A 70,663-nucleotide genomic window follows, 5' to 3' on the forward strand; every position below is an offset into this window, starting at 1 on the left:
ATTGATATATATATATATATATATATCCCTTACATTCTGCCGCTTCTTCAGCTTTCCCATTTTCAACAACATTTTCAAGCGACGACTCTACTTCTAAAATAGTGTATCCCTTTTTTTACTAGACCATCTGGTCTGACAGCTTTGAGGCATTTTTAAAACATTTGTGTAGCCTAATTCTTTCTGAGCTTCAAGAAAATATTCGCATCGAAGTACTGAATTACTTTGAAAGTTACATACTGCTTGAAGAAGTCCAATCAATTCTCTTATTTCAGAAATTTTGGTACAGCTATCAACTAGCACTAAATTAAGTCGGTGCGCGTAACAGTGAACAAAAGGGCAATTTCCCCCGACAGCGGATTGTATTCGAACGTGAACCCCTGATATATCACCAGACATTGCGCTTGCACTATCGTAACTTTGCGCAACACAATTCGATATGACTAGACCACTATAACTTATAAATGTAATTATAGCTATTGAAATTGAAATCGAATCAAAGGTATATGCCAGTCTGCAAAGTCAAGAAACCTTTCTTTCTATATTACCATAACATGTATATCTTACACACACGCATAGCGGTTCCACTCCTCCATTGTCTTTGGATTCGTCAGCGATAATGCTATAATATCCACCAGATTCATTTATCTCGTTCGCGATCATTTTTTGGAACTTAGTTTCCAGCAATATCAATCAATTAGTTTTGTACAGTACTATGGATGTATTTTCCATTATTGGGCATACTTTCAGAAATTTCTTTAAAATTGGGACATTTTCTCTTTATAAGTTCCAAAATTGCAACAAAATTTTCTCTGTTCAACATTTCGTTATTTTGTCTATGACTTCGATATAAAATATCTTGTTCAGCACATAATAATACTACTTCTACATGTGCTGATAAAACGGCTCTATTTCTTAAAATATATTTTTGCTGTTGGCTAATCTGGCAAACAATTGATCCTTTCGATTTATTTTCTAAATAACGTATATTTTGCGTACGCTATTTGATGAGAAGATTTCTCAGAATTGTATTGTTCTTGAAATTTTTTATAACAATTTTTCCAGTCACAAAAACCCATAATAAAAGAAAAAGTTTAAATGTCGAAAAATGCCTGCAGAAAAAACAATACACTTTGTCCTTTTGCACTGAATATTCAATCATAGGGTATTTTTTGTACCACGACTTGTTGAAACTGCGATTTTGATTACTAATAATGGTTTTGGGAAATACCATGTTTGGTTGTACTGGGAGACTATCTTTGTGCAAACTTAAATCGCATGGCATGGTCGACATGGTGCTTAAGCTTAAGTCCGTTAATTTTACTGCCCGAGATGACGTTAATAATGAGTTGACTTTTTTACTCGATATATTGTCCTTTGGCTCCTGATTTGATTGCTCCTCACTTGGGTTTTGTTTTTTTGTGCTGATAAATTAGATATTAAAAGTTATTTTTGCAGAGACTTTAGCTCCCAATCTGAATTAATTTTTTCGTTGCCTTTTGGTTCTCGAACATTTAAAATTGCTTCCGTTTCTGGTACATCCCGGTTTTCTTCATTTGAACTGCTTGAATCAAAATTACTCTGTTGTGTTGTTCCTCCAAAGTTCAACCCTGTATCCGTAAATATGTCGCTCGGTAAATGTATTCGGTTTCTCCTGTACTAATTTACGAGCCGATTTTATTCGCTGACTAGTAACGATAGCTTCTATTCCACCTTCTTGTCCATCATTGACTATTTTATTTTGTTTTCTCTTGTAACGGTTGCCGGTCATATTGCAAATAATGAAGAAAGTCGGGGTCAGTCCGAGTCGCGCGTTTTCGGATTAATCATATCTTCATGGAATTGTTTTTTTTTTGTATTTTTCAAACAATGTACTCGAGATGCGCGACCTCTGACTGAGTTTCCTAGAATTGGGAAGCGCTCCATTCCCCCTTTCTCACTTCTAGGAAATGCTTCATAAATGGCTTTACTGTAACGACGTCCTTTAGGGTCACCCCCTTTCATATACATATGGTCAGATATGGACAATGACCAACCCTTTCTCCCCTCCAGGCGAGAAATGGTTTTGGCCCACTGCGTGGGGTTTCGGAGAATTTCAGAACGGTTGGGCAACGCGTGGAAATGTACGCGAGCCGTTTATACCTTGTGAAAATAAAGGCAGTTCTTTTTTTGATGTAAAATCATAAAGACGTCTTCGTCGTCCCGTAAATTTATTCTAGATTATCATCTAAGTATTAGTTATTAAGTTTTATCATCGTAACTAATTATTTATAACGTGTTTTATCCGGGCCACGTTATATTACCTTCCACAATGCTACTGGCCCAGTTCTAGAACGACTTGCTTTCGGGGTGAGAGGAGACAATAAATCTACGATAAGATGACCTTGCGAAATTGACTGCAAGCGGACTCTGACAAATAAATAACAAGAAAAGTAGAAAACCCGTCCCCATGTTCGTGTTCATATCAAGGATATGGGTAATATCGGTTTGTTATAGTCGAAATGAATTTAAAAGTAAAATACTAGTGCTGGACAAATGGATGGGGCCCTATTAATTTAGATAAATTGGGGCCCTCATGAAATTTACACTCAGCCTACCCCCTGGCGGCGCCACGTTTCAGCTCTTATACATGACAATTATATGGCTCTCTTGGTGTCTGCAGCAATGATAGCATTAGCAAGGAAATACTGATCTATTCTCTCTGAATACGATACCCATGATTCAACGTTCACGTCGTATTTTTCTATGGTTCCGTATGTAGGCATAGTGAGGCTGGTTAAGAGATTTTTTCTAGGAACCTTGAGGCTGGTCTAGCTCCTTCAGGCAAGGTTTATAAAAAAATTCTTGAATTTCCACGATGGCGTCCCCACCACGAGGCTTAGCGTCGTCGTACTTCACAGTAGATCTTCGTCTTTCTTCTCGGAAAAAATGGCGGACGTTTTCTTTTGGAACCCGTCCAAATAAAAAAATGGCTGACCTGACCTTCTCTCTCCTCTTAGGAACGTGTCAATTTACAAAGCATAGCGTTGAAGTTTGATCCCCGTCGCCATTTGATGTGTTTGTTCTTGTTAATTAAACACTCGATCTGACTTGCAGCTATAAGATTTATTTCATGATGATGATATTTACATATGAAGTATTAAGTAAGAGTACCGAATATGTAGGCAGCCGGTAGACAAGGCAACTGCCTTAGTCGCTCATAAAACTAGAGCTCCCTCAGCTTCCCCACTCAGTGGCACCCCCTGGCTATTCTAGTTCATGATACGCGTGAACAATGGTCTTGAGATTACCGCAGAATGGTACACGTTTGAAACGTTTATTGCTGTTCCACCGCTAGATGTATTTTTTTGACGATCGTTACGAAAAAGTGTGAAGTTACGGAGCGGCAGTTCAGCATCAAGTATTTTTTCATCAAAGAATGTTTCAGTGATGAATAGAAGTATGGACTGTTTAGTGGCGGCTAATAGAGATAGTTCATCTCGTTTTTCTTGAGAGCGGAGGAATGAGTAATTTGGTTTAGCTAGCTGGTGAGGGTTAATAGGTTATATGGAGTGACAGGAGGGGAATTGTTATGAAGAGTTTTCGGTGTAGGATATTGAAATGGTTTCGGATAGTTATACAAGGAATCATTTGGAAATTTTGGGGAGATAGTTCGTTTAGGAGGAAATTGTGATTGAGGAAAGTAGATAGTTTCGAATAATGAAGGAAGACCAGTCGAATGTCAATATTGTGAGGGATTCTGACCCAAAGGTATAAAGTTGGGCGACAAGGTATTCCAGGACGGATTGTACTGTGCAGGAGGATTTGAAAGGTAGTTTTGTGGTGGATAGTTGTGTCTTACATAGAGTTGAGACATTGGGTGGGAGGACCACTGTGGATTTTGTTGGTTAGCTGAGTGTGTTAGTAAAGGTTGGTTTCGGTCGTGGAGAGTCGTTGAAGAGGAACTATCGTTGATATGTTGGTTGATAGGGCACTTCGGAATAGTGCTTCGGTGAGACGAAAATGTCTTTGGGATAGCTATAGGTGTCGGAAGAAAAGGGAGTGTGTCCCATCGTACCATTTGAAATTGCCTGTGGGGCAGTGGTCTGCTGGGTAGCGATTGGAGGTCTAAAGTACGGGTCATTAGAGAACACTTTGTAGTTCCTAATGCAAAGGTTACTTTCGCCATTGTTGAGGCGTCGCTTTAGCTCATTAACTGCGTCATAATACAAAGATAATTGTTTTCTAGTTCTATCAGGTCTGGCGTGTATCGCAAAATTTGGATCTTGACGACAATAGGAGATATATTGAAGAAATTGTGACTTTTATGAACCATTTCGAAATAATATTTTGAAAGGCCTGGGATTATTGGTTTGAGAAGCTTGATTTGGGGTTAACCTGAAGAATTTTGCGTGAGCAGAGAGACCACTCTTGGTGAGCAATTCAGCGACTTGAGTGTAGCCCAAAGTATCATCAGTCGCAATAGTTTCGGGAATGTTGAGGAGTAACACGTTGTGTTTCCGAAGGTCTTCTTGGCGTTTTTCTTCAACAGCGTCAACCTTTGCATCAATTTTTGCCATATAATCAGACTCGCGCGTTTGGAGAAATGGGTAAAACCAGTGGCGGCTTAAGAAGGCTGGGTTCCCGTCTTTTTCAAGTTTAATCGTTCTGATTTGCACCCCCCCCCCTCGAACTTCTTCGATGGCACCCCCTGCTGCCCTGGTACCCGGGGCCTCAAATAAACGCCTTACCTTGTTTGACCAAGAGGTGGGTTTGAACTATATCATTTTAAATTCCTACGGGTGGGCCTTAAGCTAGTTGTGTGTTTCGAGGGACTCCACCCCAGTATAGCCCCCTGCCCCTTTTCCCCATGCCAGAATTACCGGGTACCATTCCCCCCCCCCCCGCAAAAATAACATAAAAACTCATCTTTCTCTCTCATCCCAACCCAACCCCCAGTAAAGCACCACTTCCCCTTCCCCTTTTTCCCATGCGAGAATTACCGTGGTACCCTTTTCCTCACAAAAATTACTCAAAAACTCGTCTTTCTCTCTGGTCCCAAACCCCCTGTATAAAGAACCAATCCCCCCTTTTCCCATGCGAGAATAACCGGAGTACTCTTCTCCCCCCGCGAAAATAACTAAAAAACTCGTCTTTCTCTCTGGTCCCAAACCCCCTGTATAAAGAACCAATCCCCCTTTTTCCCATGCGAGAATAACCGGAGTACTCTTCTCCCCCCGCGAAAATAACTAAAAAACTCGTCTTTCTCTCTGGTCCCAAACCCCCTGTATAAAGAACCAATCCCCCTTTTTCCCATGCGAGAATAACCGGAGTACTCTTCTCCCCCTGCGAAAATAACTAAAAAACTCGTCTTTCTCTCTGGTCCCAAACCCCCTGTATAAAGAACCAATCCCCCTTTTTCCCATGCGAGAATAACCGGAGTACTCTTCTCCCCCCGCGAAAATAACTAAAAAACTCATCTTTCTCTCTGGTCCCAAACCCCCTGTATAAAGAACCAATCCCCCTTTTTCCCATGCGAGAATAACCGGAGTACTCTTCTCCCCCCGCGAAAATAACTAAAAAACTCGTCTTTCTCTCTGGTCCCAAACCCCCTGTATAAAGAACCAATCCCCCTTTTTCCCATGCGAGAATAACCGGAGTACTCTTCTCCCCCCGCGAAAATAACTAAAAAACTCGTCTTTCTCTCTGGTCCCAAACCCCCTGTATAAAGAACCAATCCCCCTTTTTCCCATGCGAGAATAACCGGAGTACTCTTCTCCCCCCGCGAAAATAACTAAAAAACTCGTCTTTCTCTCTGGTCCCAAACCCCCTGTATAAAGAACCAATCCCCCTTTTTCCCATGCGAGAATAACCGGAGTACTCTTCTCCCCCCGCGAAAATAACTAAAAAACTCGTCTTTCTCTCTGGTCCCAAACCCCCTGTATAAAGAACCAATCCCCCTTTTTCCCATGCGAGAATAACCGGAGTACTCTTCTCCCCCCGCGAAAATAACTAAAAAACTCGTCTTTCTCTCTGGTCCCAAACCCCCTGTATAAAGAACCAATCCCCCTTTTTCCCATGCGAGAATAACCGGAGTACTCTTCTCCCCCCGCGAAAATAACTAAAAAACTCGTCTTTCTCTCTGGTCCCAAACCCCCTGTATAAAGAACCAATCCCCCTTTTTCCCATGCGAGAATAACCGGAGTACTCTTCTCCCCCTGCGAAAATAACTAAAAAACTCGTCTTTCTCTCTGGTCCCAAACCCCCTGTATAAAGAACCAATCCCCCTTTTTCCCATGCGAGAATAACCGGAGTACTCTTCTCCCCCCGCGAAAATAACTAAAAAACTCATCTTTCTCTCTGGCCCCAAACCCCCTGTATAAAGAACCAATCCCCCTTTTTCCCATGCGAGAATAACCGGAGTACTCTTCTCCCCCCGCGAAAATAACTAAAAAACTCGTCTTTCTCTCTGGTCCCAAACCCCCTGTATAAAGAACCAATCCCCCTTTTTCCCATGCGAGAATAACCGGAGTACTCTTCTCCCCCCGCGAAAATAACTAAAAAACTCGTCTTTCTCTCTGGTCCCAAACCCCCTGTATAAAGAACCAATCCCCCTTTTTCCCATGCGAGAATAACCGGAGTACTCTTCTCCCCCCGCGAAAATAACTAAAAAACTCGTCTTTCTCTCTGGTCCCAAACCCCCTGTATAAAGAACCAATCCCCCTTTTTCCCATGCGAGAATAACCGGAGTACTCTTCTCCCCCCGCGAAAATAACTAAAAAACTCGTCTTTCTCTCTGGTCCCAAACCCCCTGTATAAAGAACCAATCCCCCTTTTTCCCATGCGAGAATAACCGGAGTACTCTTCTCCCCCCGCGAAAATAACTAAAAAACTCGTCTTTCTCTCTGGTCCCAAACCCCCTGTATAAAGAACCAATCCCCCTTTTTCCCATGCGAGAATAACCGGAGTACTCTTCTCCCCCCGCGAAAATAACTAAAAAACTCGTCTTTCTCTCTGGTCCCAAACCCCCTGTATAAAGAACCAATCCCCCTTTTTCCCATGCGAGAATAACCGGAGTACTCTTCTCCCCCCGCGAAAATAACTAAAAAACTCGTCTTTCTCTCTGGTCCCAAACCCCCTGTATAAAGAAACAATCCCCCTTTTTCCCATGCGAGAATAACCGGAGTACTCTTCTCCCCCCGCGAAAATAACTAAAAAACTCGTCTTTCTCTCTGGTCCCAAACCCCCTGTATAAAGAACCAATCCCCCTTTTTCCCATGCGAGAATAACCGGAGTACTCTTCTCCCCCCGCGAAAATAACTAAAAAACTCGTCTTTCTCTCTGGTCCCAAACCCCCTGTATAAAGAACCAATCCCCCTTTTTCCCATGCGAGAATAACCGGAGTACTCTTCTCCCCCCGCGAAAATAACTAAAAAACTCGTCTTTCTCTCTGGTCCCAAACCCCCTGTATAAAGAACCAATCCCCCTTTTTCCCATGCGAGAATAACCGGAGTACTCTTCTCCCCCCGCGAAAATAACTAAAAAACTCGTCTTTCTCTCTGGTCCCAAACCCCCTGTATAAAGAACCAATCCCCCTTTTTCCCATGCGAGAATAACCGGAGTACTCTTCTCCCCCCGCGAAAATAACTAAAAAACTCGTCTTTCTCTCTGGTCCCAAACCCCCTGTATAAAGAACCAATCCCCCTTTTTCCCATGCGAGAATAACCGGAGTACTCTTCTCCCCCTGCGAAAATAACTAAAAAACTCGTCTTTCTCTCTGGTCCCAAACCCCCTGTATAAAGAACCAATCCCCCTTTTTCCCATGCGAGAATAACCGGAGTACTCTTCTCCCCCCGCGAAAATAACTAAAAAACTCGTCTTTCTCTCTGGTCCCAAACCCCCTGTATAAAGAACCAATCCCCCTTTTTCCCATGCGAGAATAACCGGAGTACTCTTCTCCCCCCGCGAAAATAACTAAAAAACTCGTCTTTCTCTCTGGTCCCAAACCCCCTGTATAAAGAACCAATCCCCCTTTTTCCCATGCGAGAATAACCGGAGTACTCTTCTCCCCCCGCGAAAATAACTAAAAAACTCGTCTTTCTCTCTGGTCCCAAACCCCCTGTATAAAGAAACAATCCCCCTTTTTCCCATGCGAGAATAACCGGAGTACTCTTCTCCCCCCGCGAAAATAACTAAAAAACTCGTCTTTCTCTCTGGTCCCAAACCCCCTGTATAAAGAACCAATCCCCCTTTTTCCCATGCGAGAATAACCGGAGTACTCTTCTCCCCCCGCGAAAATAACTAAAAAACTCGTCTTTCTCTCTGGTCCCAAACCCCCTGTATAAAGAACCAATCCCCCTTTTTCCCATGCGAGAATAACCGGAGTACTCTTCTCCCCCCGCGAAAATAACTAAAAAACTCGTCTTTCTCTCTGGTCCCAAACCCCCTGTATAAAGAACCAATCCCCCTTTTTCCCATGCGAGAATAACCGGAGTACTCTTCTCCCCCCGCGAAAATAACTAAAAAACTCGTCTTTCTCTCTGGTCCCAAACCCCCTGTATAAAGAACCAATCCCCCTTTTTCCCATGCGAGAATAACCGGAGTACTCTTCTCCCCCCGCGAAAATAACTAAAAAACTCGTCTTTCTCTCTGGTCCCAAACCCCCTGTATAAAGAACCAATCCCCCTTTTTCCCATGCGAGAATAACCGGAGTACTCTTCTCCCCCTGCGAAAATAACTAAAAAACTCGTCTTTCTCTCTGGTCCCAAACCCCCTGTATAAAGAACCAATCCCCCTTTTTCCCATGCGAGAATAACCGGAGTACTCTTCTCCCCCCGCGAAAATAACTAAAAAACTCATCTTTCTCTCTGGTCCCAAACCCCCTGTATAAAGAACCAATCCCCCTTTTTCCCATGCGAGAATAACCGGAGTACTCTTCTCCCCCCGCGAAAATAACTAAAAAACTCGTCTTTCTCTCTGGTCCCAAACCCCCTGTATAAAGAACCAATCCCCCTTTTTCCCATGCGAGAATAACCGGAGTACTCTTCTCCCCCCGCGAAAATAACTAAAAAACTCGTCTTTCTCTCTGGTCCCAAACCCCCTGTATAAAGAACCAATCCCCCTTTTTCCCATGCGAGAATAACCGGAGTACTCTTCTCCCCCCGCGAAAATAACTAAAAAACTCGTCTTTCTCTCTGGTCCCAAACCCCCTGTATAAAGAACCAATCCCCCTTTTTCCCATGCGAGAATAACCGGAGTACTCTTCTCCCCCCGCGAAAATAACTAAAAAACTCGTCTTTCTCTCTGGTCCCAAACCCCCTGTATAAAGAACCAATCCCCCTTTTTCCCATGCGAGAATAACCGGAGTACTCTTCTCCCCCCGCGAAAATAACTAAAAAACTCGTCTTTCTCTCTGGTCCCAAACCCCCTGTATAAAGAACCAATCCCCCTTTTTCCCATGCGAGAATAACCGGAGTACTCTTCTCCCCCTGCGAAAATAACTAAAAAACTCGTCTTTCTCTCTGGTCCCAAACCCCCTGTATAAAGAACCAATCCCCCTTTTTCCCATGCGAGAATAACCGGAGTACTCTTCTCCCCCCGCGAAAATAACTAAAAAACTCATCTTTCTCTCTGGTCCCAAACCCCCTGTATAAAGAACCAATCCCCCTTTTTCCCATGCGAGAATAACCGGAGTACTCTTCTCCCCCCGCGAAAATAACTAAAAAACTCGTCTTTCTCTCTGGTCCCAAACCCCCTGTATAAAGAACCAATCCCCCTTTTTCCCATGCGAGAATAACCGGAGTACTCTTCTCCCCCCGCGAAAATAACTAAAAAACTCGTCTTTCTCTCTGGTCCCAAACCCCCTGTATAAAGAACCAATCCCCCTTTTTCCCATGCGAGAATAACCGGAGTACTCTTCTCCCCCCGCGAAAATAACTAAAAAACTCGTCTTTCTCTCTGGTCCCAAACCCCCTGTATAAAGAACCAATCCCCCTTTTTCCCATGCGAGAATAACCGGAGTACTCTTCTCCCCCCGCGAAAATAACTAAAAAACTCGTCTTTCTCTCTGGTCCCAAACCCCCTGTATAAAGAACCAATCCCCCTTTTTCCCATGCGAGAATAACCGGAGTACTCTTCTCCCCCCGCGAAAATAACTAAAAAACTCGTCTTTCTCTCTGGTCCCAAACCCCCTGTATAAAGAACCAATCCCCCTTTTTCCCATGCGAGAATAACCGGAGTACTCTTCTCCCCCCGCGAAAATAACTAAAAAACTCGTCTTTCTCTCTGGTCCCAAACCCCCTGTATAAAGAACCAATCCCCCTTTTTCCCATGCGAGAATAACCGGAGTACTCTTTTCCCCCCGCGAAAATAACTAAAAAACTCGTCTTTCTCTCTGGTCCCAAACCCCCTGTATAAAGAACCAATCCCCCTTTTTCCCATGCGAGAATAACCGGAGTACTCTTCTCCCCCTGCGAAAATAACTAAAAAACTCGTCTTTATCTCTGGTCCCAAACCCCCTGTATAAAGAACCAATCCCCCTTTTTCCCATGCGAGAATAACCGGAGTACTCTTCTCCCCCCGCGAAAATAACTAAAAAACTCGCCTTTCTCTTGTTGTAACGTTCTAGAGAGTCAACTATTTTGGACGTGACATATATTGTTTAGATTATGTAAATAGCGCCTACTACCTACTTGGCCGTACATATGGCGCGTAATTTAAATCGAAAGATTTTAGAGAGTTAACCAATATTACAACTTTTTTTTTCGAACCTAACTGAAGGTAATTCAAATGTCAAATAGCCGTGCTTTCTTGATCACACGGCCCGAGCGCGTAATAACCTCTTCGATGTTTTTGCTCTGGATCGCTGTTGAATTTTCAGTTCTCTGGGCTTGATTTGGTAAGGTTATTTTATTCAGAGTTTCTTGAAAGGAGGTGGCCAGTTCTGTAGGATATGATTTTAAATGAATTCTTGTTTTTCGTAAGATGTTACCTTTAGGCAGAGCAACGTTGTATGAATGTTGTTCAGCTGCCGGATATACAATTTTTCCAGGTTTCCATTGACGATGCCCATCATAATAGTAGACTGGTTCCCCCGGTTTAAACTCAGTAGGGTTCGTATACCGATGTCCCTGCTGTGACTTTATCATAAGTTGCTGCCGGTGTCGTAAAGCTTGTTGGATCCATAGAAATCGGATAACAAACTAGAACGATTTTTGAAATTTTGTCGCGTGGTCTGTTAGAACTTTTAAAGAACCCTGCCTTTGGCCCATGCTTTTCGTTTGGCTGGCAACGTAAGTTACGCCATCGGCGCCGCACTGGTGAACTAACACTATTTCGCCTAAGATTAAATGGCTGACTTTAGCTCGCCGCTAACGCGGTTTTTTTTACATCTTTAAAGCGACTTATGTTTAATTAAAGTTGAAGAATGGCTCAAAATTGCGTAATACACAAAAGGAAACATCTTTTCACAGGTTGGTGTTAGAAATAGTTTTCTTTTTACCATAATTTAAAAACGCTAAGAACGCGCTAGAAAACGCGTTTCTTTCAAATCATAGAAAGCTAGTATTTTTTAAATACAAAATGAAGAATGGTTCAAAATTGCGAAATTAAATATTTTAGGAGTAATTACTCAAACAAAAACATATCTTTTCACAGGTCACTGTTAGAAATAGTTGTTTTACGTGCACAGTAATGGTTTATCGCGAATATCTACGTTAGTATTGTATGTACGGCTATAAATCTAAATACGAACATTAGGGCCCGGCTATTTCCTACAAAACATGTTCTATGAACATTTGACTTACGAGCAATCATTGTGTCGTATTCGCGGTTTTAACGTTGTACCCGTAACGCGTCTTACAATTTTGCGCCTTCGTTGACTTAAAACACGGCCGCCGCTCTTCACATAACCGCGTTTAAAATTTACCACCCAGCTAACTCTTGTTATTTCTACGAGAAATCGCTTGAAAATAGAGCTATTGTGAAGGTTGTGTGAGAGAAAATGATCGGAAAGTCGGAATAATGGGTCACTTCAATTTAAGTTCATATTGACTGCCGTAAGGATTAAATCCACAAAACCAGTATCAATGCTTTAAAAAGAAAACACGACACCGATGAGACTGTTCGAAATGTAAAACGCGAGCGAATCAAACGAATAATAAATTATATTACATACTTTAAATTAGTATATACATTGTGTATTATTTCAACGCTAAATGTAGACCTCAGAGCCAGCAAGAATATACTTGGTTAATACCTTATATAATCCTTTAGCAAAGACAGTTTCTCTAAACAAAAGTACATCTAATTTTAACAGAAGCAATGTAAAATTCCCAAACAAACAGTGAAGAAAAATTTAACTTTTGGATATGAGCTAGCATAGCCTAGCTAGATAACATCAAGGACGGATTTGGTAACATATAATTTCATAACATTAGCTTACAAGAGTGACAGAATCAGATAGCAAAGGCTAAGCTTAAGCCTTGCTAACTAGCCCTAAATACAGTAAACTATTTATTTTAATAATTAAGATAAGTTACAACAATTATTCAAAAGATAATCTATCATCTCGTAAAATAACAAAGAAATACTGTATTTACCTTTCGAAAACTATGAATCCGAAAACCACATTCTGGATAGTTGCAGCATGGGCCAAATAATGATAGTTGTTAATCGTCTAAACTCTATTACCGGCCTCGTACGAAGGAATTTTTGTTTCTACAGCAAAATTTTAATGAGAACAATTTATTCGTCTTTAGTTCTTCCAGTTATCGACTATGGTTCTATTATTTGGTCACCGCCTTTCTCCACTTCAATGACTAAAATCACAAAAGCGCAAAATCGTTTTACCAAGCTGACCAGTAATTTTCAAAAACTTAATCCCCCACAACGCGACGAAGCCTTAAATATCTCAAATCCGTCTTTACGCCACAAGGTTGATGATTTGGTTTTTTTGCATGATATATATCAGGGGCGAATAGATCCGTCTCTTAAAGAACTTTTTACACCTTCTTCTGTCATTTTGACTCGTGGACAAGGGCGTATCCAGGATTTTATTTCAGGGGGGGTTTTTAGGGAAAATTTCAAGGGGGGGTGCTGATGGAAGTTTCACTGATTTTTATTAGACACCCCCCCCCCGGTCATCAGCATTTCGGGGGGGGGTTTGAACTCCCAAACCAAACCCCCCCCCCCTTAAATACGCCCTTGCTCGTGGACTTCGGGCCAAGCTTACTAAAAGAAAACCATTTTTGTACACGCGTTGTGAATGACTGGAACAAACTACCAGCTGAACTTCTTGAATTGAACACTTCTAATTCGTTTCGAGGCAATGTTACGAACTGGTTGAAGACCAACTCTACTTAATTTTGTTTTTTATTGTTATTGTTATTGTCAACTTATTATTTTTTAATTTAATGAATCTGTGTAGTAGAATTTACTCTTTTTACCTCCCCTATTAGGGGTTTTACAATCATCGTGTCTGTGTGTGTGTCTATGTGTCTGTGTGCGAACGCGTTACCGGGGGCAAAGTCCAATAGTCGTGAAATCGTTGTTAAAGGTTGGCAAAACCACCGTCTGACGGTGAGCGTTAACGGGCAAAGTTGCGGTTGCGTAGGGTGCGGTTTATTTGTTTTTTTCGTTAACGCTCGCCGTCGTTTCGGTTTCGGCTCACTTGTAATGGAAATTTGTTGCAATGTTTTTGTGTAGTGTAGGAATGTTGAGTTTGTTTGTTATGGCGGTTGTGAGTGTTGAGTTTGTGTAATGGCGGTTGTGAGTGTTAAATTTGCATATGCGTCTTTGCTCTCCAACTTCTTCTTATTGACTTTTTGGGACGGACCGAGTGCTGACGGTTACGATAAACGTCTCAACGTCCAAATGGCAGGGTTTCCACCAATTGTTTACGGTTTTCGTCTTAGTATCAATTTGCGATCGCATCAGGCGGGATTTGAACCCGAGACCTCCTGTTTGACAGGCGGACGTTCTACCACGCTTAATCGAAAATTAAGTATTAAATTTTGGTTGTTACTAAATAGAACGAAATTTCGTGTTCCATTTAAATTATTGCATCGAAGTAATTCTAATGTAGCGTATTCTCTGTTGATTAAAAACGAAAGCGCCGCCCAGGTTACGAACCCGAGCCCTCCTGCGTGACAGGCGATTGTTCTACCACAGAACCACCGATACATGTTACTCTTCTTTGAAAATTATAAACTCAGCTTCTCGGAAGAGTATATTAATGGTTTTTAAAGTCTACATTTTGTACGTATGAAATTTTAAAGGTGAAATCTTGTTTCGGATACGCTTTTTTGTTGTGTTTTTTAACTGATCCCGATTACGTTCTTTTTTGTCTAATCTTTGGTATTGTTGGTTTTTTCTGTCTTATATTTGTATCTACTATTTTTTAAGTTTATTTCCTTTTTCCCTCAAAATCGTCCAGTCTTAGAGGAACCTTTCAGAGCATAAGTCATGCCCAAAAGCTTATCCGGTTTCATTATAATAACGTTAAAAATCGTACTTGTGAATGGTAAGGTGTTGCGCTTCTCGATATTATATTTTCTATTGCTTGATTTCTAAATATTTGAACTAATTTATTGCTTGACTACGTTATAATATTTTTCTATGAATTATTTTGATTCTGAAGTCTGATTGCTTGACTGCGTTATAATATTTTTCTATGAGTTTTGTTTCTGAAGTCTGATTGATTGGGTTGTTATTGTGTATTTTTTTATTCGTTATTTTTATTTTTTGATACTCTAATATTTTAAACTGGATATAGTATAACGTTAATTCTGCGTATTTCGAATGTGCGTGATGTGGAGGGTATTTTTACGTTTTATTAGGATCAGTTTTTTTAATTTTAAATATCTTTCGTTTTATTTGTATTTTATTTCGTTTTTTCAGTCGTATATTTTTATCGAGTTGTATACATCGTGCGCTTACACTTATGTTGGTCTGGTTTTTAACTGGGTCGTCATTACTTCGTTATTTATTTTAAACGTTTTCTCGACTGATTAAGATTTTTAATTTGAAATAAAATGAGCGTTAAAGATGCGGCAAATATTTCGTAAGCGAGAAAAATACAAATACCCTCTGTAGATATTTCTTTCATTAAAATTGGCTTCGTATTATATTTAACTGATAAACTTGTACCGTAAATAGGGTTAAATTCAATTGTGCATTGTTTAGTACGTCTAACTCGCTGTTGTAACTACTGAATTTATATTATTCTTAATAAATTATACTCGGTTGTTTCGTCTCAATTATTTTAATTATAATTAAAATTTTATACCGGGCGGGATTGAACCGGGATTACGTTTTTAGTAAATAACTCGGAATTGCGGAGATATATCTTTAAAAGTCATCTCGAAAAATTAATACCGCTAGGGACAATTCTTCCGAGGAGAGGTATATTTTGGCTCGCCAACTTGTTAGTCTTGCTAAATACCATCCTGACCGCGGAATTTAAATACAATACCATGTGATATTTTTAGTCTTGCAAAATACCATGCTGACCGCGAAATTTAAATACCATATCATATGCTGCATTATTTAAAAAACTTCTAGTGAAAAATTGTTATAGATTGATTGGAAGACCTAATTGATAGGTGGCGCGAAATATCATCTTGACCGCGAAAAGTTCAATACCATGAAATATTTTTAGTCTAGCCATATACCATCCTGACCGCGAAAATTTAAGACCGAAAGTAACAAATAAGTGTGACACTTATTGGAGTAATAGGCGATGCTTACCACGTATGACCTGAAGTAACAAATAAGTGTGACACTTATCGGAGGCCGTGAATTTCTCTCTAGCATTTTCCAAGGCCGTTCTTATATCACCTGAAGTAACAAATAAGTGTGGCACAAGTAATACGCGATACTTACACCGTATGACCTGAAGTACAAATAAGTGTGACACTTATCGGAGTAATAGGCGATGCTTACAACGTATGACCTGAAATAACAAATAAGTGTGACACTTATCGGAGTAATACGCGATTTTTACCACGTATGACCTGAAGTAACAAATAAGTGTGGTACTTATCGGAGGCCATTCTAATATGACTTAAAGTAAATAAGTGTGACACTTATTGGAGTAATAGGCGAGCCTTACAACGTATGACCTGAAGTAACAAATAAGTGTGACACTTATCGGAGGCCTTTCTAATATGACCAAAAGTAACAAATAAGTGTGACACTTATTGAAGTAATAGGCGATGCTTACAACGTATGACCTGAAGTACGAATAAGTGTGATTCTTATTGGAGTAATAGCTAGGCGATGCTTACAACGTATGACCTGAAGTAACAAATAAGTGTGACACTTATCGGAGTAATAGGCGATGCTTACAACGTATGACCTGAAGTAACTAATAAGTGTGACACTTATTGGAGTAATACGCGATGCTTACAACGTATGACCTGAAGTAACAAACATTTTTACAGATTCCTTAATCACCTTGTTTTTTATAATTAGTGTAACCAAAATAATGATCTTTTTAGGTATATTTGTTAAATTATGACAAAGCCACATTTCTAATGATAAAAGAAAATCAAATGGTTAAATAACCTACTCTCAATCGAAATTTAGATGCAAATTAAGTACAAAAATTATATTTACATTATTTTATTGATTAAAACCAACTTTTAATTTAATAAAATCATCGTGTATAACTTGCCAAAAGCATACGAAATTTTTCTTCGCGGCTTGGGCGTGGGGATTACACAGCGTGGGCTTCTGGCGTTCAGAAGGTCGCGGGCTTTAATTTTAAAAACACTCTATAGTAAAAACGTTTGTACTTTAGAGTGTTGTTAAATTAAATTTTAAAGAAACCAATTTAACACAGTTAAACTTGATATCATAGGTCGGGGGGCTCTGGGCTTCAAAGATCACCTATGCCCTAGGTTAGGCTGGGGCTCGCGAGCGCAGTCGCTCTCTGTTGTATATTAGAATGCCGATCTCTGCTTGATATATAATGGTTTAAAGGCACTATATCACCGAAAAAAAATCGGTATTGACCTCACTTGTTTTCTAAAAAGTGATTCCATATTTACGTTCTGCATAGTGGCGACATGGACTAATTAATGTATACACAGGGACGGTCCGCACAACGCCACTCTCTCATAAAATCGGCGACTAAGTCTTGTTAATGCTGTTCCCTCTTTTCCTCCCCCCTTAAGCAAAGTTAGCCGAGTCAAAACGTCATCAAACGGAAAAACGATGCTGCCCTCTATCTGCAAGTCTTGGAGTCTATCGATGTTGGCGCTTAATCCATGGTTGGCGTCTGCTTATGATTTGAAAAACAAACAGTTTTTTTCGTTCATTTGAATAAGGTGTATGATTTAAGAGCTTTAATTTATTTAAGTAGTTTTACAAATTAATTATGAGTAAAAAGCTGTGTGTTTACCCTTCGTGTAAAAGTGATTCGAAGTATTGTCATAAAGAACACACGAAAGATTTCTTTATACCTTTCCTGTTCATCTTTTTCTAAGCCTTGTCCAAAAAAATCTTTGATTTACCATTATCGGAATCACTTAAATCCACTTTTTCAATTTTCTTTTTGTCTGGACAAATTGAGAATAACGTCTCGAATGTATGGGCCGAAAAATTAATATCAATCAATTTAATTGTTAATATAAATGAATTAATTTACCAAACGCACGTGGAGCTTACAACATCGCGGGCAAGGCGACTGCTTTTTTTTGTACCCTTAAACCTTTCCTCCCGTTTCCATCCCCCTTGACTCAGTTTGTCGTTAGTTCGCACAATCGCCGCTCGAGGGCACATTTAGCAATCGCTAGCCGCTAAATTTCCTATGCGGACCGTCCCTGTGTATACATTAATTAGTCCATGGTGGCGACCTCGTATTTTTGCGGGAGTTTTCAAAATTACTTTCAAGGTTAGGCAGGGTGGGGGAGATCAGCCGGTTTTGAAAAGGGGACAGCGTGTCTTGAAGTTACAGGAACCGAGATATCGAGAAGTGTTCCATCCAAAGGGGGATGAACTGCTGGAGGGTAGAAAAGAAAATTGGGCTAGTTTTCGGCGGTCGCGCGGACCCGAGTGAAGAGGGACCCCTAGAGAGATAATCCTTTTCTTAGTTCCCTGCACCGAACAAAGAGCAACTCTTCCCTCGTCTCAATTCATTTCGAGGAATTTTTAAAACTAGCTTATCACCTATAGAGTAAGAATGCTTCCGCAAATGCGAGATTGATACCTACATTTCGTCTACTGTATATAAAACATAGGTAAAATCCTACGTATTGATTTTATTTTATAAAAATTTAAAAAATAGAATTGCGTTTTCAATTGAGTAAATAAGGCTTACTTTGGTAAAATAATAGTTAATTTTATTGAAAAATAACACTTTACACTTGTTTACAAAGCGAAAGGGGAAGCCCCTGGAAGAAAGGCGTTCAATAAAAATAACTTTTATAAACACTCGCTACATGGCCCCAAAACTGGTCCTAGTAAGTGATTGACAACACAATAAAATAGTACTCCAATAAAGAAATAAAAAATTAATTTAAAAAAAAATAAGAAAATATACCTCAAAACAACAATTATCAATAATAAAATATTTCATTGAAAAACAAATTCAAAAATATTCCCTAGGAAAGCTCGATACCCTAAGAAAGCTCAATACCCTAAGAAAGCTCAATACCCTAAGAAAGCTCATCAGAAATATAAATTGAATTTCATAAAAATTCAAATTAAAAATCAAAATGTTATAGAAATACGAATAAAAAATTAAGACAAATCCATATGTATATTATAACATCAGAGTCATGTAGGTGCGCTACTCTTTTACATGGAAAGGTACACCAGAGTGGAAAATTAACTGATATGGTTTACTCAAACCACTTCATTAGGATTACTAAGGATTTAAGTTTTAAGAGATTGAAAATTCTAAACTCCTGTATTTTATTTTTATAGGAAATTTAAAAATAATTTCAATTTGATATTAAATTATACAGCTAAAACAAAGTTCCTTTCTAAGCTCTCTTAGTTTTTTTTATACATTAATATTTGACTCAGATTAGAATTGTGAGATTTCTAACATTGATTTTGTGAAATGGAAATGTAAAATATATTCTATTTTTCTATGGTATATTGTTGGTTAATATTAAACAGCTCCTGTTGTAAGTTAGAAACCAACAAATCTAGAAATTTAAAAAACATTTTTGAAGAAAATTAGTTAATTACTTCGTAATATTTAAAAATGTTTAATTACATCGGTACAAATTTTAAACATGATTTAATTTTTGGAATGATTCTGTCTAATATAAGGCTCAGCTTGGGCTCAACTGCAATTGTAGACTCGGGAATAAATTTAAGACTCGAATTGGACTTTCAGTCTCATCATGACAGCGATAAATTAATCCACAATAAAAAGCTTCCTTTTTTAAAATAATAATAAAACTTTGTGATTTCATCGTTGCCTCTTATTTTTTCTACTCCCCAAATCTTCCTTGTTTCCTCTCTCTCAGTACTCTAATATCTCTCGTAAAGTTCGGTTATCAAATTCAGGTTCATGTAGTCTGTCTGGATTCCTTTAGAACAAAACTTTAATCGAAAAGCCTCGGGTAGTAGGTTAACTTCCGTAGGCACATTTCCATTCATTTCTGGATAAAATTTTCATGCAAATTCTCTATTAGTGATATGGTTGTCTTTTTAATACTATCTTGTGGTTGTGAACGGTGGAACGAGTTTTCAACTTCTTTAGAATAGTTTTCCATATTATCTTCTATGGTTATATCTCTACAAGTGACATGTAATTATTATGAAAATGTAGTGAAAGTCTTTGCTGGTGAACCAATTCATTCATAAAAACTTTATACTCTTCCTAGAAAGAAGGCATAATCGAATAATCTCTAGAAATTTAAGTTACTAAAAAGGCTTAAGTTTAGGAACCAATTTCATTTAATATATCGTAACTAACCAATTATATATTTTTTCTTATCTAGCTGCCTTTTATTTTTATTATTATTTTATACTAGATGGTAAATTTAGCGTTGGAATCCAGTCAGTATCCTAAGCTCCGAAAATGTCTGCTACAAACCCGCAAACTCGGCGTTGGGCTCCAATTTTTTCCGTGTTTTATTCTTGCCCAAAGGCGAGTTAGCTTCTTTGGAAAGCGATTAAATATAATTCCTTGAGCTCCATAAATACTTTTACAACCAAAGATGCTGCACCAAACCATATTTCATTTAATAATTTGTGTTTCGAAGTTACCCCTGAATTTTTCCCATACAAAATAGCTGGCGCGATTTCAAATATGGCGTCTAAAAGAAACAAGAATGTGTTTGGCGCATGCTCACGTCCCTTCCCCTTTTCCGCTCCATTATCTGGCCAAAAAGGAGTATTGTGGCTCCATCTCGACGCTGGAGAACTACACGCTCACACTCCTTTGACTCAGGTCTGGTCTCAAGTTCGGTGGTTCAAGACCGGCACGCGTCCACGGAAGCTCATTATGTTGAACAATGGAGACAAGGTGGAAACGGATCAAGCCCAAGTCACAGAGGGCCTCGCGCAGTCTGTTAGAGCGGATACCCATCCTCAGCCAACGCCCGGCCCGAAACAAAAATACCATCCTGAACCACTTTTGGAGCAGCCACCGGCGAGATACAATAGGTGAAAACTATTCGCCAGTCCTGGACTGCTCAAAGAACTGTTCAGGACTGAGCTCTGACGTCAGCAAAATATCCCGGACAGTTCGGGACTAGATCACGAATAGTCTAACCTGGGGTACGTTCAGAAACAGTCAACGGAAAAAAAACCGATGGATTTATATTTTCCACCGATGAGCTTTTTCGTCATAATGACGTCGTAAGTTGCTGAACGCTTTTATTCAGTCATCGTTGTTTTTTAAAATAGCGTAGCATTAATAGTAGTTTTACGTCAGTAATGACGTCAGTCATCGGAAAAACCGACTATTATTTCGGTGACTTCGGTGTCTCACCGATGACTATCGTGACGTCAATACCCGAAATTAAAATGCCGTTCAGTAAAACACCGGTGTCACCGGTGACTCAGCGGACTTACCGGTGAGCGTTTCTGAACGCAGCCCTAAAATAAAAATTAAATTTCCGAATGAGTATAATGAATTATGATAGTTTAATTGTTAATCGTTATCATGATATTGAATTTAAGAGTATGTTTAGAGTTAGGAATATCATTTACGAAGAGCTAGTCAGGGAATTTGGTAGCTCATAGTATCTGAACATTCTTCAGGGATGTTTCATTACTTAATATTGTAATTGTTTAAATAAAATTGTAACATAATTATAAGGAGTGGAAGACGGGTATTGTCACCAGATAAACGTCTATTAGTATTCCTCTGGTTTGTTAGAATAGAATAGAATTTATTGAACTGGAATATATACAAGCGTGGACGCTTATTGGGCCAGCATCAGCGACAAAGAAATACATTTAAAGCAATGGTTACAATGAGGTACAATGAAAGAAGTACACCGTGAAGTTCTATCCCAACCCATATGTTTGTCTAATTTGTTTTTAAAAGCACCGACGTAGGAACGCGTTTTAACCAAAGTAGGGAGGGAATTCCAGTGGTTATAACTATCCGCTGGGTGAAGAAATTTCGCCGAATTGTGGAAGCACATCGAGTCTTGAAAATTTTTGGAGCATTTCGGCCACTCAAGTTATACGGAAAAAAATGTCCGGGTTGATAGAGTAAAGGCCATGTACAAGTTTGAATGTCTCCACTAGATCCACCCGTAGACGGCGCGATTGCAGTGACAGCATGCCTAGGCGCCTCAAGCGATCTTCATATGAAAACCCGCGAAAACGTGAAACCATTTTTGTGGCTTTCCGTTGAACTCGTTCTATAGCATCAGAGTCTTTTATTGAGGTAGGATTCCAAATACTTGAACAATATTCGAGGTGCGGCCTGACGTATGTCTTGAAGAGTATTTTAACCGATTTTTCGTCCAGGCGAGAGAAAGAGCGTTTAAGCAAAAATAGTACACGCGTTGCCCTGGCGACCGCAGCTCGTACGTGGACGGTTGGACCTAAGAGACGTGATACTTGTATCCTCAAATCTCGAACTTGAGCACTGGAGCTCAGAGGTTGCCCCATCGAGAAATAGGCGAACTGTGGGTTCGTTTTGCCGAGGTGCAAGATAGTGGATTTGCCCGCGTTAAAACTCGTGCCGTTTTCCTTGGCCCAGGCTTCCACACCGCAGAGATCGTTTTGCAGGTACGGATACGATTACCAAGTTTGCTATCGTCTGCAAACAGTTGTATTAGCGAGTTCTTCACAGTAAGAGGTAGATCGTTGATGAATATCACAAATAGCACCGGACCCAAGACGGATCCCTGAGGGACCCCGCTCGAGACCGGCTGCCAGGATGACCTTGAACCTCGGTAGCAGACACGCTGAGAGCGGTCAGATAAAAAGGATCCAACCCAGTTGAGGAGAAGAACTGGTACTTCCAAGGCACGCAGTTTAGACATCAGTAGAGAGTGGGAAACCGTGTAGAACGCCTTCTGAAGATCCAAAAAGATGAGGTCGTAATCGTGACCGTCATTTAGAATATCGAGGTGAGAGACGAGAGCATCCCGCACTGGAACTTCCAAGTTTTTGCACGGAATACATTGTAGTGTATCATTCCATGAAACTTCAGACAGATTCAACATAACATAAAACAGTGTTAGAAACATATTAAAAAACTCAATAAATTTTTTTATTATGTGTCTGCAAGTATAATTCGATAGTCAGAAGATAAAGAAGGCTTAAAGGGACGGTTTGAACAGATATCAGATTTACCTAATTTCTAGGGGATTTTAGTGAACTCTTTAATCTAATTCAGGGCATATTTTAAAACAAATCTTGAGCAAAGGAAAAACAATAAAACTGGTATAACCGTAAATTGTCAATTTTTATAGAAAATAAAGGATATTTACCATTGATCCATCAACCAATATTGTGTTAATTTGTTTTATGGTTGGCCTGTACTTGTAGACTCTTAAATATAGCGATAAAGTAAAATGAAAATCCATTTGGAGGCAAACCAATTTTATTTGTTTTTACTATTCACTTTTTTACATTTTAATCCCCTCATAGTTGCTTACTTCTTTGCCTTATTTACAAGACACAGGATTACCAAGTTGTTGAAAACATGTAGGGGATGTTCTAATTGTTCCCAAACCTTCGTTGGGATTTCTGAAGGCAATAACTAAATATTCAAAACCTTGTGGAGGATATACCTGGCTAGTTTTGAAAATAATACTGAATTTTTGGCATTTATTAATATCACAATGCTTGTTGCAGTAGATATACATAGACTAGTTTAGCCAGCTGTAGAAAACTTGTAGGAGTGTAGACTGTACGCGATAAAACTATCTTCACTCCTACAAGTTCGGTACACAGTTTGTACCACAGGCTTAACCCATCTAATTTCTATAATAATACTTGTTAATTTCACAATGCTTATTATACGCAGTCAGTCAAGAATTAATTATTGTTATCTGAGATTTAAAAACAAAATGAAATATAATCGATTTAGCTTAAGGATAATGAATAAAAAACTATTAAATAATATTTACCGCGGCCTAAGAAAATACAATGGGCACACAATGTATGTAAATAACATCGGATAACTTCCATAGCGACAAGTGTTAGTTGAGACTAGATTCTACGCGGAGCAATATGCAGACGAATTTTCAGTTATTTGGAATTGGGTTCTCGCCAGTACCTGCTTTTGAGTAAGAACTGCTTGGATAGTCCCGAACGATCCGAAAACTGGTTCTCGAGACCGAATAGTCTGCGCCCGAACTGTCCGAGAATTCTATATCCGGCGAATAGTCTGCGTCGGGGCAGTCCGAACGGTTCTGGACTGACGAATAGTTTTCACCTAATGTCCCTTTCTCGGAAGCGGACCTCCGAGTCGGAGGTCCTCTCCGGTCTTCGCAACACCTCCCCGGGGAAGGACAACGTCTCCAACCTCATCATAAAGAACTCAACTCCGGCTTTCCGAACGGCACTCCTAGCGCTCTATAACAGCCTTTGGGCGGAGGGCATCATGCCTTCTCGTTGAAAACATGCTGTCTTGCACCCCATTCTGAAGCCTGAGAAGCCCCCCCCCGATGCCACGTCTTACCGCGCTATCTCTCTGTTTCCTAATCTCGGCAAAATTTACGAGAAGCTGGTTCTAGGCAGACTGGTCTGGTTCCTAGACCAGAACGCGATTCTGCCTGCAGAGCAATCGGGTTTTAGACGTGGGCGTCGAGCGACCGACAATGCGATCCGCCTTGCTATGGCAGCCCAAGGTGCTCTCGCTACGAACAATCACTGCCTTGCAGTCTTCTTAGATCTGAAAGACGCTTTTGGCAGTGTTCACCACCAGGCGCTGCTCTACAAACTCCAACGCCGGGGTCTTACCGGCAATATTCTTCGTTGGGTGGAAGACTTCCTCAAGGATACGATCTATCAGGTTAGGGTCAATGGTGCGCTCTCCGCCACTTACCTCGTCACGAGAGGCGTTCCTCAGGGCAGCTTGATCAGCCCCATCCTCTTCACTGTAATGTTGGACGGGATCCCTAAACTATGCCAGAGACAGGTTTCCCAAGGGGAACACGCCGACGATATTGCCGCCTGGGTCTGTGGCCAAGCCCTTCGCGCCTTACTCCCACGTCCACTCCTCCTTGTGAACCACCCAAGGTGACGGTCATCTCCCGTTGGCTAACTACTCGCAAAGGTGACCTCTGCTCGGACGCGCTGCGACAGTTGTTGCTTGCGACGCTCGACATCTACGCCAAAGACGTGACAGTTATTTACTGACGGGTCTCTCGCCCCGGACTCGGCAGTCGGGGGTGCCGCCTTCGCCATTCCTTCTCTCGGGGTCGGTGCTCGGTCTTTGGTGGATGCCGGCCATTTCACCAACAGGATAGAGCTGTTGGCAATTCAATTGGCACTTTCATATGCTTCCGCTCATCTTGCAAGTTCAATAGTCCTCTGCTCCGACTCCAAAAGCGAGCTTATGATGTTCAAATGATCCGGTAATCACCACTATTCATGACTTATGCGACGGGTACTCCTACTCAGTGACTCTTTTGTGGTGTCCGGCTCACGTCGGCGTAGTGGGCAATGAAACGGCGGACGGTCTCGCGGACGTCACTAGTCTTCCGCGCCCCTCCAAGGTGGACTTTTTCCTCCCGGCTACGCTCTCCGAATTGAAATCTGTGTGTAGTAAAGTGGTTACCAGTGCTTGGTGGGATTCCTGGCAGACCCGAGCCACCTCCTACGCGCTCAGGGAGGCGAAGCCTAATCCGGGCTCTCGCGAGATTATGCGGCTTCAGCTCCCCAGGCGGGATGACACTCTTTTGGCGCCGTGCAATGAAATAATATTATCGCCTTCTTGGCGAACTTGTTTTTTTTTCTAATGGATAAATCGTGTTATTATTTATCCCTTATAGAACGAACAATAAACTAGAATTGTTTATTGTTAGGGCAGTAGATCCGCAGTCGTATTATCAGTACTTTTTGGTAAGCATTTCAGTCTTAGACATTCTTCATAATGCTTTTTAAATTTAATTTTATATTAGGACAAAAATATAAGGCCAGATAATCGTGAATTATTAAAAGTTCGGTCAACCACAATCAATATCAGTAGGTTTATTCTTACAAAATTAATGTCTTTGGTAAAAAAAATTAAGACCAGTTAATTATGTTAAGATAGTATTCAAACTGCTGATGGCTCCGCCCTTGTTAAATTTGGAAATACAACTGTCATTTGCGGTGTGAAAGCTGTGAGTTAAAAGTACTAAAATAGGAAATATAAATTGAGCTATATGTGAATTAAACCTATTTAGGAATAATCAAACCCAGCACCTGATAAAGCTCATTTAGGAATAATTGGTAGATATAATTATTAACATAAATTGAATAGGAATTGGAAAACTAATGGCTAGTTTTGAATTAAGTCCCGAATGTAGATTTATCGCAGTTATGTTCATCTAGATTTCGTCCTGGGCCCCCTAGTGAACAAGCTCAGGTTTTAACACAAATTATATCGGATACCATTTCCAAGTAATTCTCCATTTTCAAATATCCAATTGACTTTGAAATTTTTATTAATATCAAATCAAAATCTTGTAGTTCAAAGTGCATTAAAGCTGAAGACTTATGCGTAAAGTCAGGTAAGGTAGTTATTTTTAACTCAAGTTTCCTGAAACAATATACGGTTCTTTATTCAATTATTACATTTGATATTTAGCTGGTGTGGTCTTTTCATTGACATAATTTGAATAAGCTATGATGGCAATATAATGGATGCCGCTTTGTTAGCCTTATTAGGAGCATTACATACCAGTAAGAAATTTAATATCAGTTAATTTTCTCTTATACACCAACCCAAATATATCTACAGCTAAGTTGCCGAAAGTAAATGTAAATGCTGAAGCAAATGATTTTATTTCGGTGGAAGATAATTTGACGGAATCTTTAAAGATATATAGTGAACCTTTCTCTTGTACCTTTGCTATGGTTGAGAATGGGTAATACAGATTCCTCTCTTAGTTTTAACGCAAAATAATACTCTAATTTTAACTTAGTAAAATTATTATTGATCCTACTGATGAGGAAGAGCAAATAGCACAAGGTACTTTTACAATCATAGTAAACCAGGTTGAACTGTGTGGTATTCATAAATATGGTAGGGATCATATTTGGCCTTGTTTGGAATTTGTCATGATGGAAATATGTGGTAATTTTAGGCGGGGCTAGCATAGCTGAAGAGCAAATGACTCAATGCATAGAAAAATCTGAGCAGAGAAACAGAGTACTTAAAGAATTGTTGCATCAAAGTTTGCAATCTCTTCAATGATGGGTATATAAAAAAGTTTTCATTCTTGTTAAACATAAGTTTTTACTTTTGGTTACATGTGGTAACTTTCAACAAAAAAGACTAGAGAATATTCTCCCATAGTGTAAAATGGGTAAGTGTAGTTGCAGACTGGGAACAATGTTGAGTTTGAAGCTTCGAAACTGGGGGTTAATGTATTTGTGGTAGTTGAATAGTTTGTTCCATAGGTAGTCTCCCCATTTGAGTAGGTTGGGATAATGTAATTTTCAATTGGAATCATTGGAGGGGATAACGCCACGATTTGCGATGCTGGATTTGTAACTTCGCCTATGTTGCTTGCAGTAACTTTTGTAGTTTTTACAGGTGGCTTTTTCTGTGACCTATGCTTGGTTTTGATGTTAACTTTCTAAAATTTATCGGCTCTTTAGAATTATTTTAAACAAAATTTCATAATTTTATTAGTACCATTGTTTTTGTAGACTTGGCTAGAAAAGTTGATTTAGTCTCATAGGGTTTTGACATCTTAGAAACAGTCATACTTGTATTCTTCATTTAACTCGCATAAATTTTAGCTTTTTTCACTTCTTTTCCTAAAATAAAATTGATTGAAATTCCAAAATATGACAAATCATCAATTTGTAATGCTATACCTATCGGTAGAGCCGCAGTTGCTTGGGAAACGCTCCAAGACTGAAGAACAGTTTGACTATAATTAACGTCCTCAGGACCTTCTGAATCTAAATTCTTAGGTTCTTGATCATTAGTTACTGGAGAGGTTAGAACTTGGGAGTGTGTTAATTTTAGCAGAGAAGAACTTTGGAAAAATGGAATGACCATCTGAAAATCTTGATAGCTTCCCTTTTTCGATCTTCTTTTGGGTGCTTTCATTTTCTCTATTTAAATTTTATCAAATTACATTTCATCATCTCTGTGATGAAAATATCTGAAAATATTTTACCATAAACTTGGGGGAAGTTTTTTAAATATTCCCATACATTTGAACCTTTGTTGTTTGTGAATCCTTGCATTGCAATTGCTAAATGGAAATGTTAGAAGTGCAATTTTTCAGTTTTAAAGTCAAACCAAATATTTATACCTTTGTAAATAGGTATGGGCAATGGGGTCAGACTTGTAAATGGCACACGTTTTCTGGAAAATGAAAATTTTTGGTATTGGAAAATTGCTTATAAAAACTTCTAATGTGCATTTTCTCTACTTTTCTCCCAGTTCCTCAATAAACACCAAAACTGAGCCCTCATTTCGAGACATTTCTTGTATATGCACGTCAAATGTTTCCTTGGAATTGTCCAATTGGAGCTGAAAGTAAGTGGTGCATAAGTTGAGATGTCTTATTTCCTAAGACTGATTGTAATTTAATTACCAGACACTTAACTCCTGGACCAATGTCTGGAACCACCATTTGATCATTACGCATTTGTTCTATACGTTTAAATTAAATTTAGTGCTAAAAATTCTATGATTAAAATTAAGGTGATTAACCTTTTTTCACTTCGTTCCACAAATCTAATTCAACATTTCGATAAATTTTCCAATCCAAAGCTTTTGCCACTTTATAAGGAAAAGGTGGATCACCCTGAGCCAAAGATTTTCGAATTTCATTTGACTTTAAAATAACTCGGGAACTTTGACTGAGGTTATTTTAACTTAACTCTGGTTTGGAAGTTAAATAAAAAGTCGTTCTTATTTGAAAATATATAAAATAGTTTAATAGGTAATGGTTGATTTTATGGGAGCGCTTATTTTGTCGAACTTGGTTCTCTACGAAGTCTTACTACTTAAGTTTTTCTCCAAAAATATCCTTCTTCAATTTCGAGCGTCTTCTCAGGCGCACCTGTATTTTTACCCTCCAGGCCTACTTCCCAATTTTTCCACTCTTATTGTTCGGGTCCGGTTAACGGGCTTTTCTGGGAATCGGGGCTCTGCTAGAAAGCTTATGCCTTCCTTCAACTCGTTTTTGGGGTTTTTACACTAACGCTTTGCTTCCGAACCAAATTCGACACGGTTACAACAAACAAAAAAAAAAACACTTGTTACAAAAATATATTTTTCCTTTTTTGGTTTCGACACATTGTGAAACACCTAAGTTCTAACAAATTCCCCACCATGAACTATCCTTATAGTTAGTTCATGTTAATTCAGTCTAATTAAGTTCAAGAGGATATAGTAGATTTATGGCCCTTCTAATCATAGATGTATTTGGCAACTTAAGTGAACAAGACCGCACTTTCGAATCCCGTCCAGCAAACACTTCTTCTATTTTAGCCATCTTCCATTGTTGACGTGGTTGATTTCTTTCGTTCACTAGAACTATCTCTCCGGTTTTAATCGAACCCTTCTTGTTTAAATCCACTTGATGCGCTGATCCTAACTGTAATAGGTAGTCTTGCTTCCATCTCCTCCAAAACCTATTTAGAAGCGTTTCTTGGTATTTATACCTCTTCACTGCTTCGATTCTTTTGATACTGGTTGATGGGTCTAGTTTTGAGTCTGGCGGCAATGACGTCAGACGGTGTCCGACTAGAAAATGGGCTGGTGTCAACGCGACTGGTTCTCCGGCATCACTGTACTGGTACGTAAGCGGCCGCGAATTTATTACCGCCTCTACTTCCGCGATAACGGTTTGCAACTCGTCGAAGTTTAATAATGCTCTTCCGATATTCTTTTTTAGCGCGATTTTCACGGTTTTTACCTGCCTCTCGTAAAACCCACCCCACCAAGGGGACCGTTCCGCGATAAACTTCCACGTAATTCCGTGTTGACCGAAATATTCGTATACTTCTTTCTTGCAGATGTTCTTCCAAATCGTGATTAATTCTTTATTTGCTTTTTTGAAACTTAGCGCGTTATCCGAATATATCGTTCTTACTAAACCTCTTCTAGATATAAACCTACGTAACGCTAAAATAAATGTGGCAGTTGACATTTCCTTGACTAACTCTAAATGTATGGCACGTGTAACGGCACACGTAAACAAGCAAATATAAACCTTGGGGTTTGTTTCTCCCTTAATGTATAACGGGCCTGCAAAGTTGACCCCTGTTACCTCGAAACTAGCAGATTGCGTAATTCGATCTCTAGGCAGAGGTGCTGTTTCTTCTTGTAGAGCCTTTGCGTTCCAAGCGCGACATTTTAGGCATTGATTTACGCATTGCTTGACTTGTTGTCTTCCTTTTAAAATCCAGTAATTTTCTCTAACCTGCGCTAATGTGTTTGCTAGTCCCTGGTGGTAAACTCTTAAATGCGCTTCATCAATTATAAATTTTGTTAATTTATGGGTTTTTGGCAAAATAATTGGATGTCTCTCGTTGTAATTTAAATCTGAGGACTTGTGAAGGCGTCCCCCAACTCGTAAAATTCCTTTTTCATCAAGAAACGGATTAAGCTCTATTATCTCAGATGGTTTTTTTAGTTTCCTATTTTTTCTGAGGTCTTCTATTTCCCTTGAAAATGCTTCACCTTGCGTTTTTCTTATGAAATAATCCTTTGATTCTTGAATTTCTTCGGCCGATAGTGGCTTTAAATTTTTTATGGCATTCTCTCTCGCATTTCTTGTAAATCTCCTCATCCAGGCAAATACTCTTACTGGAAATTTTAGCGAACTGTAATTTTCTAATGCAATTCTTTGCTTCTGATCTTGATCTAAAGGTTTGATGTTTACTACGGTTTGGACGCTTTCTATGTAGTTTTTTCTAGTTTCATGGTCTAAGTTCAACTCAATTTTTTCTTCTTGGGTCAATTCCTTCACCCCTTTTAAAGGCCATTTTTCGCGTTCTCTCCTTAGCCATTCTGGTCCCTTCCACCAGGCTTCCTTGTTTACTAAATCCGATAGTTTTTCTCCTCTGGTGAGCAAGTCCGCGGGATTGTCTTTTCCGGGACAGTGATTCCACGCTTGAGGTTCGAATATACTCTGAATTTCCTCGACGCGGTTGGCTACGAACGGTTTCCATTTTCGGGTTAGTCCATGAATCCAGTGTATGACTATGTTTGAATCTGACCAAAGGAACATTTTTTCCTGGGGCGCCTTGAACAGCTCGTTCACTGCCTTGGTCAGCCTCGCTCCAACTAGTGCACCCAATAACTCTAGCCTTGGGAGTGTTATTTTCTTCAACGGAGCGACTCTGGACTTGGATGTGACCAACTGAGTAAAAATGATGCCCTCCAATGTCTTGATTCTGGCGTAAACTACCGCTCCGTACGCTGCTTCACTCGCGTCGCAGAAACAGTGTAGCTCTCTTTCTTGTATATCGCCTTCTCTTTGGTTCGATAGGCAATGTCGTGGAGTGGAAATCAGTCCTAGGTCTGGGAGTTCTGATCGCCAACAATTCCATGCCTTGATTAATTCTTCTGGTAGAGTGTCATCCCAATCTATTCCTGCTACCCAAACCTGTTGGAAGATTATTTTTATTCTTATCGAAAATGGAGTTACTAGACCAAGTGGATCGAATACCCTCGCTGCTGACTGTAGAACGCATCTCTTCGTGTCGTTGAATCTTGCCAAGTCTTTCATTAGAGAATCAACGTTGAACGTGAATGTATCTTTGATATGGTTCCACATCATGCCTAAAACTTTATCTGACTTGGGATTGACTATTTTTGTGGTACTCTCCGTTGTCGGATTGCCCTCCCAATTTTCTTCCTTGATTCTTCGTTGAAGTGCCTCCGAATTGGTTTTCCACTTCCTTAAATTCATCTTTGCCGCTGATAGGATTTCTTTCGCTTCCTTCGCTCTCTCATACGCCATCGTGTCTTCGTCAGCTCCCGTGATGAAATCGTCAACATATAGGTCTTGATCCAGAAGTTGACATGTTTCTGGATATCTCGGCTCGTAACCCTTTATATGAAATTTGATGGTCGCAGCTAGGTGGAAGGGACTAGAAGTCACTCCAAAGAGAACTCTCGTCATCCTGTAGGTTATGACTTTTCCTGGCGTTTGATTCCATGGGTCTGGATTCCACAGAAACCTTGACGCGTTCCTATCGTCTGGAGCTATAGCTATTTGCAAAAACGCTTTTTCAATGTCGGACGTAATGACTATTCTCTTGATTCGAAACTTTAGCAGGACGTCAAGTAAATCTGGATTGAGGTTTGGACCGGGTAATAAACATTCGTTCAATGATACTTCGTTCTTTTCCCTCGACGAGGCGTCGAAAACGACGCGGACTTTAGTCGTCGCTCTCTCTTGGTTTATTACGGGCTGATGTGGAATGTAATATATTGGTCCTGGTTCGTTTTCACCCTCTGGGATTCTCTCTATTATGTTTTTCTTCTCGTAGTCCTCGATTATTGCCCTGTAATCTTCGAATAAGTGAGGGTTCCTTCGGAATCTTCGGGAGAGGCTTTCTAGTCTCTTTTTAGCCATGTTGAAATTGTTGGCCAAATTCGGGTGATCTTCTGTCCAAGGTAGCCTGACTTGATATCGTCCATCTATTTTTTCGATTGTCTTTTCGAATTTGGTTATCGCTTCTTGGTGGCTCCCATTTACTTCTTTTTCTCCCGACTCTGTAATTCCCAAGGATTCTACTTCCCAAAATGCTTTTAGTCCGTCTCCGATTTTACTTTCTCGATCTGATTCTAAAATTAGATTTATGGAACTCGATTGAATTTCTTCTTCGACTTGTGAATTCAGGTATAGGCAAGTTGTTGAAGTAGGTCCTTGGACCACCCAGCCAAATGTGGTTTCCATAGCAACCAATGATTCGCTTAATCTTTCTACGGGTACTTGGGTATTGAAAACCTTCCAGTAATTGTCCGATCCTATTAACAATCCTATTTCCCCTTTCGTTGGGTAATTTAGTTTTAAATCATCAGCTAGTTTCAAATTCTTTTCTTCTAAATGTTTCTTAATCTCTTGACTCGGAATCTGGATTTAGCGGCGCTGATTTCTGGTGTTTCGATCGCTTCTAATAGTAAAGACTGGTTGTCATGTATACTCTTAACTTCTACTTGGACTCTTTTTGTCATGATAGAGGTGGGTTTGGTGGCTCCGAATGGAAAATAATTTAACTTGATTTCTCCAATAACCGGCAACTTTAAACTTTCGGATAAGTCTCTCCTTATAAAAGTCCTTTGACTGCCACCGTCTATCAAACATCTCGCGACATCTTGTTTACTTTTTTTATATTCCTTAGAATTATCTTTTAGACTATCTTTTACTACGCTTTCCGAGGCTCTTTCGTTCATCCTTGTGAAGGCTTGAGCTCGCTCTCTACTCTCTAATTCTTTTCGAATGAATTCTAATAAGTTTTCTACAACTAACTGGCTATTCTGGTCCAACTTCCTACTGTACTCAAGCGCTAATTCATACGGAATCATCTTGGTTATAATATGATGGAGGAAACCTCCATCAGTTGCTCTACCCAAGGACTCTAAACTTCTTACTTCTACTACGCAATGGTCATAAAATGCGCGCACAGCTGATAAATCTGTGGAACGTCTAACTGGCGTCAAATTCGAAATGTTATTCATGTGGGCGTTAATTATTATGTCGTCTCTACCAAATCTATCTATTAATATGCCAACTGCCTTGTCGTAATTTACTTCTGTTAATGCTAATCCGGCTACGGCGTTCGCAGCGGCGCCGCTTAAATACGACTTCAAATAACTGAATTTGTCTACCTTAGTTAGCGATCCGTTGAGATGAATTGTGGTTTCGAATAGATTCCAAAAACACAGCCACTTGCTTGGGTTACCGTGAAACGACTCGAGATTTATTTTGGGAAGTCTTAACCGAGAACCTATCGCGTTATTTCCGACACTCGCACTTTGTTGAATTCCGATGCTCGTACCTTGAATATTACCGACACTTAATTGTTGTCCTCCGACGTTCGTACTTTGTTGATTTCCGAGTCCAGGTGGTCCTTGGGGAGGTAGACTTCCTGGTGTAGGTGGTCCTCCTGGCTGTGCTCTATTCTGGATCGTAACTCCTGTTTGATGAGTGACCCTCGGCGACTGATATCCGATTATCGTACTAGCTGTCGCGGATAGGCTGTTATCAATAGCATTTTCAGCTTCATCTCTAGCGTCATTAATCTCTTCTTCATACTTTAATGTACCGGCTAATTCAGCATCCAAATCTTCGATTTTCGTCTTGGGGCATATCTGCTGGTCCAGTTGTTGTAGTTCTTCCTCCCTAGTTTTTAGATGTACCAAACTCTTCTGTAGACTCCTTATATCGACCGGAGTACTCGTCAGATCGGTCGTGATTTTGTTCACGTATTTGGTGACTAATGTTCTTTTCGTAGCTCTTAACTTTTTAAGTCTCTCTAAATCTTCCATTTTTCTTGACTTACGATGACCGATTAAACTTAATTTTTCTAACTTTACTTTCAACTGTATACTAATTAACTCTATTATCCAACCATCCCGGGTTTCGGCACCATAAAATAACTCGGGAACTTTGACTGAGGTTATTTTAACTTAACTCTGGTTTGGAAGTTAAATAAAAAGTCGTTCTTATTTGAAAATATATAAAATAGTTTAATAGGTAATGGTTGATTTTATGGGAGCGCTTATTTTGTCGAACTTGGTTCTCTACGAAGTCTTACTACTTAAGTTTTTCTCCAAAAATATCCTTCTTCAATTTCGAGCGTCTTCTCAGGCGCACCTGTATTTTTACCCTCCAGGCCTACTTCCCAATTTTTCCACTCTTATTGTTCGGGTCCGGTTAACGGGCTTTTCTGGGAATCGGGGCTCTGCTAGAAAGCTTATGCCTTCCTTCAACTCGTTTTTGGGGTTTTTACACTAACGCTTTGCTTCCGAACCAAATTCGACACGGTTACAACAAACAAAAAAAAAACACTTGTTACAAAAATATATTTTTCCTTTTTTGGTTTCGACACATTGTGAAACACCTAAGTTCTAACAGACTTTGCATCCTGAAATATAAAAAGTTAACTTTTTGTTTAGATTTGAAAGTGTTTAAATTCAATATTTTACTTCATTTTCCAGTATCTCAATTATCGAAATGTTTGAACTAAAAAAACAGCGGAACTTTATAAAAAAAATTACATCATTTTTAAAATTATATAATAATAGTATGACCGGCTAGGTTTCGCTCTTCTTGAATTGTAAATATTTCTTTTCTGTTTTGCGTAATCCTTATCAGTAGGTAGAAAATGAGAGTTGAGCCCCACGTGGATCTATGATCCCTATGGGGATCCATAAGGATCATGCGTGGATCTGCCCCCATAAGAATTGAACGTGGATCTCCTCCATAGAGAATCAACGTGGAGCAAAAATCACCGACTCGAGTTCGTTCTCTTTCCCAGCTCGGCGCCGGTAGAGACAAAGTACGAAAAAGTCCGTTGAAATAATGACTTTCCGAAGCCTCAATGCGGCGTAGAATACCGAGCTTATTAAATAGGCGGCTTCCTATTTCTTTACGCAGAGGGAATGTACCTTGAACGTGTTTTACGGCGAGAGAGACGAAACATTAGCTATATGCTTAAAATAACGGGGAGCGAATTCAAGTGGAGGCTAAAAGAGGCGACGAGAAGTAATGTAAAGTGAAAGAACGGTAGACCTTGAAAAACGGATCCTCGGTTACGGAGTTTCTCCCTTTGCCGGAAAGGGATCCTATATGAGTTATTTAACGTGGTTTCCAATATCCGTCGTCCGTCGAATATAATCGCTTTTAGGAATAAGTCTAAACACGTACTCCATCGAAATATTTGAAATTTAAAAACATACAATATTAAAATAACGGGGAGTAATTCGTATTTAATCCACACTGACTTACACGAAGGTCGTTTGGTCGTATTTAGGTACTATATAAAGGGACGTCGTTGTTACTCCGAATTTATTCAGAATTTTGTCCGCTTGAGTACCACATCTTGGAACATTAACAATGTAAGTTTCTATAACTTTTAAAGGTATTGTTTTTAAGACTTGTTTTTCAAAGAGCGTTTTTTTTTTAAAAGGTCGTCGGAAAAAACATGTATCTTGGAAGTGAACTTTCTCAGAGCGAATGGACAGTACGTTCTCAAAGAATTGGCCTATATCATTGCAGAGACTGGGGAAAATAATGTGTATTCTTTCCGAGCACCATTCTCCTACCATGAACTATGTTTACGAGACCGACGACAGTGTGCGTGGATTTCACGAAACATCTGTGGAATGGAATGGAATGAAGGGGAATACGTAAAAGCGGATTTGGATATAATTATTCCTGACATTTTGTCAAAAGCGAGGCGCTTCTACACAAAAGGGTTGGAAAAAGCGTCTTTCCTTTCAGAACTTTTCGGTTCGAAGATAGTGAATATAGAAGATATCGGATGCCCTAATTTTACTAGACTATCAGATATATGTCCACTACAATGTAAATACCATGTTTATAATGTAAACTGTGCTTTATTTAAGGCCTTTAAAATCAAATCATGGAAAAATGCGATAGTTTGTTTTGAATAATAAAAATCTTGAGTTCTAATAAAAACAAATGTCGTTAATCATAATATAAGGAAGGAGCCTTTTAACACATCCGCGGTTTCTAATTTCGGTTGCATTAAGAGCGACTCGTCGCTGCGCCGTACTAGTTGAGGAAACCTCGCATGTTGCCAGAAAGGAGAGTTGTTAGTCTTGAGGGTTCTATTACAAATTGTTTAATAGAAAAAATAAAACCAATTCAATACCTAAGTATGTTTAAAATTCTCGCATGTCGCCAGATAGGAGAATGGTTAGTCTCGAGGATTCTATTGCAAATTGTTTAATAGAAAAAATAAAACAAATTCAATACCTAAGTATGTTTAAAATTCCGAGACCCGTTGAGTAACGTGTCACTTTGAGACAATCGTCAAAAATAAATACACCGACATTTTGTTCAAAGGTAAATAAATTAACTAGGGTAACGCGTTATGCCCTTTGGTACCATTGTTTTTATTTCGAAGAGTATAAAAACTCGTGTCGAGATAAGAAGAATTATATTCACAATGTCGATTCGAAGTGAAATGCCTCTTGACCGAAAAGTAGCCGTCGCAGTTCTTCGCTACACCGTGGCTTTGGGACCTATTCCCGGAAGGCCCGAACTGCCCGATCTTTCATTTCGCATGTTCGTGGTAATTCTAAGGAAGCATCACAAAGGGTTCTGGGTTAATTTCCACCCGGACGAAACGAGATGTACCGTTGACGTACATCTAGCGTATCACCCGAATATAGGGAATATTCGGAATGCACTTGGACCCTGCCTGATGCAGTTAATAACAGTAAGTAATGTCCATGGTTTCCATTCTTAGTTTTTACATATCAGACCCTGTATTAATGAAATTAGTCTTAAATAGATAGAGAAGCGGGATCTTTCTATCTCCCACGAGGAGGACCTCATGGCTTCAATGCTTCTGTCTTCCCTCAATAACACACCGACCGTCTCAACCTTCGCTTCCACATCGTCATCGGCATCTCTCGCATCCTCATCGGCATCGTACATAGAAGCTTCAGCATCAGTCGCTCCTATTTTAGCGTCCTCAACTTCCACACCTTCATTGGAATCTCTTTTGTCTTTACCTTCTACTTCGAGGGCTCATCCGTTGGCGCTCTCCACCACTTCATCATCTTCTTCAAGACCGTCATCTTCCAAACCCGAAAAGCGTAAAAAAAAGACCTCGTCTACAGTGACAGGTCAGCAGAAGAAACCGAAAAAAGTGGTTTTCCCTAATGATTTAGACGACCTAATAGATTTAGAACAAATAGTGAAAGACGCGATGGAGGGAAGCTATGACATGTAAATAAAATTGTATAACCAGGATGATTTAAAATAAAAATATATAAATTCCTTATATTTATTTCATATCAATAATAAACATACTAAATTACCGTAAGCTTACTCTTCACTCAAATAATTCTGAAAATATAAAGTTAATACTCCAGAAAATTGAAATGAGATTTCTTACATTTCTATAGATTGAATTCCATTTTCGAAATGAAATGGAGGGAATGATACTAGAAAGGAGAGATTAATTTGATGGTACTTTTGGATCATATTTTCTTCTACCTAAACACCCAGATATTCCATAAAGGTTTTGGGTATCAAAGTACACCCTAGAGAAAACCGATATATAGTCTAACCCTGATTCGCTCCTCTCTTCATTTGAGTAGAGCAGTTAGTATGGGAGTTCTCTCCGTATTCAATTAAGAGGCGAAAAAATGTTCCAATGTCCCATTTGCTCGAATAAGTTCACGAGGAGAAATAATTTAAATCGACATATCAGGGAACAACATTCGAAAAGAAAACATGTTTGCCCGGAGTGTAAAAATAGTTTCGCGCGTAGATCGGGGTTAATTCGGCATTCTCGGATTCACACGAATGAATCTTCAAGTTCCGAAGTGAGCTCACCCCAAGCGGGCACATCCCAGCAAGAAGAAAATTCGCCGTCGCCTCAAGAAGAAGAACCGATGGATGACGGGAAACCTGACTTTGAAGGGGACGTCGAAGAACTCGGAGCTCTTGAAGACGCCTTGGTCAGTTCACGTTATATGCCACGTATTACGCACACGGACCCCGAGATTTTAATTAATTCAATCAAACCTGCTTTAATTAAATATTTGGAAAACCATTTGAGTAAGAAGCGGGGGATTAAATGGAACATGTTTATTCGCGTGAGATATGAACATGAATTACCGGATGGTCAGACGGTTGAAGCCTTACCATACTTCCGAAGTAGAACCCAAGCTATACTAACATCTGACGTTATCCCGGGTCAAATCGACGCGGGATTGAAGGAGATTTCGAGGGCCATGGAAGAATTTCAAGACGCGGGAAGTGGTTGGACGATTGATCACATCTTGTTTTTCCAATTAGATATTATTTCATATCAGCCACTTGTCGCAGGATGTTACATTGAAATACCTCCGAAATTAAGTAAGAGAGGAGTCTTAAATATCAAATCCGAAGATGACAAATGCTTCTTATGGTGTCTGCTCGCAAAATTATACCCGGCAAGTGCTCACCCGGAAAGAAAGGGACAATACGAGGAATACGAGAATGAATTAGACTTGTGCGACATCGATTTCCCTTTTCAATTAAATATTAACAAACTAAAGAAAATTGAAGTGAAAAATGACATTTCAATAAATATTTTCGGGTATGACGAGGAGGTGTTCCCTTTATATATCAGTGACCATAAGGCCCCGGAGAATCGTCAGATTGACTTACTTTTTCTAAAATCTGGAGATTTCGATCATTTCTGCTTAATAACGGACTTAAGCCGCTTAGTTAGTCATTTCACGAAGCACAATGGAAAGGTGCATGTATGCAGATATTGTCTACATCGTTTTTCGGGTATGCACTCCGAAACAAACCATAGGAAACACGTAGAAAATTGTAACGTACATGGTCCGCAGTTGACTAAGATGCCCTTCAAGAAGCCGATATTAAAATTCGAGAAAATAGAATGGCAGCAAAAGGTAAGGAATTCAATCAAATGTTATTAGCTCCTGTTCTCAAATTTATTACTTTTAGGTTCCATACGTGATTTACGCCGATTTTGAATCAATAATAGATAAAATACATACATGTCTCCCGGATTCGAAATTGTCATCCACAACGAAACTTAGCGAACATGTTGCGTGCGGTTTTTCTTACGTTGTTGTAGGACCGGACGGTGAGAAATATTTGAAAAACAAATTTCAACAATTACTAAAGTTTTTCTTTTTTTTTAACAGGAAAGCCGAATGCACCAGTTACATATCGCGGGATGGATTCCATCGACGTATTTCTGGAAAGTCTATTAATGGAACGACAGAAAATCACGGATTTACTAAAGGAAATAGTTCCTATGGATCTAACTCCCGCCCAAGAGGAAGCATGCCGAACTGCGACTACTTGTTATGTTTGCGAAGGAGTTATCACACCGGAAGACCCGGGAGTTAGAGATCACTGCCATTTTTCCGGTATAAAAAGTTTGTAAATAATTAAAAATATTTTAAAATAAATCATCTTTTTTTAATTTAGGTCGTTTTCGAGGGGTGGCTCATAATTCCTGTAACTTGAAATTACGTGTCGGGAAATTCACGCCAGTCTTTCTGCACAATTTAAGCAGGTAATTCCTTAATTCTTTTAAAATTTTAGAATAGTGTTAACTTTGTAATATTTATTGCAGGTATGACGCTCACCTGATTATGCAGCGCATTGGTCTGTTTAAAGACGAAGACATTACCTGCATCCCCTCAAATACGGAAAACTACATTTCCTTTTCATTCGGGGGACTCCGGTTTCTGGATTCCTACCGATTTCTTCCGGAGAGTCTCTCAACCTTAATCTCTAATTTGGCTAGTGGTGGTCCGGTCAAATTTCCAATCCTAAACTCTTTTTATCCCCCGTACCAAGTCCCATTTTTACTGAAAAAATTGACGTATCCGTATGACTACATGGACGACGTAAAAAGATTTGAAGAAACGGTTCTCCCCTCAAAAGAGGCCTTCCATAATTCACTTATAGGAGAAGACATCTCAGACGAGGATTACGAAACCGTTCGTCAAGTTTGGAACGTTTTCAATATTCGAAATTTAGGTACGATATACTGCTTAAGTATACGGTGAAAGAAATTAATTGTTTATTTTCTAACTTCGTAGGAGAACTTCACGATCTTTATGTACAGGCTGATACCTTACAACTGGCGGACGTTTTTGAGAGTTTTCGCGCAATGTGCGTAGAATACTACAACCTAGATTGTTGCCACGCCTACACCATACCCGGTTTCGCTTGGGAAAGCGCCCTTCGAATGACAAAAGTTAGATTAGAACTTTTGCTTGACCCTGATATGCATTTATTCATCGAGCGTGGAATCAGAGGCGGTGTGTCAATGATAAGCCATCGAAACGCTGAGGCAAATAACCCGTACCTCCCGGAAACCTATAATCAAGACAAACCGTCTAATTACATCATGTACTATGATTGTAACAATTTATACGGTTTTGCCATGATTGATTACCTCCCGACCGGCCAATTCGCGTGGGTTCCAGTATCAGATCTTCTGGTGTACACTGAAAAACACGTTCTAACTCTACCCGACGATTCTCCTTACGGGTTCATTTTGGAAGTAGATCTACACTATTCGGAAGAACTACACCAGGATCATAATTGTAATCCGCTGGCCCCCGAATCTCGCGTCGTAACCACTGACTTATTTTCTTCCTATTATAAACTAATGCTAAAACAACTGAATCTCCCGGCCAAAGACACGCTCCCCAAACTTGTACCTAACCTCCTCGATAAGGAACGATACGTATTGCACTACAGAAACCTTAAATATTACGTTTCCAAGGGTATGAAACTAACCAAAGTTCATAAAATACTCTCTTTCAACCAATCTCAGTGGCTACGACCTTTCATCGAATTCAACACCGAGAAAAGAAAACAAGCCCAAAATAACTTTGAAAAAAATTTCTTTAAATTACTAAATAATTCAACCTTTGGAAAGACTATGGAGAATCTGCGAAACCGCATTGATTTCCATCTTGTACAAACACCCGAGAAGGCAATCAAAAAGGCAAGCAGCCCGGCGTTTGAAAAATTTACAATCTTTCACCAAGAACTTGTCGGTATTCAGCTCAAGAAAAAGTCTCTAACCTTGAACAAGCCGATCTATACGGGGTTCACGGTATTAGATCTATCCAAACTGATCATGTATCAATTTCATTATGATTATATTAAGAAGACCTACGGGGATCAAGCTCGATTACTTTTTACCGACACGGACTCCCTCACATATGACATCAAGACCCAAGACGTCTACGCGGACTTGAAAAGGGATTCCCACTTATTCGACTTTTCGGACTATCCTCAGTCGCATTTCCTTCACTCCGAAGTAAATAAAAAAGTCATGGGAAAAATGAAAGACGAACTTTCAGGGGTTCCTATACAGTCTTTCGTGGGATTGCGTCCGAAATTATACAGTATATTGTTCCAACATGGAGAAAAGAAAGTAGCGAAAGGAGTGTGCAGACAAGTCGTGAAAAAAGAAATACGCCACGCGCATTACCGAAACTGTTTATTCCAAACCCGTGTTTTTACACATTCCATGAAACGGATTGTAAGTGATAAACACCAACTGTTTACAGTCACTCAAAACAAACTCTCGTTAAGTCCTTGCGACAATAAACGATACATTTTGGGAGACGGAATAAGAACTCTATCGTATGGTCACCATTGGATAGATTTGCTAAAACGTAAGACCTAAGTGAAATATATGTTTCGAGTGTAACGTGTAAAAAAATCCATTTTCTAAATTGTTTTTAGTTTTTGTAAAGTGTTGATAAATAAAAAAACTTATTATCATTGAAAATTTATTGAATATTTTGAATACATGAATTCCTTAACCATTTTATCATTAACAGATTTATTTTTAGAAAATCTAGACACAATATCAAATAGTCTTATTCCTCTACACCGATTAAGAGAAAAATAAACGCAGAACCCCCCGCACGTGGTACTCCCAGTTTCCTGTAGCTGCATAGAATTAAACGTCACTGTCGCACTGTTTCTTTCGACAAAATTATTAAAAGGGAAAAAATCCGGACTGTTGCCGAAACTGTCGAAAAATTCTACAAAAACAAAAACAATTAATACTTCGCTCCATCTGTTTTCAGTACTCGAATTTCAGGGAAATACCTGTAACCTTTTCGTTAGAGAAATATAACACCACCCAATGTTCGCCTTCGCCCTGTGACGTATCAGTGTTTACGATGTAGAGAGACGGAAAATATATCACGTGTTTTGGTAGTTGATCAGCTGCAAACACGCTACGGAAAAGGTCTTTCGTGAATTTATCCATTTCCATAATTTTAGTTAGTTGTATCGTATCCATTGTTTTTAGTCAAATAAGACGGTTCTGTTGTTATCAATTTCGATAAGGCTTTGAAATTCGGCGTATACGATGACTGCGATGGTTTCGGGTAAAGCTTTCGCAAACTTTATTTCAAGTCTCAAATTTCCGTTTTTAACCAGGTGAAAATGGGAAGCGTTGTTCATAAGATCAGCTGTTAGATCATAGGCGAAAAGACAGTTTCCACCAACAAAGGCTTCGCGACATAATTGGTTACCCTCGTCTATACCCCATTGATTGGTCTGAAGAAATAAATTAGCGTACGCTTGTATATAACTATGCCCCGCAAAATTCGGAGTAAGCGGTTTATGGGGGACGGAATTTCCGTCTACAAAAAGACCAATATGATTTAAATCAAAATGTTGAAAATTATACGGGGATGATTTTAATTCGCCCAAAAACGCCGTTTGTTTAACCATTCCAATAACGACTCTTTTTGGAATTTGACCAGTAAATAAATGATCTTGAACTACGCTTTGGTTTCCACCCGGAATGGAGAATGATGTACACTCGGTACGCGTGATGGGGTACTTAGCTCTCGCCATTTGCAACACTTTAGCATGTGACAGAGGGATTTCGGGAATAAGTTTAACTTTTCTGAGATAAAGGGAGGCCATTTTTATGTTGAGTTTACATTTCATGTCAGAATGTAAACAAAATTCAACGTTTGGTTTTCCAAAGACAAATTTTAAATCCACTAAATTAAGAAGATAGCGGGGTTGCTGACAAATGTCCAAATGTAGACCTCCAATCATATCAATCGTTCCTTTTTGCGCGAAATGCCTTCTTTTGACGAAACCTTTATTGTTCGCGAAATCGTTGAATTTTCCGTGCGTATCGTGATAAAATAAAGAACTGGTCAGAAAACTCGTTTTAGCCGAGTCTCCAAATGTTAATGTTGTTTGAAAATACGACTTATATGGGTAATTCTGAGCGCTTGGCGTAACGCATTTTTCATTTAAAAATAAATGAACTTCGGGGAAAAGACTTTGTAAAAACAAATTTACAGGTGCTATATTATCAGCGGCAGTAGTTACGGTACCATCAGCCGCGATTACTGCGTCTCTCGGGAATTCGCCATCTTCTCTCGTGACATCAACTTGTACGTGTAAAAGAGTTTGCGACAAATCTATATACGTCTCTGAATTCCCACTAACGCAGAAAGTTAGCGCTGAATTGTTGGAAATACTGGAAATGGGATTGTATTCGACCCATTCACCTCCTATGATCCCCGTCTGCGTTAACGGAACTTGAAAAAGGTCCAATTCAGAGTTCACACATCCATTCGAATGCGGGTGTAATAGAGCCATTACGAAAATATATCGGAGTAACTAGGACACGTTGTTTTCCTTTTCTTGACTTTGACTCGAGTGACTTTTCGTGGTTTTGCACGTCTCTTTTTAAGCCCCGACCCTGTCATTTTCTTAATGGTTTCCGCGGTTGATAATAAAGTTTCCCGACCCGCGCTCTTTGATCGGGATGCCAGAGCTGTTTTAATAGGTATTCCACTGGCAACGTCAGTCACTACTTTCGCTCCGGTATCTAAAAATTTTCTTCCGAGATATTGCGCTCCACGTTTAAATAAAGGCATGGCACTACGAAATGCCGACGCGAGTATGTTTCCCAAACCATATCCCCTCTGCACCCCTATTCCTCGGTACACGGGAATAGAGCCGTAGCCAGCTTGATTTAGGTAGTAGTGTTCGTAGTCGCTTACAGCGGTGGCATTGAAGCGAGTCATGATATGTTTATCGTTCGTTACTTTTAACGAAAATGATCGTCACTCGAGGTCGCGCGCTGTTGTTATAGCGCGAGCCAGGCCCTCCGCGGTTTGAAATGTAGAGTTACGTGCACCTTCCCACGTTCGAATTGGACAGGGTTTCCCAATTCGTCCATAATGTTCACTTCGATAGTTTGTATTTCCGAAGAAGCGACGGGTAGATAATGAGGTCGAGAGAACTCTACGTCCACAGTTTCTCCGTCTTTTCCTTTCGCACTAACAATACGTAAAAGCGGAACGTTGCTATCCCCCACGATCGTATTTTGAACGACGTCGGAATAAATAAATAAGGAGTGTAAACCCGCATCCAAATCCGCCATATAAGGTGCTATCATGGAATCCGTAATTATGAAATTTTCTTTTGGTTCCAACGTAAATCCTAGCATGACTGCTATGTCCCCGGGCATATCAACTTTAAATTTATGTCCCGCGGAAATCGATTTGAAATCGTAACCAGACGAAACGGAAACACGTTTTAATCGTTCTTCGTACTTAAATAGTATACTTTTATCTACATGTAACATGTTCAGTAATTCCTGAATTGTTAAAAAACTTCCTTTAGGTATAATAGCTACTACTTCATTCGATTTATCGTCAGTGGACCAAATTCGAATTGCACTATCTTTCTTTACGTTATTCCAAGTCCTAGGATAACTTATTTCCGTTAGTGCTACTTCGTAGGGACCGTTTAGTTTTACCATCTCCGGGAGATACGTTCTAAATTTACTTGTCGTATTATTAGGAAAGTATTTGGTTGAAGAATCGGAGGGTAACGTGATATAGAAACTCATTTTAAATCTACTTCCTGCACCCAACTGTCAAACTGTGGACCGTATCCTCGCCAACGCACGAGTAACTCGGTGGTATTATCCGATTTAAGTCTTTTTCGTAACACTTTTTCGATTTCAAAAGCGCACGTATTCAAGTCTTTCCCCACTTTTTGAACTTCTTCCTTGTAAAATACTCCTAAAATGGGTTCGGAATCTAAAGCTTCTAGTTTATATACCGGAGGGTGTCTCGGTAGCCGCTTAATCACCCGAAACAATTCTTCGGAATAGTTTGGAAGGAATCCTTTTTCGAAGAGACCCTTGTTTTTGCTAATTCTTACAATGTCGCCGATTTCAAAATCATAAGCTACTGGTGGGCTGAAATCGATGTCTCCATACAAATTTTTCCAAATGATTTTCGAATTTTCTTTCGTAACATCAACGGGCTTACATTTAATTGATCTATGGTAACTGTTATTGTACGCGTGCACTAAATCTTGTAGTACATCTACGTAGGTCCTTGTATTTTTCCCGGTAAAGTATCGATACATTCTTGATTTAAGGGTTCGAATAAACCGTTCAACGATGCTTGCCTTAATTTCGGAGTCTGTGGCAAAAAATTTTATTCCTCGCTTTTCTAACTCTTCCTGTACAGAACGACAGACGAACTCATTTCCGTGGTCACTTTGCAATCGTTTCGGTTTTCTTTCACCATCCAGTATTTTTTTCAGAGATTTGACGATAGTAACCCCTTTCTTATCTTTCACCGGTTCAACGAAAGCGTATTTACTAAAAACATCTATGCAGGCTAGAATATAACGATATCCCTGATTTTTTCTCGAAATTTTCTGAAGGTCGATTAAATCAGCTTGCCATTGTTCGTCGATGCCATATGCTATTGTTTTATTTCTTTTATACCGCCATTTTGCGTTCTTATGTAAGGTATATGTATCTTGATTTCTTAAAAATTCATTGACGATTTTCAACGTAACTTTGATTCCTTTTTCTCGAGCTGAACGATATAATCCTCGTGCACCGACGAAACCCCCAGAGTCTCTCACATCATAATAAATATTTTGCAGTTTATCCATAATTAGTAAAATTTCCAAAAGTAGGCGCTAAGTAATTCCATAATAGAAAATCTAGTAATTTGATTATTATAAGAAGTAACATGAATAAAATGGCTGTTAAAAGTTTCGGTTTTTTGGAGAACGAATTTGTTAATTTGGACACCATACTAACAGCTACACTATCCGCACACCCTTCCATGGTGATAAAGGTTATTGAAATAAATACTCGCTTCTTGCGTTAAACATTTTATTGGTATATACATTCAAATTGTCACCCAAGGTTGTCGACTGGGTGTGGTTGTGTTATAAGAAAATGACTTTAACAAGTTTATTCTCGCGGGGTTTTTAATAAATTTTTTGGGTACATTGTTGTTTTGTAACGTTTCGTAAAAACTATTAATTCCCGTGGGATCGCTTATGGCTTTGGTTTTTCTAACCGCGTCGTAAATTAAATCGATAACGTTTGATCCTGGGACGGCTCGTCCACCAATTTCCATTTCACCAAGTTCATTCCAATTGATATATCTCATTGTCCAGTTGTATAAAGATATTGCATCAGGAAGCATAGTAGGTGAAACCGAAGACGCGATATCCTGGTACCAAGTTTTCTTAACTCGCTGCTTTTCTTCTGGTTTGCGGTTAGATTTTAAATGTCGCTGTAAAGTTTGATTATATAATGTCAATTTCTCGGATTCAGTTGTATTTGAAGTCTCAAGGATAGCTTTCATTTCTTTGTCTAACGTAGGCATTTCCGGTTCACGGGAGACTTCTTCTACTGTAGAGTTTTTCATTCGACGCAGCACGTCTTCAGACACTAATATCATTTTGCGAGCCATTCATTTGTTGATAGCACGACTTATTGCACTACCAGCTACGGAGCTGACGATTGAAAGTAGCGGAGCTAATAACAGTGGGAGAAATCCTCCTTTCTGCACGAGAATTTGTTTTCTTTTGGTGAGAGGAATTTTTTGGCAAAGATGATGTAAAACCTTTCGGTGTTTCTTTAACCGACTCTTCTGACCATCTGTTAGTTGAACGTTCCCGCGTAGAACATTTATACAACATTCGACCAACGCTAAAATAGCTTCACGGTTTGCTAGTTTAATAATGCCTTTTCTCTGTTTAGCGTTACAAGTGCTCAAATATTTCAGAAAGTTTATGTTTTTACAAACTCTTTTTGAAGTTGAAACCACCATTTTTTATATAGGAACAAAAACTGCGGGTTCCTCTCCGGGTATTATTCCCGTTCGTAGTCTATACTCTTCTGCGGTGTTCGGTTTCAAGTCAATGAATAAATACCCGTACGGTTTTGCTACAGATTGACGGAAAGCGTCAACGACGAATTTAGTATTAGAGGGGGATATTTGTTTAGCGATATTCAATACGCTTGAAACGTCCCTAGCAGATCGAAAAATTATAAGGTATTGCGAATTTAGATTGAGAGTTCTAACTTCTTTGCCGTGATAAAATAAATTTTGCATTAAAATCAGGACCGACGTGTTTCGATGATGGGAGCCTCGAATAAATAGATTGGTGACGTCTTTGTTATTGGCTATTTCGCATAATAAGTCGTCCAGAATCACAAAGTTCCTAATCGCTGGATTCAAATTAGCTGGGTCTAACAAACCCTCGTGAAATTCAACTGTTGGATTACTTCCCAAAACTGAATTAAATAAATCATTTTGATATTCCGTATAACACCAAATTATACGTTCTGGTGGAGGGGAAATGCAAGACTCATTATGCTTAATTAGCTTCGCAATGAAATGGGACTTTCCACATTGAGTAGGTCCAGATACGAGACCAGTGAAGGGGTGTAACATCACTGGATCCATGTTCGTAAATGATCTTAATAAATAACGAGTCAAGATTTAAGTATGTCGAAATATTTATTAGTCTACAACATCCTCAGTTTGATCCAACATTTTTTTAGCATTACACACAACAAAAGACATGATATTATCACGAAAGTCCTCGCTTAAAAACGTGTCTAGTTTCGAGGTTATTTCGTAATAACTTATTTTTTCCATCGCGTCAAATAAATGCATTTCTAAACGGGAATTCCAATCTATCATAAGGCAATCGTGCTGACGTTGGCTGGGATGATCACTTTCACACCCCTTGCATTGCTTATGAATGAAATCAGTTATTTTCCCCAGTACAGTCTCTTTTATTTCCTTAAACACACGTTTAACCTCGTTGTGGTAGATCATCACTTCATCATATTTATCTAGCAATGCCTTCCAGGGGTAGAGTGAGATGGTGCTCCCCCGTTTAGTTAGGTAATGCTTTCCGTAGTTGGTCCCAGTTCCAAGGACTATTTCTCTCACGTCCACAACCCGTCGGTTTTGAAAAGTACACAGCTCGACTCGTCTTGTTTCCGATCCTTCGAAGAACCACGTAGAAGGTGGGATAGATTCGTCCTCCAAGAACGATGTTATTTGGCTGCCCGCTCTCCATAGTTGCTTAAATTGGCTTTCCGTCAAGGCGATTCCAACGCTTCCATCTAATGCTCCAATGTAGATATTAGCGTCTGGCGTCACCGATACTCCTTTCTTGCTAGAAATTGGGAAAGCTTTACTGGCGTTCCTAGAAAGTTTGGTACTCGTTAGTATACGTTTCAAACCTGGCTACTAAGGGGTCGTTTTATTACTTACATTTTTCAATATTCCGAGATGTGATACTCAAGCTGACAAAATTCAGAATAAATTCGGAGGGACAACGACGTCCCTTTATATAGTACCTAAATACGACCTTTGTACGACCTTCGTGTAAGTCAGTGTGGATTAAATACGAATTACTCCCCGTTATTTTAATATTGTATGTTTTTAAATTTCAAATATTTCGATGGAGTACGTGTTTAGACTTATTCCTAAAAGCGATTATATTCGACGGACGACGGATATTGGAAACCACGTTAAATAACTCATATAGGATCCCTTTCCGGCAAAGGGAGAAACTCCGTAACCGAGGATCCGTTTTTCAAGGTCTACCGTTCTTTCACTTTACATTACTTCTCGTCGCCTCTTTTAGCCTCCACTTGAATTCGCTCCCCGTTATTTTAAGCATATAGCTAATGTTTCGTCTCTCTCGCCGTATAACACGTTCAAGGTACATTCCCTCTGCGTAAAGAAATAGGAAGCCGCCTATTTAATAAGCTCGGTATTCTACGCCGCATTGAGGCTTCGGAAAGTCATTATTTCAACGGACTTTTTCGTACTTTGTCTCTACCGGCGCCGAGCTGGGAAAGAGAACGAACTCGAGTCGGTGATTTTTGCTCCACGTTGATTCTCTATGGAGGAGATCCACGTTCAATTCTTATGGGGGCAGATCCACGCATGATCCTTATGGATCCCCCTAGGGATCATAGATCCACGTGGGGCTCAACTCTCATTTTCTACCTACTCTTATCATATAACATTTTTTCCACCGCAAAATCAACATCATGCCCCAGTTCAAAAACATTTTTGTATAACAAGTCATACACGAGAGCTAAAAAAAATTAATTTTACACAGTCTCAATTTTAAGTTATGTAAAAGAAACTTTTTTATCAAGTTTTAAATTTTATGTAAATATTTTAAAACTTGTAAATAAATTTTTAATCTTTTAAGATTATATAACTAATTAAAATTAATTACATTGGCAGATTGAGGAGTTGATTAGTTTAGACTTTGGGTATATTACATCATAATGGTTGGTCAGAGCGTAGAATAAGCATATCTATTTAAAAAAAGTAAATTAATCATTTATTCTAATTTATATATTAAATATTCTACCTTTTCTGGGGTATTAGCTAAATTGGTCATTAAAATAGGTTGTTTTTTCCTTCTCTTCATAAACTTCAAACTTAACTCTATTTTCGTAAAAGGTGTGTATGTAAGCCAACAAATGGTCAACCTGTCTTACAGATTGGAGCAAGTGTTTCTTGTGTCTCATAAAATAAGCGCATTCTTCTCTAATTAATTGGTGTTTGGCTTGAGTACCATAAACCTAAAGGGTTCAAAGAAAAATTAATTTTCTTAAAATGATTGTCTTTAATTTTCATTACGGGCGCGAAAATATTGTGAAAAAATAAATATCTTACGTGTTCTGAAACAATTCGGAACAAACATGCCGCATCTTTTGATATTTGTTTCCTCCATAATCCTAGTTGATCGAAATACTCGTCGAAATTCTCCATTTTTATTTAAAAACTTGATTAACCTTAAAATTATTTGAAGTAACGATTAGTTTTACGGACCCGTAATAGCGGCGAAGTGAGGAAAAAAGCAAGCTCCCACGATTAATAGATCAAAAAACACGTGTATTAGGGGGAGGCAGACCGGCAGTTCACTTTGTGCACTTGTCTCGTCTAGTCAGATAGACATTCTGAATTGTCTAAGAGTTGTGATTGGTGCAACAAGTGAGTTTTAGGGGGGAGGGAAGGGTTTATGTAATTTTTTTGGCCTATTGAAGGATTTCAGAGACCCAGAAATGTCTACTTTTGATAATCACTATTTCGAATAGAATTTTTTGTTACTAGTCCATATGTAACATAATCACTCATAAGTATGCCATAAAAGTATTTTCGTTAATGAAACCTTGTTCACGGGATATGACGTAAATTACGTCACTTTCAATTCCGTGACGAAATACGCGTCATCAACTTTACTGATTGGAAACGGAAATTAGTGAGAATTCCTCGCGCGTTTCTGGCTTTGCCCATGTCAAGTTTAGCTCGTGTCTCGCGATCACGAGATTGTTTCCTTGGTAACCTTTTCAATAGCGCAAGGATTATAAGCATTTTTGCATTTTTGGATCCGCTTAATGTATGTAATTATGTAATTATGTTACATATGCTAGTCCTATATATCATGATGATTTTATTATCATTAACAGTCATATATTTGTACCTTTTTGGAAGTTTGCGTGTAATAAATAAATATGCGCCTCAAATATGTGGGTAAAGGTCATAAATTTGTCTTTTTCTGATCAACCCATTTCCCTAAAGAGGGGGATCAGGGCCGTGCTTAGGGGGCGGCGAACAGGGCGGTCGCCCAGGGCCGCTAAAATCTTACCATAGGGATGTATATACCGGAGGGCCGCTACACTCAGTTTCGCCCATGCATTTCGCCCGGGGCCGCGAGACCTCTAAGCACGGCCCTGAGGGGGATAGGCGGCTATTTTTCTTTTTGACCGTATACCCTTCTCTTTATGCCCACTGTACTGCAAATGTTGTCGTTTTCAAGCAACCAATCCACGTCTCTCAGAAACTAGGATTGCAACATTTCGACTATGACGCTGAAGCAGTGGCGTAGCTAGAAATTCACGCGTCCACTGCAGACCCGTACATGGGGGGGCACCAGGGGATGCTCAGCGCCCCCAAATGAGTAATTGAGCATCCCCAATCCGACCGACCCAAAAAAAAGTGATTGCTCAATTACCGAAAGATATGATCTAAAATATTTGTATATTAATCAAAAAGGAAAATTACTTTTACTAGCGAGCTAGTATAAGTAGATCGACCCAAAAACCATTTGGTTAAAAATTGCAAGGTCCTTTAAACAAAAACATCACGTCCTATATTACTCTAGGCCATAAAAGTAGTGAAATCAAATAACGGGCAAGATCTGTAATTATATTCCCATAAACGTCATAAACTGGACTTATTTATCGACAAGTGATGTGATCTGAAGTAATATGCTAGACCTTGCGCGTCCTAAGTGTTTTACTGAGTTAAAATCCTTTGTACAACCATAAAACATTTCAAAGAGAATGGCTAATATTAGAATCGCATTGTATCAAATATATTGTTTAGATCGAAATATATTATCTTCTTTATTTAAATTTACTCTTTTACCTTAAAACCATAATTAAATAAAGCAGACAAGTTGTTGACTGCAGTAATTACGTCACTGCAGTCAACAACTTGTCTGCTTTCAGTAATTTGCCAGTTTCAAAAGAGTAAATCTAAACAGAGTAGATAATCTATATAATAAAAAGCTGTTGGTTGGGTGGTAGGTAGGTAGGTAGGTAGGTTCATCAACCGATTTTCGGGATTTATTTCTCGATTTTCCGACGCTTTTCGCGCGCGCGTTACGGGCGCGTTACGGGCGCGAGCGTCGCGTGGCATTTTTTTACGTACGCTACGATTTGCGTTTTCGCATCGAGTCGGCTTCGATTTCCGATTTGGCTTTTAGTTTTTTTATTAAAAATTTTCAAAAGTGAGGCAAATGCCAGTTTCTAAAAATGCTCGAAATCTGTCGCCCCTGAGAGTTGGGCCGTGTTTGTCCCAACACGCAATACACCCGAAAATTTTCTCTCTTAGTATGTTAGTCCCGTGGGCTTTGTGCATCAGCCATTGGATACAGGGGGTTTAAAGGGGTACAGGGATGTTTGGAACGACTGCGAGTTTGAGTTATTTTTGCGGGGTACCACGGTAATTATCACACGTGAAAAGCGGAGAGGGGGTACCACGGTAGTTATCACATGGGAAAAGCGGAGAGGGGTACCACGGTAATTATCACAAGGGAAAAAGGGGGAGGGGTACCAAGGTAATTATCACACGTGAAAAGCGGAGAGGGGGTACCACGGTAGTTATCACATGGGAAAAGCGGAGAGGGGTACCACGGTAATTATCACAAGGGAAAAAGGGGGAGGGGTACCAAGGTAATTATCACATGTGAAAATCGGAGAGGGGGTACCACGGTAATTATCACATGGGAAAAATGGGGAAGGGGTAACCCGGTAATTATCACATGGGGAAAAGGGGGAGGATGGGCCTTACTGCGGTGGTTCGACTATGGGGTAAAGGGTGCCACGGAAATTCTCGCGTCGGAAAGGGGGAGGGGAGTACTTCGGAAATTATCACATGGAGAAAAGGGGGAGAGGGTACCACGGTAATTATCACAAGGGAAAAAGGGGGAGGGGTACCAAGGTAATTATCACATGTGAAAATCGGAGAGGGGGTACCACGGTAATTATCACATGGGAAAAATGGGGAAGGGGTAACCCGGTAATTATCACATGGGGAAAAGGGGGAGGATGGGCCTTACTGTGGTGGTTCGACTATGGGGTAAAGGGTGCCACGGAAATTCTCGCATGGAGAAAATGGGGAGAGGGTACCACGGTAATTATCACATGGGAAAAGCAGAGAGGGGTACCACGGTAATTATCACATGGGGAAAAGGGGGAGGGGTACCCCGGTAATTATCACATGGGGAAAAGGGGGAGGAAGGGCCTTACTGGGGTGGTTTTACTATGGAGAAAAGAGTACCACGGTAACTATTACATAGGAAAAAGGGGGAGGTGGGTACCACGGTAATTATCACATGGGGAAAAGTGGAGGAACGGTAATTATCACATGGGAAAAATGGGGAAGGGTACCACGGTAATTTTCACATGGGAAAAAAGGGGAGGAAGGGCCTTAATGCGGTGGTTCAACTATGGGGTAAAGGGTGCCACGGAAGTTATCGCGTTGGAAAGGGGTAGGGGAGTACTACGGAAATTCTCGCGTTGGAATGGGGTAGGGGAGTACTACGGAAATCCTCGCATTGAGAAAAGGGGGAGAGGGAACCACGGTAATTATCACATGGGGAAAAAAGGGGAGGAAGGGCCTTACTGCGGTGGTTCGACTATGGGGAAAAGGGTGCAACGGAAATTATCCCATGGGAAAAAGGGGTTGGGGGGCGTACTGGAATGGAGCGCCTCGAAACACACAACTAGCTGAGGGCCCGTCTGTAAGGCGGGCTTCTCGGCTAGTATATTATATGCAACGTTTTGGCAGAACGAAAGAAAACTTTAAAGTCGGGAGGTTGAAATGGTTCCGTGAATAGGTAATGCTGCCATCTACATCGTTCTTAGGAACTAATTCTTGATATTTATGCTTGCCTTTCGTCCGCTACGTTGTAAATTTTAAGATTTGTTCACTCTTTATACATTCTTAAGAAAATGTTTTATCTTATATTGACATTTTTCTTTAATTAACTTGGTAAATTATACAGGATCTTTTTTTTTGCTCGGAAGAGTGTTTTTTTTCAAAAACTATTTATAGTACCGATTTCAAAGTTGGAAGGTCAATTCTCTATACCGGGGGACATCAGTTTGAGAAATTTGAGCGTTTTCGGTAATGTTTTTCACCAATTTTGAAAAATTATTTTTCGACCACTAGGTGCGAGATAAAAAATTTCTATTATAAAGTTGTAGGCCGTCATCGAAAACCCTTAAAAATTGTTCACTCGACGAAAAACAATTTATTTATCAGTGAAAATTCGAGCTTGAAAAATTTACAAGTTGGTGAAGAGAATTGACCTTCCAAATTTGAAATCGGTACTATAAATAGTTTTTGAAAAAAAAAACACTTTTCCGAGCAAAAAAAAAGACCCTGTATAACTGATATTGTATCATTAGAATCGTTACAGCTAAGCTAAGAAAACTACGTTCTAGCGCGTGAGCGAGAGATAACATTTTCAGCCAATAGTGTGTTTCTTTCTTTCCCAGAATGCTTTGCGAACATCCCAAGAACCGTTGAAAATTTTTAAACCAATTTATTTAACGGTGTATTTGATACAATGCGATTCTAATATTAGCCATTCTCTTTGAAATGTTTTATGGTTGTACAAAGGATTTTAACTCAGTAAAACACTTAGGACGCGCAAGGTCTAGCATATTACTTCAGATCACATCACTTGTCGATAAATAAGTCCAGTTTATGACATTTATGGGAATATAATTACAGATCTTGCCCGTTATTTGATTTCACTACTTTTATGGCCTAGAGTAATATAGGACGTGATGTTTTTGTTTAAAGAACCTTGCAATTTTTAACCAAATGGTTTTTGGGTGGATTTTACGCCTTTTTGTTTATAACAATAGAAGTTAAGTTATTATAATACCTTTAATCGTAACAAAGCGGAAATAATGTTTATAAACCAAATTGGAAAGTGAACTTTTACCTATTTGGAATATTGAGAACTGCCAACATTGTGTACGTTATGATATTGTTTACTTTAATTTCTTGACAACGTGACGTCATTATGCTCTAGGAGGGGTGTCTGTGTGTCTGTCTGTCTGTCTGTCCTGCGAACGCGTTCGCATCTTCCGTGCAAAGGTTAATCATTGCGTACGTAGTTTCTCGAAGGGTTGGCAAAACCACCGTGTGACGGTGAGCGTTAACGAATTGATTTGCGGTTTGGTTTGGTTTTGATTTTTTTTTTCGTCAACGCTCACCGTCGCGACAGTTTTAATTCAGTTTGATTGGATATTTCGTTATTGTAATGTTTATGCGTAGGTTGTGAATGTTGAGTTCGTGTTGTGAATGTTGAGTACGTGTTGTGAATGTTGAGTACGTGTTGTGAAAGATGTGGGTTGTGGAGTTTGTTGTGATTGTTGTGGGTGTGGAGTTGATTGTGTTTGTGGTATGATGGTTGTGTATGTTGAGTCTGTTGTTTGTATGGGCGTTTTGTCTCCAACTTCTTCTTAATGACTTTGGGACGGACCGAGTGCTGAGTGTTATGCAACCTCTCAACGTCCAATGGCAGGGTTTCCACCAACTGTACACGGTATTCGTCTTAGTATCAATTTGCGATTTTTTGTCGCCGGCCGGGAATCGAACCCGGGTCTGCCTCGTGCAAGAGATGTACTTTAACCACTCTGCCACCAACGCTTGAAAATTTACGGTGTTTTTCTAAAAAACAGCTTTGGCGAATGTCCTTTACAAAGTTATAACGTTAGTTACTATAATTTATTCTACATCATTTTAAATATTTATAAACTAAATTAATCTTATATTTAATTAAATATTTATAAATTATATTAATCTTATATTTAATTAAATATTTATAGATTATATTAATCTTATATTTAATTAAATATTTATAGATTATATTAATCTTATATTTAATTAATATTTATAGATTATATTAATCTTATATTTAATTAAATATTTTAGTATTTTAATGTAAAATTTGATCGTGATCAGGAGTTGAACTCGGGTCGCATTGTAACACCGCCGAGCCATTGACTTCCTTAGGGATAATATTCAAGTAAAGGAACAATTATGATAAGGCGGTTTTTTTACTAAACGGATTATTACAATATCTGTATATATTGTTTATTGAACTTTGTTTGTTTATTCTTTGGTACGGTTTTTTTGTTTTGTTTTAAATTTTTGTTAAATTCTTAACAAAATTTCGTGAAAACACAAAAAGTAGTTCATTGTTACCTTTTAATAACGCTTAGAAAAAGGATAATTATTCAAAACTCCAGCGGAAACTATATCAAAGTAATAATATAGCGCCACCGTATGGAGAACTATCAATCAAACTGGGTAAAAAATATAATCTCTTCAATTTTTCGAACTTTAGTCAAATCTCGACGGGTCAAAAAAAAAACAATTAAAGGTATATAAGGCCGTTGCCGTCATTTTAGAAGAGTTAGTCTTTCTTAGTTCTTGGCTGTCAGACGAACTACTACAGGACGGGGTCCTGGTGTCGGTCAAAAGTTATGAGGTAACTTTGCGGTTTTAATTAGTATGTTCGGTCTTCGGTCAAGAAAAGAGTTAAATTGTGTTTCGCGTTTGGAACGTGAGTGAATGGACTTAAGTGTATGAACAGTGCGTGTTTAAGACTGAAAGTGTTAAAGTAATTGTGAACTAACTCAATACAGCTGTAAGATAAAATTGATTGTTATTATTTTTTGAATTGGAATAACCAAATTATACCCTTGAAATTATCAACTCAACCTGTGAGGCTAATTAAGTAGATTGGAAGTAATTAGTAGCGAACAGCTCTCAGCTGTTAATTAAGACAGAGTTTATAGTTAGGTAGTTTGAATTGAGTTAAAATTACTCAGTATAATATATGATATTTACTTAAGTGTAAGTGTGTTTTGGTTTATTTTTCAATCACCATGAACTAAGACAAATCTAGTCTTAGACACTTGAGTACCAGTTCTGTACAATTATTATTATTATTATTGTTGAAAGTTAAATCGAGAACGTTCCATAGACTGTTCTGAATAAAAATAAACATTTATAATTTTGCATAATTCTGGTTGCCATTTTATTTTCTAATCACTCGCCCACAATATTACATTTCTGGCAATCCCGAATCAAATAAATTTTCGATATAACGGCGACGGGAAATTATTCTCGTAAAGTTATCGCGCGGCCTTAGCGAATATTCTTTAAACGAAATTTCGATAAACTATCGTTTAATTAAAATCGGCCCGATTCCGTTAAAATTATAAACCAAAAAGCGAACGGTCGTTATAATCCCCTTGTAGATATTTCTTTCATTAAAATTTGCTTTGTATTATATTCAACTGATAAACTTGTACTGTAAAAAGGGTTTAATTCCATTGTGCATTGTTATAGTACGTCTAACTCACTGTTGTAACTACTTAACTTATGATATTCTGAATAAATTAAAATTGGTCGTTTCGTCTCAATTATTATAATTAACATTTTATACCGGGATAGAACTCGGATAACATTTTTAACAAATAACTCTAAATTGCGGAGATATATCTTTAAGGGTTATCTCGAGAAATTAATACCACTAGGGACAATTCTTCCGAGGATAGGTATATTTTGGCTTGCCAACTTGTTATCTTCGTCTTTCTTTGTGTGTAGTGGAGGTTACACATAAGTCTCTAGTGACTTCATAGCTTTGTACACTGTGTGATTCAATAAATAAATATTTGGCACATGGTTGCAGGTTTCTCTCGCTTTGTACTTACAGCTAAAACCGTTTAAGAAAGTGGAAAAGACCACTAATGAATCAACAACACCTGTAAATGTTTATTTGCATCCGAGGGGTAAAACACTCTGCGAACTCGGTGAACACTGCCGTACCTTTGACAGTGCTAAATGGAACTCGCGAACTCTTGAAAACATGTACCTTTAACAGTGCTAAATGCACGAACTCGGTGTACAGATTATCTGAGACTGTCTTACCCCTCGTTTGCATCAGTGCCTACGTTATTCACAAAGTAGACCTGATCACTAGATAAAATAAGCTTAGTGTGCGTGGCGTAGATGGTGTTACTGTCGTTTTAGCCAAAAATCTAATCGGTGGGCTGCCAGCCATTCGTTTAAGCGTTCTAGTTTGTTATCCGATTTCTATGGTTGGATCTGTTTGGTCGGAAATTGAAGAACCAGTGCATCGTGAGTCGTGGTATGTTGGGTTCTAAGGCGGCGACCCATTAGCATTTGTGATGGAGCAGGAAGGTTTCCAATCGGAGTTGTTCTGTACTCCAGTAGGACGTAGTGAAGATCATGTCCATCTTGTTTTGCTTTTGCTAGAAGGTTCTTAATGGCATGAATTGACGTTTCAGTTAGACCATTTGACTGGGGGTGGTATGGACTGCTAGTGATGTGGCGTACACCCCATAAATCAAGAAATGTTTTGAACCTGAATGAGCTAAATGGTGGGCCATTGTCAGACACCAGACATTGGGGAGGGCCATAGCGGGCAAAATGCGGTTTTAAGAAATTTATGACAGATTCAGCAGTTGTATTTCGTAATTCCTGGGCCTCTATAAACTTAGAAAAGTAATTAACTAAGATTATCATTTTGGACTGAACTACCTGAAATAGGTCTGTTGCTACGGTCTCCCATGGAAGAGATGGAACCTGATGTGGGTGAAGGGGCATCCTCAGGTTCTGTGGGTCTCGAGATCTGCATATCTTACAGCTCCTTATGTAATTGGTAATGTCCATCGTGATCTGGGGCCAGAAAACCTGTATTTTAGCTTTTGCAAGACAAGCAGTAACACCTTGGTGAACGGAATATAACTGGCTCATCACGTCAGTGCGCATGCTTGGGGGTATTATCAGTCGAGTTCCCCTGTATAGTAGGCCATCGTCCTCATGTAGTTCCACTTGGTATGGCCAGTATGGCTTGATGTCGTTTTTGGGACGTTGGCCAACCTTCGTAAATGTATTTCAATAGTGTTTGGTATGTGGAATCAGTCTTTATTGCTTCCTGGAGAGCTTAACGTTTGCCATCAGAGATCAAGGTAACGGTATGGACTGCAGCATATGGACCCTCCATCTCTGAAGTGTCAAGAGTTGTGTGAGGGTCCATTGCCATTTGGTCTGGGGAAATTATGTGAGCCAGATATTTTATCGTAAAGACAGCGAGTTATAGCTTCTTCTTGCTGAACGTTAGATTCGCTTCCTTTGCAAGACACGAGTAAGCAGGTGATTGTGTTGCGGGATGTCCATGGCTGTGATGAGAAAGTCATCTGTTGATATGTATGTACACTCTGTCTGAAAAGTTTGTTCGTCCTATAATTTAAAACTTTAAATGGGGATAACTTATTTTCTAGAAATGCTAGAAACAAAGTTCTAAGCTTGCTGAAAAGAACAGAAAAAGCCCTACAATACACATATTTTGACATAAGGAAACGCATAGGTTTTGACCTATTTTCGTCTAAACTTTCCAAAATGTGGAATAGTAACTTTATTTGCCGCTTGGAAATTTGATTTTTAATTGTGATTTTCATATTCCTCTGGGTCGATTTAAATGGGAAAAGTGTTTGAATTTTTAAATTTCAACCAATAGTTCGCGAGCTACGGCCTTTTAAATATTAGGAGATAATACGCATTTAACTAATTGGCGCAGCACGCAATACTAACATATCAAGAAGTCGATGAATAAAAGTGTGACGCCGAAACAACCTTCTTGATATGTTAGTATTGCGTGCAGCTAGGTAGGTAAATTTTAGACCTGAAAATTTTCGTCTGCCTATATAAGACCAAATTAATGTCCTTCATAGATATCTATGTGGGACATTAATTTGGTCTTATATAGGCAGACAAAAAATTTCAGGTCTAAAATTTAGGGGGACGTTTAATTTTTCTTATACAGAGTGTCTTCATTTGATCGGCCCTGGAATTTTTCTCAAAATCTATACTTTCTAGAAATTTGAAATATTCAGTAGGTACGCTCTCGTGGGAGATCGTTATGTTTGGTAAATTTCAGAAATATCATGAAATTTTTCACGACTTTAGAAGTGTTAGGTTTTGAACGCTACGCGGTAGTACCAGCGTGTTTGTTTTTCATGACCAATTATTTCAGTGACGAAATGTCCGATTTCCACCAGACCAATTCCATTAAAGGTTTTCGAGTATGCTCGATAATAAAATACGCGAAAAAGTAGATTAGTCCATAATTAAAAGGGATAATATAGCTAAATCCTAAACAAATTTGAAGAAATTAAAAGACTTACTAATAACTCGTACCAATAGGTCTTCGAGCAAACAAAAAACGCGAAACTCGGATCAAATAGATCTTCGAGTAATAAACTAAATTAAAAATAAATAAAATAGCCAGCAATTCCAACGGTCGTTCTATTTGGAACTCATCAGTACCGTGCGGGAAATCTGGCTGGCGACTGTCAAATCTAAAACATAAACTAAGCCTAAACATTAAAAATTTCAAAACGCGTTGCATATAGCAACGGGAAGCCGAAAAGGGGGTAGTGTGGTGGAGAATAGTATATACGATAAGTTAAGTTAGTATGCTCTACAACTTGCTTATGGAAACTTTTCGTCTACCACGTAGCGTTCAAAAGCTAACATTTCTAAAACCGTTAAAAATTTCACTATTTTTCTGAAATTTACAATTAATAACGATCACCCCCAAGAGAGTACATACTGAAAATTTCTGTCCGTTTCGTTGAATTATTTTGATGTATTTTTTTTGTATTTTTAACACATTTTATTTTTAATTATTATAGTAACAAAATATGTACTTATCAACAAATATGAGAATCGGTAGGAATAAGCTAACCATTGTTGAAAATTTTGAAACCAAATGAGAGTTGAAAAGTTTTTCAACCCAAATTTTTTACATAATTTTGGTTTAATAAAACAACCCATAAAAAATTAACTAATGTTGGGGTGTTATTAACCCAAATTTGGGTTTCAGTGAGACAACCCAATCTTTTTAATCAATCATTTTTAAGAGTGTAGTTACGATGTCAGTATAGGTGGCACTTCCCTAGTTACCAAGCTTCGAACGGATTCAGCTTTATCTTAGATTGCTTATTAATATTTTTTCTAATAATTCTTGAGCACTGGCATATCGTAACGCGTGAAAACAACGAGACGGGTTTTACGGTTTTACCGACGAGGTTTATTAATAACAAAAAATGTGATACAGAATTATATACACTTTACCGGCGCGTAGTCGGCCTAGGGATTTGTCTAGCGAGAAGCTAGGTTTTTTCAACCTCGGACTCTCCTCTTTCTTCGGTCGGCTTTTACTAACGGGAGCCGAAGTCTAGAAATAACGTTGTGAGCTTGGCCACGGTCTACACTCGGTTAAGTCCCTAAGACAAGTCGTCCTCTTTTTGAGAGGGACGGTGGTTTTATACCCGCGAGTCCCTTTGTTCACGGGAACCGCTTTGTTCACGGGTTTCTGTTGGAATTTCGTTTTGGATGGCTGGTTGAGCTCGGTGAGTCTGTTTGTCCGCGACAATATGACCCTCTGACGCGCATACGTTGCTGCTTTTGTCGATTGCGTCCTTTAAACGGCTTAAGCCGAATTATATTTTTCAATTTTTTTTACCCTGTGCAGCTGCAGAAGTATTTTCACCTTGGGAGTGATGAGAGCTCACAGATGCTGCAGGCTAATTCGGACTTAATCTTGGAGATCTGCGGGGCTGGTAGATTTCTTTGGGAAAGGGTGGAAGGGACTGACTGTGGAGGAGTCATTATTGAAGAAGCGGTGGGACTTTGATCTAAAGCAGCTATAGGGAAGTCCCACCTACCGACATCGTAACTAGGGAAGTCCCACCTACCGACATCGTAACTAGGGAAGTCCCACCTACTGACATCGTAACTAGGGAATACCACCTACTGACATCGTAACTAGGGAAGTGCCACCTACTGACATCGTAACTAGGGAAGTCCCACCTACTGACATCATAACTAGGGAAGTCCCACCTACTGACATCGTAACTAGGGAAGTCCCACCTACTGACATCGTAACTAGGGAATACCACCTACTGACATCGTAACTAGGGAAGTGCCACCTACTGACATCGTAACTAGGGAAGTCCCACCTACTGACATCATAACTAGGGAAGTCCCACCTACTGACATCGTAACTAGGGAAGTCCCACCTACTGACATCGTAACTAGGGAAGTGCCACCTACTTACATCGTAACTAGGGAAGTGCCACCTACTGACATCGTAACTAGGGAAGTCCCACCTACTTACATCGTAACTAGGGAAGTCCCACCTACTTACATCGTAACTAGGGAATACCACATACTGACATCGTAACTATTGAAGTGCCACCTACTGACATCGTAACTAGGGAAGTCCCACCTACTGACATCATAACTAGGGAAGTCCCACCTACTGACATCATAACTAGGGAAGTCCCACCTACTGACATCATAACTAGGGAAGTCCCACCTACTGACATCGTAACTAGGGAAGTCCCACCTACTTACATCGTAACTAGGGAAGTGCCACCTACTGACATCGTAACTAGGGAAGTGCCACCTACTGACATCGTAACTAGGGAAGTGCCACCTACTGACATCGTAACTAGGGAAGTTCCACCTACTGACATCGTAACTAGGGAAGTCGCACCTACTGACATCGTAACTAGGGAAGTGCCACCTACTGACATCGTAACTAGGGAAGTCCCACCTACTGACATCGTAACTAGGGAAGTCCCACCTACTGACATCGTAACTAGGGAAGTCGCACCTACTTACATCGTAACTAGGGAAGTGCCACCTACTGACATCGTAACTAGGGAAGTCCCACTTACTTACATCGTAACTAGGGAAGTGCCACCTACTGACATCTTAACTAGGGAAGTGCCACCTACTGACATCGTAACTAGGGAAGTCCCACTTACTTACATCGTAACTAGGGAAGTGCCACCTACTGACATCGTAAATAGGGAAGTCCCACCTACTGACATCGTAACTAGGGAAGTGCCACCTACTGACATCGTAACTAGGGAAGTGCCACCTACTGACATCGTAACTAGGGAAGTCGCACCTACTGACATCGTAACAAGGGAAGTCCCACCTACTGACATCGTAACTAGGGAATACCACCTACTGACATCGTAACTAGGGAAGTGCCACCTACTGACATCGTAACTAGGGAAGTCCCACCTACTGACATCGTAACTAGGGAAGTCCCACCTACTGACATCGTAACTAGGGAAGTCCCACCTACTGACATCGTAACTAGGGAAGTCCCACCTACTTACATCGTAACTAGGGAATACCACCTACTGACATCGTAACTAGGGAAGTGCCACCTACTGACATCGTAACTAGGGAAGTGCCACCTACTGACATCGTAACTAGGGAAGTGCCACCTACTGACATCGTAACTAGGGAAGTCGCACCTACTGACATCGTAACTAGGGAAGTGCCACCTACTGACATCGTAACTAGGGAAGTCCCACCTACTTACATCGTAACTAGGGAAGTGCCACCTACTGACATCGTAACTAGGGAAGTCCCACCTACTGACATCGTAACTAGGGAAGTCCCACCTACTGACATCGTAACTAGGGAAGTGCCACCTACTTACATCGTAACTAGGGAAGTCGCACCTACTGACATCGTAACTAGGGAAATCGCACCTACTGACATCGTAACTAGGGAAGTCGCACCTACTGACATCGTAACTAGGGAAGTCGCACCTACTGACATCGTAACTAGGGAAGTCCCACCTACTGACATCGTAACTAGGGAAGTGCCACCTACTTACATCGTAACTAGGGAAGTGCCACCTACTGACATCGTAACTAGGGAAGTCGCACCTACTGACATCGTAACTAGGGAAGTGCCACCTACTGACATCGTAACTAGGGAAGTCCCACCTACTTACATCGTAACTAGGGAAGTGCCACCTACTTACATCGTAACTAGGGAAGTGCCACCTACTGACATCGTAACTAGGGAAGTCCCACCTACTTACATCGTAACTAGGGAAGTGCCACCTACTGACATCGTAACTAGGGAAGTCGCACCTACTGACATCGTAACTAGGGAAGTCCCACCTACTGACATCGTAACTAGGGAATACCACATACTGACATCGTAACTATTGAAGTGCCACCTACTGACATCGTAACTAGGGAAGTCCCACCTACTGACATCATAACTAGGGAAGTCCCACCTACTGACATCATAACTAGGGAAGTCCCACCTACTGACATCATAACTAGGGAAGTCCCACCTACTGACATCGTAACTAGGGAAGTCCCACCTACTTACATCGTAACTAGGGAAGTGCCACCTACTGACATCGTAACTAGGGAAGTGCCACCTACTGACATCGTAACTAGGGAAGTTCCACCTACTGACATCGTAACTAGGGAAGTCGCACCTACTGACATCGTAACTAGGGAAGTGCCACCTACTGACATCGTAACTAGGGAAGTCCCACCTACTGACATCGTAACTAGGGAAGTGCCACCTACTGACATCGTAACTAGGAAAGTCGCACCTACTTACATCGTAACTAGGGAAGTGCCACCTACTGACATCGTAACTAGGGAAGTCCCACTTACTTACATCGTAACTAGGGAAGTGCCACCTACTGACATCTTAACTAGGGAAGTGCCACCTACTGACATCGTAACTAGGGAAGTACCACTTACTTACATCGTAACTAGGGAAGTGCCACCTACTGACATCGTAACTAGGGAAGTCCCACCTACTGACATCGTAACTAGGGAAGTGCCACCTACTTACATGGTAACTAGGGAAGTGCCACCTACTGACATCGTAACTAGGGAAGTGCCACCTACTGACATCGTAACTAGGGAAGTCGCACCTACTGACATCGTAACTAGGGAAGTCCCACCTACTGACATCGTAACTAGGGAATACCACCTACTGACATCGTAACTAGGGAAGTGCCACCTACTGACATCGTAACTAGGGAAGTCCCACCTACTGACATCGTAACTAGGGAAGTCCCACCTACTGACATCGTAACTAGGGAAGTCCCACCTACTGACATCGTAACTAGGGAAGTCCCACCTACTTACATCGTAACTAGGGAAGTGCCACCTACTGACATCGTAACTAGGGAAGTCGCACCTACTTACATCGTAACTAGGGAAGTGCCACCTACTGACATCGTAACTAGGGAAGTCCCACCTACTTACATCGTAACTAGGGAAGTGCCACCTACTGACATCGTAACTAAGGAAGTCGCACCTACTGACATCGTAACTAGGGAAGTGCCACCTACTGACATCGTAACTAGGGAAGTCCCACCTACTTACATCGTAACTAGGGAAGTGCCACCTACTGACATCGTAACTAGGGAAGTGCCACCTACTGACATCGTAACTAGGGAAGTCCCACCTACTGACATCGTAACTAGGGAAGTCCCACCTACTGACATCGTAACTAGGGAATACCACCTACTGACATCGTAACTAGGGAAGTGCCACCTACTGACATCGTAACTAGGGAAGTCCCACCTACTGACATCGTAACTAGGGAAGTCCCACCTACTGACATCGTAACTAGGGAAGTCCCACCTACTGACATCGTAACTAGGGAAGTCCCACCTACTGACATCGTAACTAGGGAAGTCCCACCTACTGACATCGTAACTAGGGAAGTCCCACCTACTTACATCGTAACTAGGGAAGTGCCACCTACTGACATCGTAACTAGGGAAGTCGCACCTACTTACATCGTAACTAGGGAAGTGCCACCTACTGACATCGTAACTAGGGAAGTCCCACCTACTTACATCGTAACTAGGGAAGTGCCACCTACTGACATCGTAACTAGGGAAGTCGCACCTACTGACATCGTAACTAGGGAAGTCGCACCTACTGACATCGTAACTAGGGAAGTCCCACCTACTGACATCGTAACTAGGGAAGTGCCACCTACTTACATCGTAACTAGGGAAGTGCCACCTACTGACATCGTAACTAGGGAAGTCGCACCTACTGACATCGTAACTAGGGAAGTGCCACCTACTGACATCGTAACTAGGGAAGTCCCACCTACTTACATCGTAACTAGGGAAGTGCCACCTACTGACATCGTAACTAGGGAAGTCGCACCTACTTACATCGTAACTAGGGAAGTGCCACCTACTGACATCGTAACTAGGGAAGTCCCACCTACTTACATCGTAACTAGGGAAGTGCCACCTACTGACATCGTAACTAGGGAAGTCACACCTACTGACATCGTAACTAGGGAAGTGCCACCTACTGACATCGTAACTAGGGAAGTGCCACCTACTGACATCGTAACTAGGGAAGTCCCACCTACTTACATCGTAACTAGGGAAGTGCCACCTACTGACATTGTAACTAGGGAAGTCGCACCTACTGACATCGTAACTAGGGAAGTGCCACCTACTGACACCGTAACTAGGGAAGTCCCACCTACTTACATCGTAACTAGGAAGTGCCACCTACTTACATCGTAACTAGGGAAGTCCCACCTACTTACATCGTAACAAGGGAAGTGCCACCTACTGACATCGTAACTAGGGAAGTCGCACCTACTTACATCGTAACTAGGGAAGTGCCACCTACTGACATCGTAACTAGGGAAGTCCCACCTACTGACATCGTAACTAGGGAAGTGCCACCTACTGACATCGTAACTAGGGAAATGCCACCTACTGACATCGTAACTAGGGAAGTTCCACCTACTGACATCATAACTAGGGAAGTGCCACCTACTGACATCATAATTAGGGAAATGCCACCTACTGACATTGAAACCATTAAACTTAAACACAAAATAAAATAATTATAAATATTTTTTTAGGTATGCTTCTTTTCGGTCCGTTAAAACATTTTACCCTTTACACGTATAAAAACCTTATTTTAACTTTCGTTTGGTCTTGTTTTTTTCGTGCCGAGAGATTTCGATCCGTGGAATCCCTTCGGTCGGTTGGTCTTCGACCCACTAGACGTACCCCATTTATAAAATCTGAAAATTACCTTGCAAAATTAGTTCTTTTATAGGATTCATTGATTAAACATATGATTCCATGAATAGATTATATGATTCATTGATTAAACATATGATTCCATGAATAGATTATATGATTCATTGATTAAACATATGATTCTATGAATCGATTATATGATTCATTGATTAAACATATGATTCTATGAATCGATTATATGATTCATTGATTCAACATGATTCCATGAACCGATTATAGGATTTATTGATTCAACGTATGATAACATGAATCGATAACATTATTCATTGATACCTCTAAGAATCCCTATATGATTCATTGATACCTCTAAGAATCCCTATAAGATTCATTGATACCTCTTAGAATCCCTATATGATTCATTGATACCTCTTAGAATCCCTATATGATTCATTGATACCTCTAAGAATCCCCGTAGGATTCATTGATACCTCTAAGAATCCCTGTAAGATTCATTGATACCTCTAAGAATCCCTATATGATTCATTGATACCTCTAAGAATCCCCGTAGGATTCATTGATACCTCCAAGAATCCCTAAAGGATTCATTGATACCTCTAAGAATACCTATAAGATTCATGGATACCTCTAAGAATCCCCGTAGGATTCATTGATACCACTAAGAATCCCTGTAAGATTCATTGATACCTCTAAGAATCACTGTAAGATTCATTGATACCTCTAAGAATCCCCGTATGATTCATTGATACCTCTAAGAATCCCCGTAGGATTCATTGATACCTCTAAGAATCCCTATAGGATTTATTGTAACCTCTAAGAATCCCTATAGGATTTATTGTAACCTCTAAGAATCCGTGATTCAGCTGCATGATTCCGTGATTCGACTAAGATTCCACTATTTGTGTGTGATTTTATAATTCCACGTAATTCCGAAAGTTTTTATAATTTTATAATAAATTATCGAAATTCCGATCAGATTCCGGTGATTGGGAATAAGGGAATCTAGGCCTGTACAAGAAGATTGCCACCAGTGACGAACTCCTCGCAGGCTCGCACCATCGCACTCTCTCCAAAAACGAGTTTAGAAGCAAGTGGCTCCATCTCAAAACATTTTTGTTATTTAATATAAAATTTATAAAATTATATATGAAATTTCTTTCATAGTCCCTTTTGTATTTTAGGACTACCATATTTATTTTTAATTTAACCTTAATTGGAAACTAAAATAAGTTATAATACGTTGAAATAGATGGTGCCACTCGCAGAGCGAATGCGAATTTAAGTCCGAACAAGTTATTTTTGTAGCCAATAGGTGGCTCACCGATTACTATTTCCGCGAACCGTTGGTAGGTAGCCTCCGACAATCAATCATTTTGACAAGACTCGTTTTTAAGAAAATTACGGTATGTTTTTATTACGGAAGTGCCGGTTTCAACTTACTCTTAAAATCGCCGTTACTAATTACGCTAATGACCGGAAAAATAGAGTTTATCGGTAGCTATGCTTAACCTCTTTTAAAGATGTGTGACTAAAGGTAGCAATGGTTCCCAATGGTCATTACAATTTCAAGCAATCACTTTACCCGATGATGCAAGCGGCAGCCAAAGAAATTGAAACTACACGACAGATGTCATTATTTACTGTTCAAATATCCTCCTATTTGAAATGACATTTTGCCCACCTTATTTACTCGCAATTTTACCATAGAGGTATTTTCACACGCAAAATGAATTTCAAAAATCTTTTAATTTGAGACGCGATTTTCACTTTGGTCCAGAAAAAGAGAGTGACATTTATCGTTTTACTAAAAATTGACTCGAAATTATCGACGTGTAAGATAATTATCGTATGTCTGGCAACGTTAGTTCAGATTCGGGCCGAAATGATTGTAATAACACAAATACGAAGCGGATGCTACATTTTATCGAGAACGTCTCAGTCGACCCGTTCTCGATTTTTAGCAAAACGATAAATGTCGCTCTCTTTCTCTTTCCTCCCTTACGCGCATGCGCGATAGTCGCAGAATAAAAAGTTACGTGTTTATGTTAGTTTTATTTGTAAGGCTAAAGTTGATAGCGTGCGAAATAGGCGAAACTATAAAGTAAATTTGGTCTTAACCAACTTGTTAAAATGGGAAATTAAAATCACGTGACTACTATATCACAACCAACTTCGATTCGGTAACTCGTGTTCATAGTTGGCCGTGCGACGGTAAAGAAAAAAATATTCCTCCCAGATACTGCGGGCAGCTAATTAACTTCAACAAGATGTTTTTATAATAATATTAATAATTAGATTATTTAGATGAATCGATCAAAATTTAAACCGACACTATCAAAAGAAAATGAATAATAATTCGTATTTCGTAGGATAGATGGCGCTGCAGTTCTCTACAAAGTCACGTGACTACCATCTTTTCAGCCCCCCCTGAACTTTATAGTTTCGCCTATTGAACGAGCCCTTCTGTATTGAAAATAACACGCTTTTACCAGTATGTCCTGGCTCTATGTATTACTACTTCTAGAAAAATCGCTGAACAGGTTTTATTTAATCGTTTATTTCAACTATTTAGTACGATATTTTCGATAATTTGCCCTGGGCGTATGATAAAGTCGGATAAAGTACGATCATTTTCGAAATTGCCGGAAAAACTATTAAAATTATGACTTATAATATTATTTTATTTGTTTAAATCAATATTTTTTTAAATAGACCCAATTTAATTTAAGCGTTATTACCATTTTTGATTTCGCATAAATATAAAATTTGATTAAAAATGAAATTTCAAGGTATTCTTTTTGTTTGAAATCGATAATTTTCTGGCCCTTGGTATACGATATTTTGCCTTTCAGGACCTGGCAACGCTGATTATCGGAACGCCATGAAAGTCTAATGGGCAAAGCAATGAGATGCACCAGCGGAGGGTGAGAGGGGAGGTGAAAGAACTAAAAAGCTATTATTTTAATAGACAGTCTTCGCCTTAATATCGTGTTTTTGCGGTTTCAAATTCCGGAATTATTCATACAATCGGAGAGTTCCCTCCGAAGGGGGCGGCTATCTCTAAACTTGGCCCTGTACCTAGTAAATCAAACGCTCTTCTTTGGTTCTCGGGGGCATATTTTTTTCTCATATCACGCATTTAAAATGGGTATGAGTGTTATTGCGATTGGCTTTTGCCTCATTGCCGAAAAAAGAACCACGATTTTTCCCTAATGATTTTTCGGGAATACGAGGTACTAGAGGTGTCCCCCCCCCCCTACTGGCATCCCTGCCCGCCCCCCCTCCAGGCGTTCCCTTAGAGGGGTGTAATACATCTATTTCACCAGTTTTAACTCGAAACACCAATTAAACCATCCAGAAAAAGTCAATTTTTTTTAAGGCGGAATTAAGTGGTTGTCTTCCCCCCAACTCCGTGTAAGAACGCCAAAAAGAAAAATGTTGGAAGATTTTTCCGAAGAAATTAACATAAGTATGCCATTAAGGGTTTT

The 70,663-nt window shown here is 39.7% G+C and overlaps 8 protein-coding genes and 1 long non-coding RNA gene across 10 annotated transcripts; 5 read left to right on the plus strand and 4 right to left on the minus strand.

Annotated features, from left to right (window-relative positions):
* The first annotated feature begins 25,563 nt into the window (after window positions 1–25,563).
* Window positions 25,564–26,139, plus strand: LOC149948865 (uncharacterized). Its single transcript, XR_016480717.1, has 5 exons — window positions 25,564–25,599; window positions 25,666–25,739; window positions 25,803–25,848; window positions 25,914–26,019; window positions 26,089–26,139. It is a non-coding gene; the product is annotated as an uncharacterized LOC149948865 (long non-coding RNA).
* A 70-nt stretch (window positions 26,140–26,209) lies between these two features.
* Window positions 26,210–28,416, plus strand: LOC149948866 (exosome complex component RRP43-like). The gene is made up of 6 exons (XM_090174037.1): window positions 26,210–26,301; window positions 26,360–26,486; window positions 26,544–26,644; window positions 26,706–26,818; window positions 28,022–28,117; window positions 28,179–28,416. The coding sequence occupies exons 1-4, from the start codon at window positions 26,259–26,261 to the stop codon at window positions 26,813–26,815; spliced, it is 381 nt and encodes a 126-aa protein (XP_090030163.1). The 5' UTR covers window positions 26,210–26,258; the 3' UTR covers window positions 26,816–26,818; window positions 28,022–28,117; window positions 28,179–28,416.
* Window positions 27,267–27,937, minus strand: LOC149948867 (uncharacterized). Its single transcript, XM_090173856.1, has 4 exons — window positions 27,891–27,937; window positions 27,753–27,830; window positions 27,445–27,687; window positions 27,267–27,384 (listed from the first exon to the last, which is right to left on the minus strand). Exons 2-4 carry the CDS (start codon window positions 27,820–27,822, stop codon window positions 27,347–27,349), a joined length of 351 nt encoding a protein of 116 aa, XP_090029982.1. The 5' UTR covers window positions 27,823–27,830; window positions 27,891–27,937; the 3' UTR covers window positions 27,267–27,346.
* Window positions 28,417–28,955: 539 nt separating the features above from the next.
* On the minus strand, window positions 28,956–32,498 carry LOC149948868 (uncharacterized). The gene has a single exon (XM_090171172.1). The coding sequence runs from the start codon at window positions 32,496–32,498 to the stop codon at window positions 28,956–28,958; it is 3,543 nt and encodes a 1,180-aa protein (XP_090027298.1).
* Window positions 32,499–36,718: 4,220 nt separating this feature from the next.
* On the plus strand, window positions 36,719–37,531 carry LOC149948869 (uncharacterized). The gene is made up of 2 exons (XM_090174035.1): window positions 36,719–37,011; window positions 37,087–37,531. The coding sequence occupies exons 1-2, from the start codon at window positions 36,739–36,741 to the stop codon at window positions 37,528–37,530; spliced, it is 717 nt and encodes a 238-aa protein (XP_090030161.1). The 5' UTR covers window positions 36,719–36,738; the 3' UTR covers window position 37,531.
* Window positions 37,532–37,948: 417 nt separating this feature from the next.
* LOC149948870 (uncharacterized) lies at window positions 37,949–39,463 on the plus strand. The gene is made up of 3 exons (XM_090171173.1): window positions 37,949–39,208; window positions 39,264–39,405; window positions 39,447–39,463. The coding sequence occupies exons 1-3, from the start codon at window positions 37,949–37,951 to the stop codon at window positions 39,461–39,463; spliced, it is 1,419 nt and encodes a 472-aa protein (XP_090027299.1).
* Window positions 39,464–39,471: 8 nt separating this feature from the next.
* On the plus strand, window positions 39,472–42,004 carry LOC149948871 (uncharacterized). Of its 2 annotated transcripts, XM_090174034.1 has the most exons (5): window positions 39,472–39,694; window positions 39,756–39,843; window positions 39,904–40,313; window positions 40,376–40,885; window positions 40,982–42,004. In XM_090174034.1, exons 1-5 carry the CDS (start codon window positions 39,499–39,501, stop codon window positions 41,980–41,982), a joined length of 2,205 nt encoding a protein of 734 aa, XP_090030160.1. In that variant the 5' UTR covers window positions 39,472–39,498; the 3' UTR covers window positions 41,983–42,004. The 2 variants fall into 2 exon arrangements, with proteins under 2 accessions (XP_090030160.1, XP_090030159.1); XM_090174033.1 differs by having other exon boundaries at window positions 40,376–42,004.
* Window positions 42,005–42,614: 610 nt separating this feature from the next.
* On the minus strand, window positions 42,615–43,937 carry LOC149948872 (uncharacterized protein F54H12.2-like). The gene has a single exon (XM_090171174.1). It carries the CDS (start codon window positions 43,935–43,937, stop codon window positions 42,615–42,617), a length of 1,323 nt encoding a protein of 440 aa, XP_090027300.1.
* Window positions 43,938–48,136: 4,199 nt separating this feature from the next.
* Window positions 48,137–49,273, minus strand: LOC149948873 (uncharacterized). The gene is made up of 2 exons (XM_090171175.1): window positions 48,902–49,273; window positions 48,137–48,833 (listed from the first exon to the last, which is right to left on the minus strand). Coding segments are annotated over exons 1-2 (699 nt in total). The 5' UTR covers window positions 48,904–49,273.
* Window positions 49,274–70,663: the final 21,390 nt, after the last annotated feature.

Source organism: Leiobunum rupestre, chromosome 4 (genome assembly GCF_980474605.1).
Source record: "Leiobunum rupestre chromosome 4, qqLeiRupe1.1.hap1, whole genome shotgun sequence".
Classification (NCBI taxonomy): Eukaryota; Metazoa; Arthropoda; class Arachnida; order Opiliones; family Sclerosomatidae; genus Leiobunum; species Leiobunum rupestre.

Excerpts from the sequence above, each read along its gene's own strand:
- LOC149948869 (XM_090174035.1), top strand. The coding sequence starts at position 36,739 with ATGTCGATTCGAAGTGAAATGCCTCTTGACCGAAAAGTAGCCGTCGCA. Across the intron at positions 37,012-37,086 it reads GCCTGATGCAGTTAATAACA|ATAGAGAAGCGGGATCTTTC; the intron begins GTAAGTAATGTC and ends AGTCTTAAATAG.
- LOC149948872 (XM_090171174.1), bottom strand. The coding sequence starts at position 43,937 with ATGGCTCTATTACACCCGCATTCGAATGGATGTGTGAACTCTGAATTG.
- LOC149948870 (XM_090171173.1), top strand. The coding sequence starts at position 37,949 with ATGTTCCAATGTCCCATTTGCTCGAATAAGTTCACGAGGAGAAATAAT. Across the intron at positions 39,209-39,263 it reads AAATAGAATGGCAGCAAAAG|GTTCCATACGTGATTTACGC; the intron begins GTAAGGAATTCA and ends TATTACTTTTAG.
- LOC149948867 (XM_090173856.1), bottom strand. The coding sequence starts at position 27,822 with ATGCAAGGATTCACAAACAACAAAGGTTCAAATGTATGGGAATATTTA. Across the intron at positions 27,688-27,752 it reads AAACTTCCCCCAAGTTTATG|AGAAAATGAAAGCACCCAAA; the intron begins GTAAAATATTTT and ends AAATTTAAATAG. Across the intron at positions 27,385-27,444 it reads AACTGCGGCTCTACCGATAG|GAAAAGAAGTGAAAAAAGCT; the intron begins GTATAGCATTAC and ends ATTTTATTTTAG.
- LOC149948866 (XM_090174037.1), top strand. The coding sequence starts at position 26,259 with ATGGATGCCGCTTTGTTAGCCTTATTAGGAGCATTACATACCA. Across the intron at positions 26,487-26,543 it reads TTTGCTATGGTTGAGAATGG|TAAAATTATTATTGATCCTA; the intron begins GTAATACAGATT and ends ATTTTAACTTAG. Across the intron at positions 26,645-26,705 it reads GTGTGGTATTCATAAATATG|GCGGGGCTAGCATAGCTGAA; the intron begins GTAGGGATCATA and ends TGGTAATTTTAG.
- LOC149948868 (XM_090171172.1), bottom strand. The coding sequence starts at position 32,498 with ATGGAAACCACATTTGGCTGGGTGGTCCAAGGACCTACTTCAACAACT.
- LOC149948871 (XM_090174033.1), top strand. The coding sequence starts at position 39,499 with ATGGATTCCATCGACGTATTTCTGGAAAGTCTATTAATGGAACGACAG. Across the intron at positions 39,844-39,903 it reads TTTCTGCACAATTTAAGCAG|GTATGACGCTCACCTGATTA; the intron begins GTAATTCCTTAA and ends TATTTATTGCAG. Across the intron at positions 40,314-40,375 it reads TTTCAATATTCGAAATTTAG|GAGAACTTCACGATCTTTAT; the intron begins GTACGATATACT and ends CTAACTTCGTAG.